Source organism: Ziziphus jujuba, chromosome 5 (genome assembly GCF_031755915.1).
Source record: "Ziziphus jujuba cultivar Dongzao chromosome 5, ASM3175591v1".
NCBI lineage: Eukaryota > Viridiplantae > Streptophyta > Magnoliopsida > Rosales > Rhamnaceae > Ziziphus > Ziziphus jujuba.
Window position 1 is genome coordinate 24,884,900 of NC_083383.1, and position 72,089 is coordinate 24,956,988.

Here is a 72,089-nt window from a genome sequence, read left to right on the forward strand (position 1 = left end):
TAGTAATTTGTATATCCTCTCTTTCAAGTTTCAAGTAATTTTAACCTCATATGCCAATACTTTTTATTTTCAATAAAAAAAAATGACATTGATTTCGGATGCACAATTTAATTCTTCCAATCATGTTTCTCTGTCCTCATTTATTTGATTTTCTATATACAACACAAATCTTTGGATTTTTTTTTACTTTTAAACCTTTTTTTTTTTTTTTTAACTTTCCTCGAATAAACAGTGTCAACTTTGTTCAAATAGCTGATATAATATGTATAAATGTATAATATTATTAGGACATATATGAAACCAAACAGTTTTAATTATCATCTGGATCAAATGTAGTGTTATATATATATATATATATATAAATTTGTTGATACTTTTTTTCTTGAAATAAAATTAGTTGATAATTAAATACTCTATATTATGCTATCATTTAAACTAAGATTATTGGTTCTATATATCTTTTATATTTTTTATTGTTTTTGGGTCCGGTTCTATTTATCTGTACATAATTTAAAAAAAAAAAAAACAAAATATACATTTAGTCTTTGAAAATGTAAATTTATGTCAATTTACTTTCAAATTTAATTACAAGATTAATTTAGTCAATTTAGCTTCTAAAAATTAGAAAGAACAAACCTCACTTAATAACCAGGTGGAAATGTGTTTTCCTTATGTGAAAAATAAATAAATAAATTAGGAAAGAGAAATGTGTTAGAAAAAATTAAAAAAAGCTCTAGTTGAATTACCAATTCTATACAATTCTATTATAAATTTATATTTTTATCTCATTTAAAATTACTATAAAAGACATTTACAAATTAAATATGTTTGTATCCAAAAGTATAGGATTGAACATTTCAAATGTATTAAAAAATATATGATTGAACATCTTAAATATATTTAAAAGTATACGAGCAAATGTTTTTAGATATGAATATTTTATTTGTATTAAGATGTATGTGACTGAACATCTCAAACGCATTCAAAAATATGCAACTGAATATTTTCAAATACAAACATTTTAAATATGTTTGGAAGTATGTTACTAAAAATTTCAAATATGTTTAAAATTATGCAATCGAATATTTTTAGAGACGTTCATGATTTGAAACCAAATACTCCAACAAATACATCTTTCCATTATCCAAAAGTTTTGTAACTGGAAAGAAAATTTTGTAGAATTTTCATGACTATTAGTTTCGTCCAAAAACATTATGAAGAATTTTTATAGAGTGGTGTTTGATTTATAAATGATGTGTAGACAAAAAAAATTATATTTTTTGGTTTAGTTAAAACTCTATAAATTGTAGGTATTTTAGATACTAAAATATTATATAAAATTATTTTATATTTTTTATATATTTAAATAGTAATATGTAAAGAAGAATATGTATAAAGTTATTTTATAATTATGAAAAGAACTTCTTAAAAATTAGTTTATGCATAGCATATAAATGTCAATTATGTATTACTTAAAATAAAAATTATTTGGATATGATTATAAAAATTTTAAAGGTTTTAAAATCTATACCATTAGTTAGATAAATTTAAAATTAGATTATTTATCAAAAACTTTTGTGGAAGGAACACTCCTTATACATATTGGGCTGTCTTTCTTTCTAATCATTGACGGTGACAAATCATGCATAGCAGTGCTAATTTAAAATATTTTTTAACTTTTATTTTTTAATATTAAAATCCTAATAAAAGAAAATGAATCTTTTAATAAAAGCTAATTAAATTCTTATACAAAGGATAAATAATGCTAGATTTTTATTTTTAAAAAATTAAAAATTATTTATATTTTATTTTTTATTTTGTCATATCAATACCATATATAATAAGATAAGCTACGCCGCCTACTAATTCAAAACAACTTGCACAAAATAAGCCTATTATATAAAAAATATATAGATATTGTAGTAGTTTAAAACATACTCCAAAATAAAATGTGATGTTCATAATTGTTCCTTGATTAAGATAATTATATACCATTTAAGGACACCACATTAAATTCAAAATACAATAATCATTCATAATAATATTAATGAAATCTTAATACAAGTTTAGCATGAAACTTTTTATCCCTGCAGTAAAATCCGATGACAAAATATTATTTTTTTCAACTAATGGTTATTAGTTTTAATTATCATCTGGATGGAATGTAGTGTTATTATATATATATATATATATATATATATATATATATATATATATATATGTATTAGTTGATACTTTTTTCTTGAAATAAAATTAGTTGATAATTAATACTACATATTATGCTATCACCCGAACTAAAATTATTAGTTCTATATATCTATTTTTCATGTTTTATTTTTTTGGATCCGGTTCCATCTATCGATACATAGTTTTTGTTTTTTTTTAATAAATATATATTTAGTCTTTGAAAATGTTAATTTATGTCAATTTACTTGTAAAATTTAATTACAGAGATTAATTTAGTCAATTTAGCCTCTAAAAATTAGAAAGAACAAACCTCACTTAATCACCATGTGGGAATGTGTTTCCTTAATGCCAAATAAATAAATAAATTAGAAAAGAGAAATGTCATTAAAAAAATTAATTTATGCATAGCATATAAATATCACTTATGTGTTACTTAAAATAAAAAGAAAAAGTGTTTGGATATGATTATAAGAATTTTAAAGTCTTTAAGATCTATTTCATTAGGTTAGATAAATTTAAAATTAAGATTATTTATCAAAAACTTTTGTGTAAGAAAATCTCCTTATGTATATAGGACTACCTGTTTACTTTATGTTACAAATCATACATAGCAGTATTAATTTAAAATATTTTCTTAACTTTTATTTTTAAGACTAAAATCTGATTAAGAAAAAGTAAATATTTTAATAAAAATCAATTAAATTCTTATATAATGTGTAAATGACACTAGATTTTTCTTTTTAAAAAAATTAAAATTTTTGCATTTTATTTTTTACTCTGCCACATCAATATCATATATAAGATAGGTAGTTTATTAAATTAAAACTATATATATAAGATAAATTAGGTAACCTATTATATTAAAACTATATCCATATTGAAGTAGCTTCAAACATACTCCAAAATAAAATGTGATGTTCATAATTGTACCTTAATTAAGATAATTATATACCATTTAAGGACACCACATTAAACTCAAAACCAATGATCGTTAATAATAATATCAGTGGAATCATAATACAAGTTTAGCATGAAGACTTTATATCCCTGCAGTAAAACCCAATGACAAAACGTTATTTTTTCAGCTAATGATTATTAGTTTAAATTCTCATAGTCCAGTATCAAAATAAAATAAAATAAAAAAACCAGCTTGACAGAGATAGGAAAGGTCAAATTTGCAGAGAGTTCGGGGGTCTTGATGATCTCCTTATCACTCTCCGGCTCCGGCGAACACCGGCACAGGCCATGACGCTTTTCCTCACCGGCCAGGCTGACTCAGAAGACTCGATTTTGAGCAATACTTCCCTGAGAAGCTCCTGAGGCATGTTGGCTCAACAACTCTAACTGAGTCCATCGCATAACTTAGCCCAAGTGGTTGGCGACCCATCCTGAATGACTCTCTGGGGCCTTGACATCCTCATGGTAAGCGAACCAATCAGCAAGAAAGCACGTTCCAGAAAGGCAGATGCTTCGAAGAGAAAGCCTACCTCAACGTGACCCAATCGATCGAGTCCCTTCCATTAGGATAAGTTTTGCCTTTGAGATAAGTTGTCCCATTCATTAGTTTTTGCTCCCAAACATCTCGCTAAGACTCTGGTCATTTTTTACCTGGCCAATCCGGTGAAACAAACATACACTAAATATTTTACACCTTCTTCACTTCATATTAAATTGAATACAATGTCTTTGAATACGAAAATATTTATCTAAGTATGACTACTAGACTTTTTCTATAAATCAAAATATTAACTTAAAATAATAAAATTTGATATTTATTCTCATACTTTCCCTTAAAATTGGCTTTTTATAAATATTCAAACTGATTTTTCTAAATATTAAGGAACTAAGAGCTTTTTTTATTTCCATCTAACTTAACAACGGATAAAAAAAATTATGACCTACTTTTAAAAAGAAAATTTTCTGGAACATTTTAGAGACTAAAAGTTTCAACAATTTTTTGTATTTAATTCCCGTAATATTCAATTATCACCAACATACTATCCTATGAAGATTGTAAATGATGTCGCATTTAATTTAATCCAAAATTTCGCTGTGATTTTAATTTTTGTTTTTTTTTTCATTATTATTTTTTTTGTGGGTGAATCGCTGTGATTTTTAATTGATAAAATACATGCACACTACATTGGAGGAGATTCTTCTTTCCTAAGTAGGAGTATAAATCGAAAAGAAAAGTTTTGTTATGATAAATATAATTTAACAAGTAAAAAATTTATTTGTGAAAATTTTGGCTGGCCGTGAATTATTTACACATTTTTGTGGGTAAAGTGTGAAAATATATGGAAACAGATACTGCCATTAATGTGGAAAATCCCATATAAGATGAACAGCTGGGATTTTGTTGTTGAATAACAAACAGCTGGGATTGAAGTGAAGTGGGGGCGGTAAAAGGTGTAAAAAGTGAGAAGTGAGAAAAATAATACTTGCGAAGTTGCAAGTCGCTAAAAGCCAAAACCAACATCCAAAACCAGCAGTGTTACTTTCGTTTTATACAAAATATTTTATATAATTTTATAAATTATCAACCGAGAGAATTCATATATACAGACAAAGACAATGACAGGGCAAGAAAAATGGAAAGTCTCTCACCGTTGAAACAGAGGAAAACATTAAATACCTTACGAACTTCAGTTGGGTTTTTGATGTTGTAGTTCACATAATTCTTATTTATTATATCCAACAACCGCTCTCTTCTTCCATTTTTTCGTCACCTACTCTCTCTGTTTTTTTTCTTCCCTTTGTTTTTTTCTCTCTCTTTCTCACGGAAAAAGAGAAAAATTTTGAAGGAAGAGACCAGAGGGGACTCTTTGAATACTCTGTTTCTGTTCATACAATGCTTTGTTTCTTTGCTAATATGCTGTTTTCCCGGAAAAGTTGTTGACTTTTCAATCTGTTTTCCCTCAGTTTCCGGGAGAACAAATTTCTGGGTTTTGTTCAGAGTTCAATTTCCCAAGATGGGTAATCGATTTATATGCATGTCAAAGAAGGATACGAAGGATAATGGATCGAGAAGTAAGAGGATAAATCGGTCACAAAGGAAACTTCTTGCTGAGGAGGAGTTCTTGCACAAGCAAGCTCTGTCTATGGCTCTTAATCAGCACCAGTTGTCTCAGAGGTTTGAGGGATCGATGTCAAGGAGGATTGGGTCCACCAGCTCCCGGAGGCACAATTTCTCAGATCCATTATCTAATGGAAAACAGGTGGGATTTCTGATTTGGTACAAACCCATATCAATGACTTTTGCTTTTTTTTTTTTTTTTCCTTTATTTTATTCTTCTGTATGTTTAATCATGGCTTTGAATTAGAGACTTTTTTATTTTCCCCCCCCCCCCTTAATGATTAGATCTGTAATAGAAAGTGGGTTTTGAAGATTAAGATCTGTAAGCCTTTGGAAAAGCCTAAAAGCTACACTATTACATGTATATATAATATAAATAAATATATATATATATATATATGTATATGAAAGGAACCTTGTAGCCAAGTTGGATAAAGTATGCTATAATTGAGAAGATAAAAAGAAAAAGTTTTTTACACACACTTGAAAAGTGTTTCTTACCCGAAAAGAGTACGACTGCTGAACTATGCCTCGTTCCAAGATGTAGCAATTATAAAATTCTTCAGTCAGTCTAATAATCTTTACTTTACTGTTCTTTATCTAGTAGAAAAAAGGATGTCTGGAATTTTGTTTTTCCTCATGATCCGTGCGTCGATTAGAATACATAAAAGCGCACATAGATAAAACAAATTTAAAAAGTTATATCTTTAAGATTAACTTTAATCAAATTCAAATCAATTGTGAGAAAGTAGCATGTGTCATCATAGGAGAGAGAAAAAAAAAAAAAAAACTTACAAGGGGCAAAACAGTGATGAGATGAAAGTACGAAGTAGTAAAGAGCTGTGCCGTGTAACATGCCAAATGCCATATTTTGTCATTGATAACTCTTCAATGGCACACCATTGGAAGTGTTTTTATATCCTTGGCTTGCTGTCTCATGTGTGAGTCATTAAAGAAATATAAATGTACAGGAGTTTTCTTAGATGGTGGTATGTCAATTAGAAAATGGAGAATGGAATACGGAACTTGGTGGAGACATCAATGACTAGTTTCTATGGTATTTAAATGGCACCTATTTGGCAAGTATGCCAAAGCCGTGAAGAAAAGTGGAATGGTATCAAGAGTTGCTAAATCAGGAAGCATTTTGGTGTAGTCGTAATTTGGACCGCAAGATTTGTTTATGATGTATCACTCAAATTCCTTTGTTCAATGATACTAAGCATAGATCTGTTTCTACTTAAGTGGTGCTTTGGCTTATCCTACCACTAACTGCACAGGAAAAATGTCATAAATGTAACTCCTTGCTGGCACTAATATGTGTGTTTAAAAATTGAAACTCGGTCGAAGTCTGCATTTCTACAGTTTTCTTTCATGGTCATGGACCATTTTTGATTGTCCATTTGCTGTGTTATCTGTCCTATACAGGCACCAGACTTCCTAGAGAATATCAAATCAAAAAAATTTATTCTAATACACGGAGAAGGGTTTGGAGCATGGTGTTGGTATAAAACAATTGCTTTGCTGGAAGAAACAGGATTAATTCCGATTGCATTTGATCTCACGGGGTCTGGTATTGATTTGACGGATAGCAACGCTGTTACTACATTGGCGGAGTATTCAAAACCATTGATTGATTATCTACAAAACCTTCCTGAGGATGAAAAGGTTAGAAGATTTTTATGTTATATGACATGTGCTTATTTTTTTTATTCATCACATGGCACTCCACGTGGTCACCTTTTCAAATGCTTAATGCATATATTTCTGACATCTTCTGTAGGTTATTTTGGTTGGTCACAGTAGTGGAGGTGCGTGTCTCTCTTATGCATTGGAGCATTTTCCACAAAAAATCTCAAAAGCAATTTTCCTCTGTGCTACCATGGTATCCGATGGCCAGCGACCATTTGATGTATTTGCAGAAGAGGTAAGTAATTGTTGTATGTTAATCTTTTTGAAATTAAAATCATGTAGAATTGTTCATCCTTGATCAAATTAAGGTGATTCAACAAAAATGATTTGTCATATTAATTATGGCACCCTAGTTATATGAATGCTTTACGATGATTTGTCAAAATTTTGTAGATCTTATACATGTAACGGAGTACAAGGATTTTTATCCATTCCTATAAGACCTTTTAGCTTAAGCTAACAAATATAGCCATCTATAATGCACTAAATCATTGATATGCTCTTATATCTCTTCCATCAGTTATTGCCTTTCTCTTTAAATTTGTGATTTTATCAGGGTCACTGATTTCATTCATACAAAACTCTTCTCCAGAACATTGAAATAAAATTTTTCGGGATGCTGTTTGGCTTGAGTATGCAAGTGTTCTTTTTCGTCTTTTGAAAAACAAATTGGCTAAATATGTATATATATATATATATATTTTGCTTTAAAAATACAAAAAGATAGTGAAGTGAACCATCTTTTTACTGTTATGTCTTTCTTCGCCTGTGAAGATATATATTTTATATATTTTATTGAAGTTTTTAAAAATTCTAAAATACCAAACAAATTTTATAGTCTTAAAAATCATCAGATTACAGACATTTTTTAATTCAATAAATCATATGAAAATATTACCCCCAAAAAAAAAAAATCATATGAAAACGATTATTGGATCACAAACGGGATGTGATTTTCGCTTCCGTAATTCCGCATTTGATGTCACAGTGCCACTTGGTGAAGTTTTTATATTATCGGGGGTTTAATTTCTTTGGTGCTGACATTGGGATTTGAGAGGAGATCTTGCAATTAGGAATTCAAATTTTTGTCATGTCCTAAAAATGTAAGACAGGTGGGGATGGAAATAAAACTGAAAATTAAAAAATAGGCTCTAGCATCACACTAGAATAATTTTAGAAATCAGTTCTAAAAAATTCTAGGCATCATACATAAGTTTGGTTTGCATCACACAAAATCAAAGAAATAATTCTCAGAAAAATACTTGTATTATTAATCAACTTCACTAAAAGAATTACAAAAATTCCTATTTTTTTATAATAAAATCACCTAACAATATTAGGAAAATAAAATAATAAGAAACCTGGTTACATAAGGAAACCAAATAATAACCTTCCTAAAACTAAAATAATAATAGAAAACTTAATAAACATAATAATATTAAAACCCTAAAAATCAAATAAACATAATAATATTAAAATCATAAAACCCTAGTGATTATAATTCTATTTGATCTCCATCATTCTCCCTCTCTTAAAAAATGAGACTCCGGCGAGTTTAAAGTTGAAATCATAAAGCAATAAGCGAAACTTCAAGAATGATAGCATCAGCGGCATAAGCTCAAACTTGATGAAGAGGACCGCATGACTAGCAAATTTAGGGTCATCCAAGGTCAACGAAAGCCTTTCGTTCAAATGATCTGAGTCCAACTTGATACATTTAGGTTGTGTAGGTAGTGGTCTAAGCAAGGTGACAGGTGGTTGTGTAGATAAAAGTTCAGGTAAGATGGCAAGTTGTGTAGATAAGGGTTTTAGTAAGGTGACAGTAAGGTGACAGGTTTTGTACGTAAATGTTTGGATAAGGATTTGGATAAGGTGACAGATTGTGTAGGTAAAAGTTCAAATAGAGATTTGGGTTGTGTAGGTGAGGGTTCAAGTAGGGATTTGGGTAAGATGGCAGATGATGTAGGTGTAGGTAAGAAGGGTTCAAGTAAGGATTCAGGTTTAGAATCAATAGGATGTCCTTCTTGAGTAAGCATACCTGCAATTTCCTCATTTGATTCTTCACTTACCGCTTTAAGATCCTTTGTAAAATCTGGTAGTTGAAGAACCTGAGCCTCAATTAACTTTTTCTCACTTTTCTATTCAAATTTTTTAATTGGAAAGAATGTCCTGCAACTTTTGTGAGTTGTTAGAGACCTTACTTGGCTTTTCCACCTTATGTTTATCCATCTCAGCTACTCTCATAGGTTTCAACACAACTTTTCTATTATTAAACATGAAAGCGTAAATGTTTTCTCTTCCATAGTGAAACACATCTCTATCATAAAGCCAATGACGACCAAGAAGAATATGTGGAATCACATCACACCAAATAGAATCATTATAACTTCCACATGAAAAAGAAGTGAGGCAGCCTTGAGTTACAGGAATTGAAGTACTGTCAATCCATGCTGCCTTATATGAATGTGGATATGGTTCAATAGGAAGTTTTAATCGCTCTACCATAGATGCCGAAACAACATTCATGGTACTACCACTGATAAGCTTTTGTGCTTGATTTCCACAACAAACTAATATTTGGAAAATAGATGTGCGTTTCCAATCTTCCTTCTCATCTTTCGGAATTGAGAGAGTATACCTAACAACAGCAATTAATGAAGCATCTATTTCATCTTCTTCCAAATCATCTAGATTATAGATGCTGTAGTCAAAGTTTTTTTTCATCCTCTCCCTTTTGTTGATCTGGTTTTTTTTCATGTTTTCTACCAAGATGTAAATTTTTCTTGGAACAATTGTATGCCATGTAACCAGGCTGTCCACATTTGAAACATTTGTGGCCCTTTTTTCTAAAATCAGAGCATCAAAAGTAGATTCCTTGGACTTTGTGGGCTGATTAGATGGTTAATTCGCTGTAGTTCCAATGCTTTGATTCAATGTTGCATCAGGTCTCTTGAAACTTCCAAGATACTCGTCCAAATCCAAAGAAACTTGAAAAGCTTGCTCCAAACTGTAAATGGGTTGTCATAACAGATCCCTTCTGATGTCAAGCCTAAAACCAGATTTAAACCTTGTTGGTGTTTGCCTTGAATCTTCAAGTATTTGACTTCGAGTCTTCAATTCATCAAACTTTTGCATATATTCAGCAACTAACATATTATTTTGCTTCAAGTTGATTGCTTGCTCACATAATTTGTCATAAAGCTTAGCTTTCATCTCTTGCCAATTACCAATGAGTGGTAGTCCCATTCTCCGTAAGTCTCCTTCAACACCCATCCACTAAATTTTAGCAAGACCTATTAGTTTCATCCTAGCAAATCTTACTCTCCGATCATCTTCTATATCGTACCAATCAAAACATTCTTCAATGGAAGAAAGCCAATCAGCAAATTCGGTTGGATTTACCTTACCTTCGAAATCAGGTACTTCAATTTTTACACTCTTGGTGAAGTCCTCAAAAGTATTGTGACTTTGTTGTGTCGATTGAAATATCTCTCTCATCCAATTAGATATTTGCTGGACTGTAGGAAAGGGTATTAGAGCAGCTGTCTTTGGTGGCTGCATCTCTTGATTTTTATCATCATTGGCTTCAAAAATCTCATCTTGTTCATTGTTAATTGAGGAACTATTAGGCAGAAATAGTTGTGCTTCAATATTGCTAACCCGAGCTTCAATGTTGCTAACTGAACAGTAAAAAACTCCACTTATTCTACCATATGAATAAATAGTTCTTCAGACACTGTTCAGGCTGTGTAGGGTTACTGTTTACAAGATCTGTTCACGGGCTGTTCATGCGGTACTGGGTACTGTTCACACAGCGAGGGTTGGATCCTTGCTCTGATACCAAATTGATGTAGGACAGATGGGAAAGAAAAGAAAACTGAAAATTAAAAAATAGGCTATGGTATCACACTAGAACAATTTTAGGAATCAGTTTAAAAAAACCTAGGTATTACACCTAAGTTTGGTTTGCATCACACAAAACCCGAGAAATAATTCTCAGAAAAATACTTGTATTATTAATCAACTTCACTAAAAGAATTACAAAAATGCCTATTTATAATAAAATCACCTAATAATATTAGAAAACTAAAATAATAGGAAACCTAGTTACATAAGGAAACCAAATAATAACCTTTCTAAAACTAAAATAATAATAAAAAGCCTAATAACTATAATAATAAATATCAAATAAATATAATAGTATTAAAAGCCTAAAAATCATAAAACCCTAGTAATTATAATCCTATTTGATCTCCATCGTTCTCCATCACGTAATAAAAATAATTTATTTGGAAAGGCTTCCTGCTCAAATATGTTAAGAGAATTAGTTACTTTTTTGGTTCCCATTGTCAAGCATGTTTTTATCAGTTCTTGCTGTTAATGGTACTCTTTCGTAGTTTCATAGTTTTGCTGTTCTAAGTTTCTTGTTTGTTTATATTCTCACAAAGGAATATCTTTGGTGTAGCTGGGGTCTGCAGAACGTTTTATGGAAGAGTCAAAGTTTTTGATTTATGGAAATGGAAAGGAGCAGCCTCCTACAGGATTCATGTTTGAGAAAGAACAGATGAAAGGTTTATATTTCAATCAGTCCCCAACCAAGGTATGTTATAGAGAACTGCTTCTGCATAGAACTATTTCCCATTCAAGTATTATAGATGGCCATTCAATTAGCTAAATTCTGGTACATTTGAATTTAGGTAGCAATGGGACTTTATGTGTGCTTTTTACTTGATTTAGAAGGCAAACTAGGATATCTAGTCCTATTAAAGAGTATTGATTCACGCACACACATAGAGATATATAATATAAGAATTATCACTTCTGTTAAATTAAAATATGACTACACAATATCCAGAAGATGAGAATCCTTTATGCGACCCGAAACCATGAACTCGAAAGCTTAGTACAAGACATTTTATCAACTTAAATAAAGCATAAAATTGGAATATCTACATACACTTTTGAAGTTTATACCCATAAGGATGCCAAGAACTTCTATTTATTCCATAGAAACACCTTCAAATATCTCTAATTGCTTTTGGACCATACAACCCGAGAAAGAGATGTTGCTCAAATTGTCTCAAGGGATTGAATAATGACTTCTCAATCATTTTGACACAGTTCTTCTTTCAGTCCTTATTCCATTATTGACCTCCTCTTTATATTGGTATTCTCACAAACAGAATGCTCTTTTATGATTTGGATTCCTATGATCAATTATGCCATTCAATGCCTTAACCTTGGTTGGCCAGCACGAGCCAATCTTCATTTCTTTTGTTTACTAGGACTCTATATCAGTTGGGAGTAGTTTCTATGACCTCATGTTAACTCCTAAACAATCCACCTAAGCATGGAAACATAATTATTTGATCTTCCGAGCTTGAATTGAAATTTGTAAAGCCACCCTCTTTTTGTTTCATCTTTTCTCTTAGTTTTGGCTTTATGCACCCTCTTTATGCTAGATAAAGATATCTCATATATGTCCTCTATCCTAAGCTAATGTGTAGGTCATGAAATTGTCAGTCTCACCAAAGTACACTTACAATTACTGCATATTCCCAAAATTTTTATTTCCTCCCCCCTTCAAATCCCTTAAAAAATCCTGTTAATAATAATAGCAAGGTTCTGGAAATAACTAGACATATACTATTTCATTCCACAACCTAAAACAAGTTGAGCTGATACTTCAAAAGAACGAATTGTACTTGTTCAATTTGTAATACACAATTGGCAGGCAAGCAATTTCATTCTATTTCTTGGTAGTATGTCAGTTATTACTAGGACTCCCCACAAAAGAGTATACTTGTTAGCATCTTAAAAATTATGGGGACTACTGTTAACAAAAGTGAGTATTTCAATTTATTAGAGGCATGTAACTCTCTAGGGTATCACTCTCTTTCTTCCCTTTTTTTCCCATTCTTGTTCTTTATTGTCTTTCACTATTCATGAGTATTGATCAACAAAAAGCAGTTTTTCTTCCTTTTTTTTTTCCTGTTAATCAAGCCCGTTTATTACCTAACAAAAGAATTAGTGCCCTGTATTTAAACAATCTTAATTTATAAGAGCTTAAATTTTGCTGCTGACAAGAAAGCACACCTACATCTAAATTATTCTTCCCTGTTACAAAACCCCAAATCTATTCATATGCAATTCCATAGTCCAAACCTAATTGTTCCACACTCGAGCCCATCACAAAAGCAAACTGAAGACAAAGTTTCTTCAAAATATTCTAAAGATCTTTTGGAATTTGTAAGTTCATATTTTTATCTGATTTCCTGCTATTTTCTCCCATGAAATTCAAAAAACTAATAAACAGAGATTTTATGTCTATATATGTGCCTACGAGGAGAGTTATACATGTGCATGTTGTGTAAACTGCTTTGTATTTATGTAATGTAATTGCTTTCTATTGTATGGATCACATTGTATAATTAGTGAATAATAATAAAAATTGTTGGGATATAATCTCTTAACATCGCAATGTGTATTCACTTTTTCTTTTTGGAGAATGCTTATGATACATGTATACATACTTAGTAAAGCAAATTGGATTTCTTCTCTATGAGAACCGTGGTTTAGATTTGCAAGGTAATTTGTTATTTTCACATGCGAAAAAGAAGTGTGGTCCGCATTCCACACATGAATCAATACATAGATCTTCCTAGTTGCCAAGTTAATCAGAAGCACTTCCTTTTGTTAAATTGGAAGTGCTGGCTTTCTATTCAAAATACTACTTCATTGTGTAATTTGGTTTTTTCCTAGGATGTTGCTTTGGCCATGGTGTCGATGAGACCTATTCCGCTAGGTCCTGTCATGGAGAAACTGTCCTTGTCCGCTGAAAATTATGGAACTGGACGGAGGTTTTTCATCCAGACACTGGATGATCGTGCTCTCTCACCGGATGTCCAAGAAAAGTTAGTGAGAGAGAACCCACCAGAAGGAGTGTACAAGATAAAAGGCAGTGACCACAGTCCATTTTTCTCAAAGCCACAATCATTGCATAAAATTTTGGTGGAGATTGCTCAGATTCCATAGCTGGTAACATCAGAGTGTTTATTTTTCTTATTTTCTCTTCTTTTTTTATTTTTTATTTTTTTCTCTTTTTTCAAAAATAGCTTTCCTCATTCCACTACAGAATACGAAGAATAGTTAATTATTGGATGGCCATGATTGTATGTAGGAGAACGTGGTGGCCAAATTGTTTGTTATATTCAATTTCTTTGTATACAGACAGTAAAATGTGTTTCAACTTTCTAGACATAGCAGAATCATGTTCAATGTGTTCCACTCAGACTATGACTGAAGAGGATAGTTTGATTGACTTCATGTGTAAAATTCATAATTTTGCATATGCTTCATGTGCTTTGAATTCGGATCCTATTCTTGTGTCGAGTCATTCTTTTTTCACAATTAGAAACTCTTTATACAACTAAGAATTTGTTTGGCTTGCGGCTGTTGGATAAGTTCAGGCTTTTCAAAGTACATAAGTTCAGGTTATTCAAGGTACATAATCGAAAAACCTTAGGAATGTTAGGTTACGGAATACAATTCTACAATTGTACGTATCTAAAATGTTCAGTTGCAAATTATCCAAAGTTTGCAAATTATCCGAGTAGAAATTAAATGAAAATTTTCCCTCTTGATTTGTTTTTACTGGCTAAGACAGAGGCAGGGTTGCCTTTGCTGTCGCTGCCTCCTAGTTTTGACTAGAACAATAATCCAGTTGCACTTCGATGATTATCTCATGCAACTAATAACTAGGGAATACTAGTTGTGTCTCAACATTTAACCCTTTAATCATAATAATTTTGGTCCAAAACCAGATTTTGATTTTGTAAAGATTGCCATAATTCTTGTCAGGAAAATACACAGATGTCCCGTTAGGCCTGTTTTAGGTTCAATGTTCCTTAATTTCTGCTCTAGTTTTTACTTTATAGTTGCAAATTCTTGGGTATATACTACTGACTTAAAACAGTTTTCTATTTTCATTTTATTTTTCTGTTGAGAGGGCGAATTCTAGGCAAAGAACCTCAGGAAACACACCAAGAACAACAAAATAATATTCTTATCAACCCTGAAGATGAAACACCAATACAACCTGAGCTGTTGCGAATAAAAAAAAAGGACAACTACTGATTTCTGATATTATTTTGTATCATTTTTTGTTAAGAGTTTACCTGTTCTTGTCCAATATGTTTGACATTCAAATTTTCCCGAGTAACAGAAAATCTTCACTTGGAACTTTTTTGTGCAAAGTTTTCTTGTTTTCAATGATCCAAGCTTCCAATGTTCTACTGGACCAGCATGTTTCCAAATTTTTTTTTTTTTTTTTAAATCATTTTCTATTTTATTTTATTTTTTACTAAAATAATACGAAAATACTAATCAGTTTATCACTTATTATTTTAACTTATGAAAAACAATAGTTTAATCCATGTTAAAGACAAATCCAGTCTACTAAACGAGGCTTGACGAACGACAAACAAAGGTCAGATGGTCTCACCATAAGCTTTGAAAACCAAATACATAGTAATTTTCAGAACACGAAACATCAGACACTTGCCTTGAACATCTTAAGTTTCTTTCCCCGACCTCCAATACTTGGCTTGGTTCAAGTAACCAAAGATAACCAAAAAAAAAAAAAAAAAAAATTATTACCATTTGGAAGTTTCGTCTAAAGCTCTTGGCATTGTAACAGGCAAAAACCACTGTGCATCCCAACAACATGGTTCTTAATTCAGCCAAAAACATGTGAAACATACACAGTACTCCCTCCTAGAAAACAGTGAATCAAAACACCTTCCCTATATATGAACCCCTTCCATAGTTTTGTCATATAGGCTCAAGTCAAGGGTAAAAGAGTTTTTTCAGTTTTACTACGCTACCATGCAAATACAGCATATATTTTAGACCATTCACCAATTCATAGGAAATTTCCATGTATGATCCTCACATGAAATACTTCACACTGGAGAGAATATTTACACTAACCATTAAGTCAATTCAACAAAAATTGGTAAATCTTCCCCAACACTTGGTCATCTTGTCCTTTAAATTTGCAACTTGGTACTCCTCCAACTGACAATTCATCCCAGAAGCTGGCGCCAGAATCATAATACTAATAACATCAAAAGAAAACTCAACCTGCATACTCAACCTGCATCACCGCTCAACAGCAAGAGAAGTTTTGTAGGCTTAGATGAACCAATCTTAACAAATTATATCATATGCTATATCAACACATGCACATACCTTATATTTGGGCATAAGAGAAATTGTTCTTTCTAGGTTTGCCTGTAAATGATATCTTCAATGGAGGCTACAGCCATAGTAACAGAGATGACAGCCTTGACATGTGAAGGAGCGCTAAGCCACAAGGACAAATGATTCCCTTGGATACTTGAGGAATTATTTTTGACTGAATGCCATTATCTAGCGAATAGAGGAGCAAACTGTTACACAGTTACTCGACTTGACATTAGCTTCATTCATATTGTGATTATACATAGACATTATATGCAGGTATTAAAATGATATAAATAAATTTAAGAGTTTAAGCCTTTACACAGTATGATATGGGCGACAGATTGCAAGTAAAACATAGCAGAGCCTATGTGGAACGAACAGAATGAAATCATGTTCATGGGGTAATTTGGTAATTTTAAGCTAAACCTGTATCTATAAATATGTGACACACATTTTAAGATTGTGTGGTCTCTTCATACTAAGTTACTTCTCTTTTCTCCTATTCTAAGACATGATATCAAAGTAATTTTTTTTTTTTTTTGTTTGTTAACTTTAATAACTCGGCAACCGCTAGCCCACCACCCCTAAACCTATATTAAGTTGCCGCCGTCCAACAGAGTTAGGACCTATGACATTAAATTAGAAGTAACCAAATATGACCCTATCACCCTCCACCACAGCCTGTCGCAACCCTTAGTCCCTAATTTAATTTGGCAGCCACCATCTTAAACCTATAAACTTGTCATTATTAACATTGCTGACTATAAAAAACAGGAAAATCTGTATAACCATGAATTGGACGGTGTGAGTAATGTGTCATCTTCTGCCTAATCTTTGGGCCAGTCTTCTGTATCTGAATCGAAAGAAGATTTGGAAGAAAAGATAGTAGATGGATATGGTGGTATGAAAACAGAGTATTCTCAGAAAAAGATAAAAGAAGTAAAGACTCCTGATGGGTTGAGAAGCAGTAGGAGATGGAAATTTGTAATCCGAAAGTGACAATTTCCTCCTGCAAATGAAGACAAGGAAAAACTGAATGTAAAATCAGATATTTCTTTCCTTTTTCTCCTGAGGTAGGGAAAACATTTGAGAAGACTGTTCACTTGTCTCCTTATAGTTCTTCTTGTGATTATTATCCAAAACAACCTGGTTCTCATTTGTCCAATACAAGTTACCTTCTGATCCGAAATCTAACTACTATAACTTGGGAGAGAAATAACTCAAGACACAAATTTTCATGAACAAAACAAACCATCCAAAAAGTCGAAATATTGGAATCTTATCTTATCTGTCTTTTAACAATTCTATTACATTTTTTACTCGTTACACATGATTTCTTTCTTCATTCCCCCCCCCCCCCCCTTTTTTTTTTTTTTTTTTGATGAGGCGTCAAAATGGTCTATATATTTTCTTTTAACCATAGAGGTCTTGATTCCTGTTTGAGAAGGCATATAAACATACGAGTTAATCCTTCCTCTACAACTGCAGCATAATTCTAACCAAAGGAGAGACGGAAATGGAAAATTTATGCAAATAAATAAGAACTTACCAGATTAAATATCCTAAGACACAGAAGATGATTTTTGCACCCATACTTGTTTCTGCATATACTAAAATACTGTTAACAATTTGACGAAAATGGAGAGTGATCAAAACAACACACTGGAGTAACCAAATAGAACAAATAATGCATACCTCATTAGCACCATGAGCACTAGCACCTTTTCTAGAAGGCTTCCCCTCACCTACATTTAGGTTGCCATCCTCCTTTATAGTATGAACAGTTCCACGGCGACTTAAATGTCGGTGAGACCCTAGAACAAGTAAAAGAAAGAAGTTTGCTTTCCAGCATTGGTGTCATTAGAACCAACCATAATAAATTAATTAATTAATAGAGTAAAAAGCATAACTAAGGTCATGCTTTGAAGTATATTTAAATCATTCTCCAAGAACTATTATGTTCATTTGCAGGGGCATAAGTTCTTCAATAGGGATTATCATCATTTTCTTCATCGTAAATTGAATGATATGCAGATAGTGATTTACTGTATTTGCTAGATGATAATAGCGTAGTACAAACGAAGAGCAACTTCACAATATCATGCAACACAAAAATTCTTGTAATTATAATTGAGATTGAACATGAAGATGATGAAGATCTAATACCAAATGCATGTTCTCCTAAAGTGGATCAATAAATTCAGTGACAGCTTAATCTACGCACAGCAAAAGCAATACCTTCAGGTGTATCAGAGGGCAGTTGAGAAGGTTGTGATACTGCAGAGGACGTGCGCTCATCACCAGCATTTGACACATCAGCACGACGAAAAGGGGTCCAAACACCACGATCAGGTCTATCCTTGTTTCTTGTACGTTTTTCTTGCTTCTCACTGACATTACTCATACCATGTGAGTCCTTTTTCATATACTTATCATCAGAAGCCCTTTTCCTATCCCCTTCAGAGTTCAATGTACTCAGTTCACTATGAGAGATATGACCATTGGCCCCTGAACGTGTGTTAGAGAGCCGTGGCAATCGCTTCACATGTTCTGAGTTCAAACCTTGACTTTTCTGTTGACTCTGGAGGGAGGTTGAAGTATGACTTTGACGAGCTTCATTATGTAAGAGTATGCTTCTGATTAACCTTCCACCAGACTCACGCCTTTGGTTCTGCTTTGGAGCAGATGAAACAGGCGAATTTCCTCCAGATATTCCACCATGGTTTTGTAATATGGCTTCAGGAACCTAGTAAAAAGTTGTACATTTCATATTACAGACTATTTTGGTATTGCTGTACCTTTTAAAACAATACTTTCAGCTAAGAAAAATCAGTAAACAGTTGAACATTCCATAAATTAATCCTACGAGATAGTTTAAAGCGTTTTGATATCAAATGACCAAATTATATATGCTTTCTGTTACTACATAGAACTAATTGGTTCAAAAAGGTAAATTGGCCGTATTTTGATACCTGAATTTTAACCCGATAACTTTTTTCGCTTTTAGAAATAATATTTTTTTCACTTATACCAATAAATGAATTGATCACTAATGAATTTTCATGCAATCATAAAATACATTACATCATTACTGTATTTCCAAGTTAGGATTATAAATAGGAACATTAAATGAGATAGGAATGGGGTACTGGGGATATTGTGCAAAACTGAATAAACCACTACCTGATTCCCTGATAATCATAAATCTAAAAGCAATGCATAACCTACTTACAAATACTGTGGTAGAATCAGTCAAAATCTAGATTGTAAGTAGTTTACCACACAGTTCAATGGACTTCAATTAATAAAAATCACATTCAAATGGTCCAAGTTAAACCCATATAGATCCAGTTAAAATGACAAAATGACAATGAGAAGATCAAGTCCATGTAAGTAGTGAACGGATAAATAATAGAGATGATTTAAGGACCACACACAATCCCATAATAATAATAATAATAATAATTATAATAATTATAATAATAATAATAATAATAAACAAATAAATAAATTTACTTACATTTGATATCTCTCGCTCTTTCCCTTTAAGAAGCAGGATTTTCCTCTTTCCAGAGTCAGCAATTACAGGAAGACCAGAAACAGAACCTTCAATCGCAGAGACTGCAAAGACAAAAATACAATGGTAAAACAAAACAATACAACATTGAATGTGTTTGTGTCTTATGCTTTTGTGTGGGCATCTCTGACCATGCATATATATATTACAAGTTAGCCCTCGAAGGTAAGCACACTCCAATATATTAAATAAAAGACCAAAACTAATCTATAACATACATTCATAAATAAAGAATCACAAGACTAACATGATTGTTGATGTCAAAACCACAATCTCACAGTAGATTTCAACAAATTTTCAAACCTGTCACTTTTCTTCTTAAAATCAATAATTATCCATTACAAACTTCTATTTTATAATGCATACTTGCATGCAAAAATAAGCAACTATAACCCCTAACAGATAATGTGAATGATGTCAAAACATCTATACATATTGCAGAAGGTCTTTTGACTACCAATAGGCAATAAAAGTTACATATCAATGTAAGCCTAGATAGCTTCCAGCAGAAATGTGACCGGTTCGGAAAATATTATGCAGGAAAAATAAAAACAGTCTTGAAATTGGTTATGCAATGGGAGAACTCATGGGAGGGCTCACTATCCACAGAAACTCAGGACCATAGCAACAACATTCAAACTGAAATCACCACCCATGACTGCAAAAGTTTAAATAAATAAACAAAAGAGATTCGAGCACAGGTTGAAATACCTTTAGAAATTATGGAACATGGACACCACAATTAAAAACTGTCCATGACAACAGAAAAAAGGTAAAATAGATACGGGCAAGGTTAAGTACCGATTTCATTTTCAGATGTTTCTTTTCTGCTTGAAGTGGCTTGTTGTTCATCTCTCCTAGGAACAACAATGAAATTTGACTTATCCTTCCGACTTGTGCTCTTCGCATTGTCCTTTAATATATACTGTCAATTGGAAGGATATTTATCCATAATTCTCTTTCGTTCACATCAAGAAAATGGTTCACAGGTTACACAGGTGAGTACAAAACATTCACTGGCATAACATCTAAGTAGATAGCACAAAAGAATTCAATATCATTTATAATTCAAGAAACCAAAGTTACAACAACTCAATCCAGAACACAGTAGTAGGAAAAACCAATACTTGAAATTGAAGTTTCAAGTTTTCATGATAATTTTCAAAGTAATTTATAGGAAACGTTACATTGAAAACTTGTACCTTTTTACATTCCTTTTTGGTTTGCAAGATGCTAGAACTTGGTACTTTTAGAATAATAACAAGTAGCTTGCAACACACATACAACATATAGAATATATATATATATATATATATATATAAGTATATTAATCGCATAACAAGCTACATAGAAATACCATATCAGAAGTTGCATTCTCCATGAAACCAGAAGAACTCACAATAATACTTCCACTCAACTCAAAAAGATAAAATCTGAAATATTCAATAGTCAAAATTGTATGCATCCTTAAGGGTTACAAGTGGAAATTAATCGAAGTAAGAAGCATGCTTCAAACTACGCGTACGAAGAGTTCTAGTCAATAATAAACTTTAAAACAAATCTCAAATTAATAAAAAGTATAATTCGTCAAGTAAACCTACCATATTTCACATCAGTTATCAAACAAAATATATTAGAAATATAATATTCTTTAGAGGCATAATTCAACACTTACTTTTTTCTTCTCGGAGACTCGTTTAGCACTCGATGTACCAGGCTTGCTAGGGGCTGAAGCCAAACCTCTTCTGCTACCTTTCCCAGCAACCAATAAACCCTATTACCAGACCAAAAAGTTCAATACATAATAAATAGTTGTACATAATACACAAGCCTTAGCTCAAGGACCAAAAACTAAATGAAATCTAAAAAATTTTCAGAGATTAAATTAAAAAGTTAAGCAAGTATACTAGGCATGACCATTCTTTGTTTACTCCTAATTAACATTTAATAGTTTTAACATAAAGCCTAGGAAGAGAAAAGTAGAGAAGAAAAGAAAATATTAATTCCATTTACACATAATATTAATGACATCTCCTAAATCATGTCACAATAAGGCCTATCAATAGAATGGGCAGTAAACTCAATGAGGACAAGCAACAACAAAACGTTAATGATAAGAAATCCTTAAATTAATTGAAATTCTCTTTACTAAATTAAAAACTTAAAATATCACACTAAACGCTTTTGAAATTAACATAAAATCCCAAAATTAATGCATAATTTTTCATAAGCTTTTCATGATGACCAGCAGCTTTTCATGATGTCCAACAGGTTTACTAAGGGAACACAAATGCATATATAATAAACTAAATATTTAAAAGCACCACCTCTTTTGCCAATCAGTACTATACCATATAATAATATACATTGATTATTAAAACAACTTGAACAATTGAGGAAAGCAACAATCTTCGAGAAAGTAATTAAATCAAAATGTTTAAAGTACCAAGACCAACCAAGAGGGACAGCTAAAATGCATTTGATGTCGAAAACCTGAATGAATTAATAATAACTATAATAATAATAATAATAATAAAGTGGATAGTTTCAAAAATGAACCCTAAAGTTTGGGCTGTGGCTCAAATCTCAATTTGATCGCCGAAATATGTTATTTATTTATTTATGTTTTTTAAAGCTATATCACCAAACTAGTACATAATTGCAAGCTAATCCTTTAATTACATTTCTCGTTAATGTTTGAAGACATTAAACATTTGGCAAGTTGGCATTTAAGTGCCAATAGCCTATATAGACAATATATATTTCAAAATTCAAATTAGATATTTTTCGATGATAAGGTGATAAAAAATGAAAAAGAACCTCAACACTAATTGCTTCATTCATTTTTAATAAATTTTCTTCCAAAACAAATATCTAATTCACGAATATTTTGTGACGTTAAATGGTCAAATTTATCAAACTCAAATAAGAATCTAATAAAGATACTGTTTTGACCTTACATTATAGTTCAGGGTGAAGATTCATTACAAAAAAGTTAAGAATCAAATTGAGACAACTCAATAGGCAGAGTGCCAGTTCTGTAATTATCAGAAAAATAGATACTAAAGAATCTAAAAATCCCACACATAAAACACTCCTATTTGTCCATCACATAAGTAGTTGAATTATCAAACGATACAGCTTATTCCCACAAATCAAAGGTAAGTTAACTCGTGGAAAGCCTCATAAACATGTTCCATGCTTTCTTTTCAAAATATCTAATTATATTCATTGCATAGTTTAATAGTATCTCATCAATGATAAAACGTAAAACAGACAAACATCCAAACTAAATCAACTATTGACTGGACAATTATTATTGTTAAAACTCATAGAAAATATGTTCTTTTTCATTTGACAAGTATAAGAACATTCAATTGAAATATTCCAATTTACATAAACTCTCTCGTAACGAAAATAAAAAATGGTCCTAAGATACAGATAGAAATGAAAATAAGTTGCATGACAAGTTGCAAGTTGCAAGAAAAGGTTAATTGCATGCCAAAAACAAGTTGCAGGAGAATAGAAATTTCCTCTCAGATAAAAACCGAAATAACACATAGATTTTCCATAAGGATTATCATGCACGGTCGAAACGTCCCTTTTCCTTATGATTCATGAAAATGAAAAATAATAACAACAGAACAATAAAACTGGATCAATTACAAAAAGCATGTACATCAAGTAAATCTTCTACCTTTTCTTAGGGTCTCAACTGTTAACATACATACACAAACAAAAAGGTATTGTGCCATCACCTGAGATCCACTTCCAACTGCTCGTTTTTGACGGACATATTCCATTAAGGGGGTAACAATAAGGGCTTCTTTTGCAGCACCTGAAAAAGAAACAAAATGTTAAAGAATATTGAATATACAAAATACAAACCTATACCAGAATATCTTTGAAAAGTCTCTAAATATTGTCTTGGCATGGCTACTCTCAACGGTTATCTACAAAAGAACCTTAGGTGGCGTTTAAATAACTAATCAGTACAAGGATGCACAAAGAACTGATGATATGCAGCAAACTCATTGCCATGTAAGGTAGCAGGAAAAATTAAAAGACTATCAATCTTTACAGTTAGTAAATTAATGATAGATACATAGGCCTGTAAAACCAAAAAACATGACCGACCAGCTTGTTCTGCTTCCTTTCTTTCCAACTGTATTTCTGCACTAGGAAGATGCTCTGTGGGCTTTGCAATAAGCTTGAGGAACTCCAGATAATCAGGATCTAATTCATCAAAGATATGATGGTTATTTTCACACCTAAAAAGACAACATCCAATCTATCAAGAGGGCTATCCGCAACATAACAGGGTAACATTATTAGCTATTACCTTTATATATGGTCCCCTCACGTCCATCCTTTTTAGAACTCAGTTTTGGAGCACGCTGGGAAGGAGAATATTCTACTATAGTCTTATACTGTGCACCTGAAGCAACAAGAGTCGTCCAGAGATTCACAGCAACACCATGAGATTCTAGAAATAATTTCAGAATGGAATTGTACAACTAGTATGAACATATTTATATTTCTTCCAATAATCAAGTCCAGCAATCACAATACATGTAAACATCTACTTAATTCATAAGAACTTATATTTACAAAATATAAAGATGTACTCGAAGGATCCTATTTCTTTTGCAAAATTGCTAAAGACAATATATATCATCAAATTACCCTTCTCGTTAACAAACACATGCCCATCAAAACTTTCAGCAAACTCGACAACATCTTCAGGTCTCTTGAAGTCTATGTAGGCGCGAGAGTATCTCTGATGCTTCAGGCTGCAATATTTTTTTTTCCCAAAAGGAGCTATGTAAGCGAGAAAATCCCTCATCCTTGGTCAAACTTCCCAGAAATAACCAAATAATGTACAACAAATGAAAGTTCAAGCACCTACTCTTCACATATTTTGTTTTCCCTACGATTAAAATATTCAATATACTAAACAAAGCAACGTACTGATGTTGAAACTAACAATTTATGTAGGTTCCCTGAGTTTTATGCCAAAAAGTTCACTTAAAACTCCTAGAAAAGGAAATCAAAATTCAATAGAAATTCAAAATATCATAGCCCAATAAAATCCCCACAAATAAAGCATGAATTGTACCCAATAAATGAAAGTTCAAGAACCTAATTTTCACATACCTAGATTTCCACAATATCAAAAATAAACTAACAAAAAATAGAAATTCATTCAAACTTAATGAAGTCAGCTACACATGCTCGAGGACTTTTACGCCAAAAATTTCAACTATAATCCCAGGAACAGAAATCAAAATCCAAATAAAAAAAATAAAAGAAATAAATAAATAAATAACACAAAAACAATAAATCTTTTGCCCCGATATTAAGGTGGGGGAAAAACTCAAACCTGCTCTTCCCAGGACGAAAGCAAAACCAGTTGTAGCGGCCACCGAATCGATCGTCTATTTGGTGGAAGAGATCGGATTGTGAGAGAGATGGAGGCAAGTGCCTTATGACAACCTTCGTTCTTGACAGCGGGTCCTTCATCTCAAACTTTCCCTTCCAAAAATCCACTTAAATTTTCGTTCATTCACTATATATTTTGGTGAACCAAATAAAAAAAATAAAAATAAAAATTGAAATTCGCCAGACAGTAACACCGTTTCGTGCTCTTTCTTTGTGTTTTTATTTTCTCTTCCCTGTCACTTCCTCGGGAAAACTCACCGAGAAAATATGATGGAGAATTTTTGGTAACAGGCCGGATAATGGGCTTTCTTTAGGCTGGGTTTGTGGGCCTAAACTTTTATATTATTTGTACAACTACAAACAGCATTTAATATTAATAACAACATGATCCCTTCTAGGCTTTTTTTGTTATATATATCTATATATATATATATATATATATATATAAATATATGTATACATATTATATATACGGATGGTGACTTCATAAACATGCTTTTCATTTTTTTGCAAATCGTATTCTATTGATAAATTTAATTGTGGAAAGATTGGTAAATGGAGGTAAATTTTTTAAAAATGTTATTTGTTATTGTTAATAATGATCATAAAAAATATTTAGGTGGTAGATGTTAATTTAAATATTAAAATATTTATTTTAATATTTTAGCATAAAAAGTAATAAAATTAGGTATCACTAATTAAAATTTAACACATATATGGTAATTGTCACCAGATATATAGTCAAATTTTAAATTTTTTCTAATAACAAAAATAACCTTATTCATATGTGTATACTGTATATATATATATTTTTTTCCTATTTTTGAAGTTTATTTGTTTCATAAATACATCAAAATTTATTTGTTTAAAAGAACTTCATCTTGCATTTTTAACGATAAAAGGGTGGTACTTTTGTTAATGTTATTGCCCTCTCGTTTTTTTTCGTTTCTTTTTTTTCCTTTTAAAGAAAATAAAAGTTTGGCCAATCTATTAGATTGTATCAAGGAGAAAAACTTATAATATAGCGAACGGCTATTTAAATTTAAATACTTAACAATTATTTTAAGGTAAATATTATATTAATCCTTTCTATTTTGAATTTTTATCTTATATGCATATTTATTTTTGAAAAATTCACCATACTTCTTTCATTTTTCATTTTTGATTTATTTTAATAGCCTTTCATTTTAGTTTAACCGGATTAATAGTCAAATGATTAGTCAACTCATATTTTTAATTTAAATGACACTTATATCCTTCTAGTTTTGTGGCTTGCTCTGGCACTTGAGCTGCCACTGCAACCCTGATAATCAATCCATTTTTGTTCTACAGTTATGTGGACATACAAATAATCAATCCATTTTTATTCTACTTTTATATTTGCTTCAAATAATAAGTATAATTACATTTATAAATTTTTTAGAGATAAATATTGTAAGAAATAATGCCCAAAAATGAACCCAAAAAAATGTGATTGATCTTTGTAAGTTTTTGTTCTTTGTATATTTAAACCAAAAAAAAAGGGGTTAAAGCTGTCTTTTTAATTAAAATATATTATTTTTTTATTAAAATACGATAATGAAATATAAGAAGATTATAATTAACTTTTCAAAATAAAAATGTATTTGTAACAAAGAAAAATAAATAAATAGGAGAGGCTAAACTGAAAATTTACCCATTATTCTATAGGTCACATAAGAGAAAAATCACAAGTTATTATGTTGCATGTAAGTTGCAATATATTATAAAGTTGTTATTATTATTATTATTAGTATCATTGTCATTGAAGAAAGGGATTGGAGTTATGATTTATTTTTAAAAATAGGTAACTTTTACCATTTAAAGATTTTTGCAGGGACATGTGTCGGGAAAAACTTATTCAAATTTCGTAATTCCAAACTTGATAGAAATGTGCATTTATGATCTTTATATTTTGCAGAAATTTGTAACCCAAACATAGGAGTGTAGTTGTAAACTTTTTAATAATTTAGGGATACAAGTGATAAATATACAAATTAAGGGGCAAGTTAATAATAAATGTAAAGTTTAGGGGCTTTAAGTAAAAGAAACCCATACAAATATTTTTGGCCCTTTTACGTGGCAAAATGGTATAATTTTCCATTTACAATAAAAAAAAGTAGAACTCTCCTGCTTTCAAAAACATTTAGGATAGCAAAAACTAATATTATTATTTCTTTTTGTCTCTTTTCTCAAGTCAAGTCTGCTGCTTTTTCACATTTCTTTCTCAACGCTATCTTCTCTGGTAAGCAAACGTTTGCTTACTCGCAAAATTCTGAATTGTGACTTCTGAATCTCATGTAAGTTTGATAGCTGAGAAATTTTATTACTGCTTTCTTTGGTAGCTGAGAAAAAGCCATGAAAATAAAAATGGGGAAGGAAGTGAAGTTTCTGGATTTTTAAGGTTAGCGTTTTTTTTTTTCAGATTTTAAGAATCTGAAGCGAACATTTCTTTTCTTTTTTTACTTTTTTTTTTTTCAAAAAAAAAAAATTCTTGAAACAAACTGTGTTTCTAAGAATTGGGTGCTTAGAATTTCTTTGTGGGTTTGTTTTAGTTGGTTGATAAATTGATTTCGTTTTTGAGTGGATATTTCATTTGCCCAAATAATGGTCAAGTTCATCAAAGTCTGAATTATTTTATAAATTGGGGGATATGAGAAAGTATAATTTATTATGTGAATTATTAATTTAGGACATTTATTCGTGTTTTATTGAAGTAGTTATTAGTTGATTTGGTTTATATTCTCAATGAAACTTTCACTCTCCTCTTATAATAATAATAAAAAATAAAAAGAAAAAGAAAACATGGTTCATACGTTGTGGATATTTGAAAAGTTTGTGGAGTTTATTAATTGGTTTATATTGTGTTACTATATCCGGGAACCTTTCGTGGTATGGTATGCTAGACCTTGATAAGTTATCAATAATACTATGTAATTAGGAGTTTGTCAAAACTTGTTAGTTGAGTTTGTGATGGTAGAGCCAGAATAAATTAATAGAAATGCTTGATTCAATGTAAAAAATTGCATATTTATCATCTCCACATAAGGTGGAGGATATAAATTGGTTCTTTTATTTTTGTAAAAAAATAATTGCTTTGTTTCTCCATTATTGGTATAGGAAATTTGATTTTATACGATGGGCGGAAGTTCAGTAGATGATGGTTGGGAGCTTACTTCCCCATCAAATGGGGTAAGAACAGTTGTTTTAGTTGGCCGCACTGGCAATGGCAAAAGTGCAACGGGTAACAGCATTACTGGAAGAAAGTCCTTCATATCCAAGGCAAGCTCGAATGGTGTTACAAGCACATGTGAATTACAAACAACTATATTGGGAGATGGTCAAATTGTTAATGTTATTGACACTCCTGGTATGATCATTTTTTCATGCCTTTGGAGCATTTGTGTATCTTTTTATAAAATACCTGTTCAAAATGTATTAAAGTATTTTGACAAGCTTTGCATTTGCACTACAGGTCTATTTGATTTTTCCGAGGGGTATGAGTTTAGTGGCAAAGAAATCGTCAAATGTATTCATTTGGCCAAGGATGGGATTCATGCCGTTCTCCTAGTTTTCTCTGTTAGAGCCCGCTTCACACATGAAGAAGCAGCTGCAATACGCAGTTTACAGACTCTGTTTGGAAGTAATATTATTAAGTATATGATTGTTGTGTTTACTGGGGGAGATGACCTTGAGGATGAAGATAGGACTTTGGAAGATTATATAAGCAGCAACTGTCCAGAGCCTTTAAAGGTCAATCACAAATTCCTATATACTTGTCAAAGTGTTTGTCTGCTGTGAATTTTATTGTGACAAGTTATTAGTTAGTTGGAGTTATTTTGAGGAAGTTATTTGAATGAATATTCCTTTGTACTTGTGCTCTCTCATGCATTATTCTCTTTCTCTTGCATTCTGTTTTATGCTTTTTTTATATATATTATTTGGGGTATATTACACCAACATCCCTCTAGTTAAATTTTATGTGCATAAAACCTTTATCACATTCCCTTCTAATGTTTAATTTGTTGCATCAACTACCCTTTTAGTGGTCAAATATTGAAAATATCTAGTCAACTAAGGTTCGCTTTTTCTTAGTTACACTGGAAAATCATGTCTGACAAGGTGTGGGAAAGAGATGAAAATGTGCTCACGGATAATAAAGTCAATTTAACATTAACATTAAATTTAATGCCATCAAACCTTATTACTGAATAAGGAGATTGATGCAACACATTAAAAATTAGAAGAGAAATACGTGCAATAACTGGAAACTAAAGGATATATGTGCAAATAATATAACAAATGGACGTTTATTTAACTTACCCATATTAATATTTTATGCCATTGGAGTTTGGATAAGAATCTGAACTTTGCTGTTGCAGTTCCAGGGTTCTGCATTTTTGAATTACGTAGCTCAATTGCTGCCATGTAAGCCATTTCTGGTTATTCTGGTCCCAGCCTGTTGACTTGAAGAAGATCTTATCTTGTCCACCCCTTTCCGTACATATGAATTGACAAGAACATTTCCTCCATACTCATAGTTGTGAAGGAAAAAAAAATGAAGTTGTAGTATCTTCAGTTTAAACTTTTCTATCATTTTGGCTGGTGGTTACTTAAATTAATTTTATTTCTACATAATTACCAAATTAGTGAACCATGAAAATGTGTTGGAAATGCCTCTTTTTGTGGAAAAATAGCTACCCCTTTTGATTAGTCTCTACTGGAATTAGGGGCACTCGAGCATAGTTTTTCCAGGTTAAGTCAGCTAGGCAGTGGATTGATTAGATTTTAATTTTTCCTTTTCTGTTCTGGTTATATTATGTGCTATATGTTTAGTTGTTCACAATGCAATTTGGATCTTCACTTGCTTGATATGTTACTGTCCCATACGCAAGTTCTATTTGTATTGATATTTAAAATAACTTGCGCTATAGGAAATCCTTGCTTTGTGTGAAAATCGCTGTGTACTTTTTGATAACAAGACTAAGGATAAAAGCAAGAGGGTCGAACAAGTTCAGCAGCTTTTCTCTCTTGTAGACACAGTTATAGCACAGAATGGTGGACTTCCATTCAGTAATGAGCTGTTTGCTGATCTGAAGGTGATTATTTTTACAAAGACATCATCACACTATTCCTAGGAAAATTTGTTGTTGACAACTTTTTTTTTTTTCTTTTGACAGGAAGGAGCTGTAAAACTCCAGCAGATGGAGGATGGTTTGTCTAAGGGATGTTCTAAAAAAGAAATATTGGATTTGAAGAATGACTTGCAATGTTCATATGATGAGCAACTTAAACGAATTACTGAGATGGTAGTTCTTTGCTTACTAACTTTTGCTTCCATTTTCTCTTGCATTTGTCTTTGGCATGAGTTTGTGGATCGTGTCACTAATACATAATCCTCTCTGACAATAAAATCTATACATTACATGAGTTTCTTTCAACATAATATAGATTCTTCAATCTTGTTAGCCTTTTTATTTTTAGTATGTTGCGTATGAGTTTGGGTAGTGTTAATTGGCGTTCTATTCTTCTTTTTCAATGCTAAGACATTGCCTTAATAAATATTATATATATTTGGTCTTCTATTGATTTAAAAATGGGTTTTGGATGATGTTATCATGTTATTTTTCCAGGTGTTAAATTTCTCTATCTTCCTGAGTGTTTCTCACATATTTGAAGTGTTCATTAGCCATGCATTCAACAATGCCTTTCCCTACCGATACAGGTGTATCAAACTTAGGAAATTTTTATTGTTGGCACTTTTTTTTTTTAACAACGGTATAACTTTTAGAACCCTGTACACAATTATAGGTTCGAATCTGACAAGGATTTCAGACACCCTAAAGCTGTTATTCGATAATTAATAATTTTTATATTCAGAGTTTGTTCCTGATTTAACTCACTTAATGTTACAGTAACAAAAAAATTTAGATATGGAAATGGCTGAAAAGTTTTGATAAATTTTAATGCAGGCATGACTCTCTCTATCTCTCTTTTTCTCATTTATTGTTTATCCCTTTCAACATTTTAAGTTGATTAGAAAGGAGCCATGGTGCAATCCTACCAATTAAGTAATTATATGATCTGTATAACATGGGTGTTAATTGCTTGTGTTTATGGTTTTGGTTGGCTATCAATTAAGGATTTTGTTTTCTTGTCCCTTTGTCAAACATAATATTTCTTGGATTAAGCCTTGAAGATGGAATTTAATTTGAAGTGTACAATATCACATATGAATCTCTCTTTTCTTATTGTTAGATAATTGTACAGCTTAATTGCTAGTGCCGTCTGATAAACCACTTTGCCAGTTCTGAAGTCTGAATTTTTCACAAAATGAAAATGTTGAACAGATTGAGATGAAGCTGAAAGAGGCAATAACTAGGCTTGAACAACAATTGGCGGATGAACAAGCTGCAAGGCTGCAGGCAGAAAAGGAAGCAGCCAAAGCTCGAGAGAAATCAGAGGATGAAATCCGTCAGCTTAAAGAACATCTGACAAAAGCACAGGAGGAGCTCTGTAAGAGACCTGAAAATCGGTGCACCATTCTATGATTTAGTAACTTTTGTTGAACTATTTGGCAGGTAAACTATTTAATCGTTTTCGTTTTCTCTTTATTGTGGTTGGAAAGGAGATTTTACATCATTCGTTTGCAATGTGAACTCCTATCTATTGTGTTTAAATATCCTATATAAGTGTTTTATTTTGTGGTTAAGAGTTTATATTTTTTGATAAATATGTTATGGTAGATATTGAATGTTCATGCAATTAAGGAGCTGCCCAACTTCATCCCAATTGATAAGGCAAGACTGATTAGGACTTTGGCCAAGCCATATGAAGAAATTGTTCAAAATCTAGCTAATCCCTTACCTGGTTTGGGGTGTTCAGCTGAAAATATAGAAGCGTTTTTGGCTGATCCTTATTTCTAGAAAATCACATATTTGTTGGTTTTGGAAGAAGCACCTAATAAACTAGTCTATAGGCACCATTTTTTCAAATGAGAAACGCTTACTATTAAATCATTTAAATGAAATTAAACAAACGTCAAGATTTGCATTATGATACTCTCTACTTTAAGATGGTGTATTTTAGGCTTTATGTTTAAAAACATGGTAGTCTTCGTATTTTTCAAAATTGTCATATTTGCACTAATTGAATTTTTCAAAGTGGTGATTAAAAGCGTTGTGCGTCGCAATCTACATGACTTGCATGTGGCCGATAATAAAATGCAATTATGCGGAATTAGAAAATAACAAAGTGCAAAATCTTTAAAACTAGAGGTTTATAGTGGTCATTTGCAAGCACCATCAGTTTCTCTATAAGAGTCCAAGACCAAATTGCAGCAAAGGGAAATCGAAAGTCTACATTGAACGTTTTAAAATCATAGAAGTCTTAAAAGAAATAAAATAAAATAAAATAAAATAAAATAAATAAAATGTCTAAAGCGTATTTTTCAATTATTATTGGTAAAATTAACTGAAGTTGCCTAAACGAAAACTTCCTTTTTCTTTTTTTCTTTTATTTATTTTTTTTAAATTTTGGTTTCTGGATTTTTTTTTTCTGTTTTTGGTATTGGCGGTGGGACATATCACTTTCCCAACCTTACTAAACGGGAAAAAGATAATGATACCTTACACCCCTTTTGAACACTTAATATTCGCTTAATTCAATATAAAAAAATATTATCCGACCAAAAAAATATAAACGAAATATTAGCTTAATTAAAACAATTATTCTATAATTATTAATAACTTATTCATATATGTTTCATTTAAAACAAATTCTATAAATTGAAAGCAAAATGGAAATAGTTTAAACTTACAAAGGCAAATTTCATTTAAGAGTTACACATGGGTTGAACCCACATAGGACCCAAAACATGTGCTCCTCAAACTAATTTTCTGTTTGAACTAAGAATAACTTTGTCAAGCAAGTCTATGTGTGAAAAACAATTAGTTTGATTTTAATTTTCATTCCACCAAAAAAAAATAAAAATAAAAAATAATTCTTCTTGTTATTCATCAGCAAGGGGAGCAACTTGTCCATAAGCTTGATGTTCAAATAGTGATCTTTTTTCCTAGTAGCTAGTTTTGAGTTCCCCTAGTTCAGCTACTCGAGGGCAAATCAATGTTCATAAGGCACGGAGAGATGTTAGGTGAGAAAGAGTTTCAAATAAGGTTTGAAATCTGATCTGTGAGATGGTTCTAGTTCATAAGTGGAGGAAGAAAGCTATGCTTCGTCTCTGTCTAAGGCAGGCAGGTGAATCCGTTACTTCAAATAGAATAGAGGTAGCTCACTTCTGTGTTCAAGTGAAAGAAATAGAGGTTGAGAAATCCCTCCATCCGATCCCTATCTTTTATGCCGATCTCAGCAAGCAGTTCCGGAAAACAAAGGAGTGATGTTGTTAAGACTTGGTTGATAGAGATAGATGCTTTCGTAAGTTTCTTTTTTTCAGGAAAGCGAAATTCTTTTAGTGTCCCAGGGGGATCGAATGTTAACTAACTGACGTATTGTAATATCAACCAGCGTTCAGAACCAGTCGAGAAAAAAAGAAAGGAAATGAGTGCTATGTCAGAAGGTGGAGAAGATTTCCTAACTCTTCTAAGAGAGGAAGAATTTGATGGAAAAATTAGTAAAGATAAACAGCTACTGTGTTTATTTGGTCTATTAGCTACTCGGCCAGCTACTGACCTAATTGGGAGCCTTTCAGTCAAGGCCGTTGGATTGAGTTGAAAGCCTACGAACGCATAAAGGTTCCGATTCGAGTGAGAGCCCGGTGAGAACATCTTGATCGAAAGCTCCACTATTCTGAATAATGATAAAGACTTTTCCAAATTCGATCAAATCGATCGAGAATCTGCTAAGATAGGAAGCCAAATCATCGCATAAGGGTAAAATACATGCATTGGATAGCAAGTCTGTCTTATTCTGCGTGGATCAATACTCGACTTCTCTACAAAGAAATAACATAGATCAATAGAATACCCATTCACAAGCACGGTATGACTTCCTATTAGTCGGTTTACTTTTCATAATTTTTCATAATTGCTGAACTGAACATAACTGCTCCATCTTCTCCTGGGATTCCCCAAAAGAAAGGAAAAGCTTGAGTGCTCTATATCATCAATCGACTGCAAAAGCGTAGATTCTTAGTCGAGATTCGAACAGTTCAACCGTGGCTTGGATAACGAGAAGGGGAACAACGGAAAAGGGGGGGAGTTGGAGCGGGCTGCTGCTTTTGCTGCACTCAAGTTTACAATGAAACACATTAGAATTATCTTTTGTAAGCAAGTGTTCTGTGAGCGAACCCGACAATTCCTTAGCATGTTGTATCAATGGGGAATTCTGAGAATGTTTCATTCTTTCTGGATATGTCCAAAACCTTGTTTAAATTGTTTGAATTATTGGTGTGGCGGAAAAAAAGAAATTGGAAAATCAATTTCAAGTCGGATCGAGTGAATAAATGGACAGAGCCCAATTGTGGCCCCAATTATAGGGAAACAAAGAGTAACGAGCTTTTGGTCTTCATTTTTGAATGATTATCCGAATGGTTTTATCACTTTCTAAATTCTTATTTCTCTAAGTTTGTATCACTATATATCCCTAACTTTCACCCCAATTAATAAAAACCCCTTTTCCCTTTTTTAGGTGATTATACAAAGACTCTGCCGATTTTTTCTTCGTGGATAATTTTTTTGTAGATTCATAAAATCCCATAAATGAGAAATGAATCATTAAAAAATGCACATTATAAAGATAAGGCCCCTTCCTCTTGTTAGGGTTGATTGTTTGGCTTGAGCTTGAGTGGGTCCAAGATTGAAGGCTCAGTAAAGGCCTTTTCCCTTAATTATTAGTTACAGGGGAGGCGCGCTCCTGCGCTTGAAAAAAACAACCTAGGGCGTATTGCTCAAATCATTGGTCTGGTATTGGATGTAGCTTTTCCACCAGGCAAGATGCCTAATATTTACAACGCTCTGGTAGTTAAGGGCCAAGATACTATTGGTCAAAAAATTAATGTGACTTGTGATGTCAGGACCCGTCCAGAATTCCTTCCCCGGAACCCTAGACAGCCCTGATCCCAGGGAAACCCTACCGGACCCTCCAAAGGAAAATCCGACAGAGCCTCCCCTAAGGGATTTACTTACCACAAATTACCTGCACTGAAAACACACTTCTAAAAACATCCCCTTATTCCTCCCACAAACTACAAACTGATTCCACAAATTCCAACACTTCTCAAAGCAACAACAGTCCAGTGCATAAATAAAACAGAAGTATTCCAAGAGTATACAGAGCTTTAAGAAGTGCTAAACAACAGAAATACAACAAGGCTGAAAAGAAATAATACACTGAAATGAAAGAGTACAAAGAAACTTCTCGAAACACAACAGCAGCGGAAAACTTGGTTCGCTCCGGAAGAACGTCTACCACCACTTGCACCTAAGGGAACGGAATTTAAGAGTGTGAGATGCTAATCATCTCCGTGAGTAACCCGAACTACTGAACACCTTTTAATAATAATAATAAAATAATAACAATTAAGGAGTGGAACAAATACCAACAATTAATAATAAATAATAATAACCTTTGGAAAATAATGATTTCCCTCAAAACTCTCACCAATCGCTCCGTTTGAAATGTTCCCTTTTTAAAACCTTTTCGCAAAACCCAATGTGCATACCTCCCAAAAACCAAGGGATTAAATAATTTAACAACAAAAATTAAATAAATACATACCCCAAATATATAATAAAAATATAGTAAATTATAATAAATAAATTTTGAACACCTTTGGGGTTTAAACCATTATTTGCAATTACACCGACAATTACACCTGACGCACCACACCATATACCGGTGATGCCCTCCGATACCCAGCGTCCCGAGCACCGACTGGCGGGAGGTTAAAGAGAGAAACCTGCAGTGGTCACTTTCGGCGTCCCGACAGTACCGACTGCTAAAAACCATCACCCGGCCAAGGAGGGGGGCGGCTATGCGCAACAATAACCTTGCCTGCCCACGGTCCAATGGCAACTCACGGGTGAAGTAATAACCGCACGCTAAACCATATAATAACCGCGTGCTACCACGTGTCCATACACCATACACCAGAACACCAATACTGTATGAGTGCGTCTAAAAATAAACATAAACAACCAACCGTACCGTTTTTCCAAAAACCACCGTGGGAAGTATACCAAAATTTCACAAAACACCATCCCACATATTTTATCCAATCACCCGGTACGAAACAGCGATAACAACAAACCACAATTTCTCGAAATACGAAATGCAACCATAAAAATACCGCGGGCATAATTTATAAAATATAACCAAATATTTTCGTAAAATATTTAACCCAATTATGCCCGGAAAATCAAATTTAAAACCACGTATAAATACCACCAAAATTCACTTTGCTCATGCATAATAAATTAAACAACAATATAATTCATAATTAAATCACCATAAAATAATAATCGGGAATTTCTTAATGATCCCAAAATTTCCATTTATTACCAATGGTAAATATATATATAAAATAATATTTTTCCCGATTATATTTAAAATACACCACATGAGCACAATTTTACAGATACCAAATTAATACCACATAAATACAATTAATTACCCCGAAAATATTTTTAAAGGTGGGTCACTCACCTGGAGAGCGCAAATCAACTAAGATCCTCCTCGGGATCCACTCCACTACTCGCGCGTGCACCTAAACAACCACAGTGCACAAACCAAAAAGATTAATATTTTATTCGGGTAATTCCCAAATGGATACCCGGGGAGCGAACACCAAGCGACATCTAAGGGTTACGAGTTATATACCGAATCGAAGCTCACGTGATGAGGATCACGGATTCGGTCTTACTTTCCGGTGATCGAACCCGACGGGGTCGGAATCTCGCCGGAAAGCTTTTCGAGTTTCGGCTCCGCAATTCTCCCAAACCGTCGCGAATTGGCGGAAACGGAAGTCGGATTTGGGTTCAGGAGGTCGAACACTGCGGACTGGAGCTGGCCGGAATTTTCGGGTACTCGCCGGAACAGTATTTTCCAGCGGGCCGCCACGTCACCGGCAACCGTCACCGGAACAGTATTTTCCGACGGTGGCCGTTTGCTGTGAAATTTTGCAGATTTGTAGATCGTGAGGAGAGCAATCCAACGGGACCGACGGTGAGCAAAACGGAGGTCGGACGGCGGAGAAATCACCGTTTGAAGATTTTCGACCCCTCGCCGGAAAACGCTCCGATCCCGGCGCGTCGGTGGTCCGATGGCCGTGATTTTTGGTGGGTAGGCCGGACTTGAGGAGAGGATCAAGGCTGTCAGGCGCGTGTGGCCGGAAAATGGCCGGAACAGTGCCGATTCGCGGTGGCCGGCGGTGGAGGGGAAAAATCGCCGCCAAACTTCGGACGTCCGATCCGGGCGCGTCCGGCGGCCGTTCACCGTGAAACTTGGAGGTTTTGCCGGAAATGAGGTGGGCAAGCTTTCTGTCCGGCGCGTGTACAGTAACTCGGCCGGAACAGTGGAAAAATCCGGTGGCCGGCGGTGGCTCTCTCTCTCTCTCTTTCTCTCTCCTCTCTCTCTTTCTCTCTCTTCTCTCTCTTTCTCTCTCTTCCCCGAGAGTTTTTCAAAATTAAAACCCTGCGTGACACTGTTCATGCCACGTGGACCAATCAGAAACTGACACGTGGCGTTTCACTGTTCACCGACCCAAAAAAAAAACATTAAAATAATACGGTATCCGGTAAACTTCAAACGTCCATAACTTTTTAACCGGATGTCCGTTTTGAGCGTGCCGCTAGTCTGTGAACTCGTATCGACGAGCACTTCACAACCATGCACAAGTCAAAGCTCAATTCCCCATAAACAAAAAGTCAACCTCAGCACTCCTTGGACAGTTTGGACCGCAACTTGTTTCGTCCATAACTTTCAAACCGTAGCTCCGTTTTCGACGTGCTACCAGTCTATGAACTCGTGGCATCGTGCACCTCGCCACGGTGCCCTAGTCATCTCGAAATGCCCACCGAGTCAAAAAGTCAACTTTTGACCCCTTTGGTCAACGGTCAACAGTCAACCTCGGTCAACGTGCACGGATTCCGGTGCGATTTGGGACGGGGTGTTACATGTGAAGTACAGCAATTATTAGGAAATAATCAAGTTAGAGCGGTAGCTATGAGTGCTACAGATGGTCTAACGAGAGAAATGGAAGTGATTGACACAGGAGCTCCTCTAAGTGTTCCAGTCGGTGGAGCGATGCTAGGACGAATTTTCAACGTGCTTGGAGAGCGCGTTGATAATTTAGGTCCTGTAGATACTCGCAGAACATCTCCTATTCATAGATCTGTGCCTGCCTTTATACCGGGTAGTCGAACAGTAAGAAATCAAAGGAAATAAAAAAGGAAACCGCTATTAAAGTGAAAAGGGAAAAAGATCCATTCAATGCTATCATAGGTACTAGATTAATTAACATTATCATTAGGAGAATGTTAGTCAGAAGTCTAAGGACCCAGCTAAAATTCTATTTCAGTTTTGTATATCTTAATTTTTTATTATTAACTGACCATTTTCAAAAGAAATAAAAGCCGGTGAATCAGAAACAATTAATTAAGATAAAAAGATTCTTTTTTATGGAATATACATATCAATATTCATGGATCATACCTTTCATTCCCCTTCCAACTCCTATGTTAATAGGAGTAGGACTTCTACTTTTTCCAACGGCAATAAAAATTCTTCGTCGTATGTGGGTTTTTCTTGGTGTTTTACTGTTAAGTATAGTTATGATTTTTTCCACCCATAAGACTTCTATAAAGATCTTTCCACTCATTCATCATACTCAAAGCCGAAGTCCCGGCATGGGGGTTCAGAAAAATAACAAGAATCGGTGTCGTGGTGGTGCTACGAGATGGCAATTTATTGTATAGAAGAATAGATCCGCGGACCTATTGATTGACCATAGATGCGAACCGATCTATCATCCAAGGAAGAAAGAGAGTAAGCAAGCTACCTTTAGCTCAATCAAGGGAAAAAGCGTCATCCATCTATTCTAAATAAGTAAGTGGGGGATGTAGAACCGGCGCTGAACAGTACACATACTTATCTGTATATGATGCCTATAGGTAATTTTAGGAAATTTTAAGGAAATTATCATGCTTCGATTCAATTTTTACAATTTGTCAGCGACTATATTGATTATTGAAAGTCGAAATTTTAATAGAGCATGATAGGTTCTTTCTGTCCCCAACAAAATCTTGAATATGTAGACCTGGTTGCAGTAAAAGAACTTATATTCTTTCCTCCCCTCTATAGTTCTCCCTTACCTAAACTACAAGCTAGCACGCAACGGCTTTTCCACTGTTGTTGCTTGCTGCTTGCAGGCTCGAAAATCTCTTGAATCAGAAAATCGAAATCAAGGAAAAAAAGAATCCACAAGCCAAGCAAATTTTGAATCATCTCTTTTAAAGCAAGACAAAGATATTGAAGAAGATTTTGTGGGATCAGACATGAAAAAAGATAGAAATAAAAAACAATACAAGAACCATACGGAAGCGGACAAGCCGCTTCCTTTAAGCCGAGAGGGGTTCTTGGCCTCTATTCACACTTACACATCATATGCTTGTGTGGATAGCTGCTGTATGGCACAACGAAGCTTTGCAACTATGCCATTCTTGGCGACGGTGATGTAAACGAGAAGGTGGCAGTCGCTTACCATAAAAAAAAGTTTAGGCTCGTAATAAATTAAAGGTTCCTCTTGCTACTCAGCCTAGAGCCTTGAGCATCCAGATCATTCCATTGGGGAGAAAGCAGGAGTCATCCATATATAGTATAGATGAATAGTACCAGTGGCGTCTAGGATGAAGACGGGGAGTGTATAAATAAGTTGGGCAGCAATGTTTTTATATTCATAGCAGGCTCTTTTTAACTTGTAACAAAGGGGGGCTTTTTCTTTCATGTTTCAAGAAAGATGAGTTTTGGCCTGTTTTAATTTATATATAAATTAAAGACCTATAAATAAAAAAAATTCACTAAACTTATCGGACTAACTTCTCATTAATGTATTGTTTCATTGGGATCCAATCCAAATCACGGTCGTTTCGTTAAGTCGGCAGGTTTTGTCAGTGATTAAATGGAAAGGGAGAGCAGTTCGGGGACGCAGCAACACCTATGATGCAAGGAATAATGGACTTACATCACGATATCTTTTTCCTCCTCATTCTGATTTTGGTTTTCATATCACGGATCTTGGTTCGCGCTTCATGGCATTTCCACTATCAAAAAAATCCAATCCCGTAAAGGATTGTTCATGGAACTACTATCGGGATCCTTCGGACCATATTTCCTAGTATCCAGACTAATACCAATCCAACCCATTTCATGAATAAAATGTGACCAATTAACCAACCAACAAAACTACTTGTTACAAATAACATCTTGTTGTTGCATCGAAACATATAAATGTTGACTAATTTGACCACTTGTATTTGTACGTAGAATCTCTAATTCAAATTGAAATGTACAACGATTCAGTACAGTAGTCAGTACAGTAGATAGTCGATATTCCTTTTCTTAAAACAAAAAATAAAGTCCCTTTTTACTTCTACCTGAGAATTCCCAAAAAATATTCATTTTTTTGTTTTACTTTACGGCGGGTTTTATCTTTATTTATGCGCTCTGCCCGGTGACTAAGAAAGAGATTGGTTTGTGCTTGAATTGAAGTGATGAGGTCGCAAAGAGGGAAGTAGGGCTCCTATTGACTAAAGGTTGGTTCTTCGGTTTCCTTTACTTTAGAATGAATGTCAGGACCCGTCCAGAATTCCTCCCCGGAACCCTAGACAAGCCCTGATCCTAGGGAAATACCACCGAACCTTCCAACGGAAAATCCGGCAGCATCTCCCCTAAGGGTAGGACTAACCAAAAATTACCTGCACTGAAAACACACTTCTATAAACATCCCCTTATTCCTCCCACAATACTACAAATTGATTCCACAAATTTCAGCACTTCAAATAATAACAGCAGCAACCCAGTGCATAAATAATAACTACACATCCAATACAGTATACAGAGCATTATACAGATACATGTGGAATTTATACAATGATAGATAAGAAGTAATACAGGATGGAGAGGAAAAAGGGAAGAAATACTTCTTGAACCTTCGGCAACGAACTGAGACGTTGGGCTCGCCCCGGACAATCAACATCTCCAACCTGGACATAGGGGAACGAAATTTAAGAGCGTGAGATGCTAATCATCTCAGTGAGTGACCCTATCTACTAAACACCTTTAATATTAATAATATAAAAATAAAGAAATTTAATTAATCAATACCGAACAATTAAATAAATAAATAAACAATTGAGGTAACAATTTCTCTCAAAACCCTCACTATTCACTCCGTTGGAAATGTTCCCCTTTTAAAACATTTTCACAAAACACGATATTCGTACTTCCCGAAAACCAAAGGACCAAATAATTTAATAAACAACAAATAAATAAATAAATAAATACCCCAAATATAAATAAACTGCAATAAATTATAATAAATAATTTTGTACTCTTTGGGGTTTGAAATTTCTAACAGAAAAAATTTGTACTTGACGCACCACACCATATACCAGTGATGCTCTCCGATACCCAGCGTCCTGAGCACCGACTGGCGGGGAGATTAAAGAGAGAAACTTGCAAACGGCACTTCGGCGTCCCGACAGTACCGCTGCTGAAACCATCATCCCGGCCAAGGAGGGGGGCGGCTGTGTGCACTATATAAGACTTGCCTGCCCACGGTCCAATGGCAACTCACGGGAAAAATAATAATACTTGCGCGCTGAACCACATATACATATACCAGAACACCAATACTGTGTGAATGCGTCTAAAATAATTATTAAACCAACCGTACCGTTTTCCAAAATTACCATGGGAAATATACCAAATTTGTCACACTTACCATCCCACATATTTTTATTTAACAAACCGGTACGAAAACATCGATAACAAATAAAACCATACCTTTTCTCGTAATACGAGATTCAACAATTGAAATACCGCGGGTATAATTTATAAAATTAAACCACCAACTTAAACAAATATTTGCATAAAATATTTAACCCAATTATGCCCGAAAAATAACACTTAAAACCACGTACGATTATTACTGAAATATACTTTGCTCATGCACAATAAATAAATTAAACCATAATAAAATAATACTCGGGAAATTCTTAGTAACCCAAAATTCCGTTTAGTATCAATGGGTAAAAATATATATAAAATAATATTTTTTTCCCGACTATATTTAAATTCCACCACATGAGCATAATTTCAGATACCAATTTAACAGCAATTAAATATAATTAATTATCCCAAAATATTTATTAAAGGTGGGTCACTCACCTGGAGCACGCAATTAAACCATGATCCACCATGGGATCAATTCCATGACTCACCCGTGCTCCTAGAATAAAATTCACACACAGTCAAATAAATTAATATTTTATTCGGGTAAATAATACCCGGTACTCGGGGGGTCAAACACAAACGTTAACCAAAATAGTCGAATAATATACCGAATCTAAGCTTGAGTGACGAGGATTACAAATCCGGTCTCCATCGACCCCAATTCCGCCGGAGGTGGCCGGAAAGCTTCGGCCGGTTTTCAATTCCTTGTATCTCACAAACCGCTTCGAATTTTTGAGATTGGAGTCCATATTTGAACTCAGAGGACCCAAAATAGGGGGATAAGAGGTTTAATTTGGACTGGACTGGCCGGAAAACACAAGAAAAGAGGAGAGAGAAATTTTTCTGGCCGGCGGCTTCTCCGGCCCGATCGGGGCGCATCCCGCGGCCGGTGACCGTGAAAATTGGCGACCGAGCTCGCCTCCTCCCTCCGCTCATCACTGGCCGGCGCGTGTAGCTTATGGGTGGCCGGAAAATGTGCAGCAGGGAGAGAGAGAGAGACGGGCGGTGGGAAGGAAGAAAGAAAGAAAGAAAGAAGAAGAAGAAGAAGAAGAAGAAGAAGAAGAAGAAGAAGGAGAAGGATCGGGCCCCGTGGCCTTTTTTTCCCACGTGGGGGAAAAGAAAAGAAAAAGAAAAAAATAAAATAAAATAAAAAAAATAATTAAATAATTAAATAATATTAATAATAATATTATTATTTAAAATAATAATAAAATAATTTGATATTACACATGGTTGACATGTGACTTCTCAACATGGTGACACATGGTCACCTTCATTAAGTCACACGTGGCACATCATTACACGTTTAAAAAAAAATAATACGGTGTTTGAAAAACTCTACAGGTCCATAACTTTCAAACCACATGTCCAAATCGGACGTGCCACTAGTCTACGGACTCGTATCGACGAACACTTTACAACCATGCATGAGTCAAAGCTCAACTTTGCATGAATAAAAAGTCAACTCCGGCACCTCTTGGACAGTTTGGACCTCAACTTGTTTTGCTCATAACTTTCAAACCGTAGCTCTGTTTTCAACGTGCTACTAGTCTACGAACTCGTGCCAACGTGTACTTCGTAACAGTACCTCAGTCAACATAGAATTCCAACCAAGTCAAAAAGTCAACTTTTGACCCCTTCGGTCAACGGTCAACAGTCAACCTCAGTCAACGTGCAAAAATTCCGACATGGTTCGGGACGAGGTGTTACAATGAAAGTCGCTATGAAGCCCCTACTACTTACTTTGTTTAATTCAAAAGGCGATTTGATTTTGGTTATTTTAGTAGCATTGGTTCCATTTTTCTTTTTCGCGTTTTATGGCTCGCTTATAGGTGGGTTCGAAAGTTATATCTAGCTCTATGCCGAGCTTTCCTCTACTACTCATTGGAGCTAGCATACGAAATTTCCCATTGAAGGGTTCAACTATCAGGGCGGCCATTGTGAGCGATATTCACTTTCAAGAGTCATCGAGCCTACGCCTATTTCATTACTGCTGTACAAACATCGGATGCTGGATATCTTACACGCAGACTTGTTGAAGTAGTTCAACACATTGTTGTATGTAGAACAGATTGTGGCATCGCCCAAGGTAAGGAAAGAGCAATAGACCAGACCAACCTACAAAAATGAAATGGTCCCTTTGTAACTAGTCATCCATAATATCAAATAAATCATTTTCGTCTTTGGTAAATTTACCAAGGGCTATAGTCATAGTGATCCTCCTATTCAACTACTTCAACCATTTTCGAGCACCTCATAGCATTTTCAAAACGTTAGGGCGAAAGAAGGACAGGGAACCCAACCCAAGTTTCAGAGGCGAGCAGCGAGTTAGCGAAGGAAGGGAAGGCTTAAAGACAGACATTGGTATGCGAGACGAAGTCACATTGATTGAATCGGTTCCAGGTGCGAAGAACCTCGGAGGTGACTGCAATGAGCAAAAATACCACTCATCGGCTTAAACGATGAGTAAACACTCGAACGTGAGAGCAAGGGATCACCCAACAAATGGACGAGCTCCAAGCAAGGAGGGAGGAGAGAGAGGGAAGCAAGAACCATGCTGAATATAAAATACCTCCAATAAATTTATAAACGTGTTTTAAAAGTTGCATCTTTTGGTGGATATATGAAAACTTCTTAAAATGCAAAAATATAATTTCTCCAACTACTTTAATACAGTCATTAATTTTTTAATATATTATAAAATAAGAAGGATCTCTTAGTACAGAGAAAACAACTAAAATATATAAAAGAGGTATTAGCAGCCAAGCCAAGCACACCAAATTTTATTGAGATTGACACATGCACCTTGCACTTTTTTCCTGACATTCTGCACCCAAACTTATTTTTTGCTTGCACCGTCGGTTCATCTGTTAAAAATGCATAACGGAATGATCATGTGTCACGTATTAGCTTGTCAAGCAAGATTAAATCACATAATTTTACAACTTTTAGGCTTTGTTTGAAACTCAAAAAATATGGAGGAAAAAAATTGAGGGGAAAAAAGGGGGGAAAAAAAATACAGGAAATGTTGTTTGATTGTTAATAAAAACATAAGGGAAAAAAATGGATAAATCTAAGTTTTTTGGAAAAATTCTATAGAAAGAAGCTCATCCATTGCTAAAATGGAGTTTTACTTTTTTAAAATATTAGTTAGAGAGAGAGGAGACAGATAGAGAAAGTTACAAAGGAAAAGAGAGTACACCAAAAAAAAAAAAAAAGAAAAAAAAACAGAGGATAGAGACAGAGAAAGAGGAGTGAAATTACTTGATTTAACCTTGCTTCATGAGCACGTGCATCATCCATGATCATTTCATTATGCATTTTTAACAGACAAGCCAACGGTGCAAACAGAAAAGAAGTTTGGAGTGCAGAATATCAGGAAAAAAAAAAATTTAGGATGTAATGTGTCAACCTTGATAAAATTTGAGATACTTGGTTGACAGTATCACTATATAAAAAAATCAATTGTCAATTAATAATCTTTATATTTTTTTAACCTTGTTTCCCAATTTAATTTTAATTTGTAAAAATGATAAATAACTAAGAGGGTGTTGATCAGCAACGCAAGTTGAGGTTGATCAGCAGCCTGAATGGGGTTGATGAGGAATAGCTTTGAATATTTGATGGAACAGAAATTCTGGTTTGGAGATCTTCAGGAAAATATGTAGCCTATGGAGGATTGTGGCAGGGTGATCCATTATCTCCCAATTAATATTTTGGTTCTTGATGCTTTTGTTGGAGAAAAGCCAAGAATTTTCACAGATTGAGAATTATTTTATTTTATTTTATTTATTTGTTTATTTTTTGGTGTAGGGATATAATTGAGGCTTTCCGTTTTGCTGATTTCTCAAACTGTTGCCAGAAATCTTGCTAATGGGAAACCAGAATTTGAAACTTTTTTTTGTTTAAAGGGAAGATAGGAATTTTTCCAGCTGATTTTTGAGTTGGCGAAGTGGTGGTGGCCGAATTATGGGTCATTTGCATTTAAAATATAGATTGAACAATTTAAATCTAAATTGTGATTTTTCTGTAATTTACTTTTTACTTTGGGTCTGTCATTAGCTTGGGATAAAGGAATTCGAATTGTCACTTCAAAATTAGAAAAAAAAAAAAAAAAAAAGAATTTTGGTTAACTTTAATGCTTGGGAAATTCATTGTGTATAATAGACAAATAAGATGGTTAAATAATCAACAATTTCCCTTAAAAAAAGGAAAAAAAAAATATGAAAAGTGATCAACAATTATTTTTATTCTTAAATAAAGAAAAAAGAAAAAGAAGAAGATAAACATACAATTATATAATAAGTAATGTAAAGTTCAACTAAAAGCCTATACCCGGCAGGAAAAAAATAAATAAAAAGAAAAAAAAAAGTTTCTTGGACTTTTATGCTATAACAATGCTGTAAGATTGTTAGGCGCATTCAAAATAATAATGATTTCTTTTTTTTGCACTTTTTTTTTTTTTTTTTGTGGGAGATGGTCAATAATATGTTCAGTCTTGAATTGAGAAAAAAAGAAAAATGTTTAATTGTGTAACTATAAACTATATCAATGCATTCTCAGAGACTATAAAAAAAAAAAAAAAAAAAAAAAAAAAAAAAAAAAAAAAAACCAACACAAGCACTAGTGGATATTAAATTAAGGAAAATAAAGAAAGTCCAATTAATTAAATATGGCTTGTTGGAAAATAAAATGAAGAGATTAAATAGTAATACTAAATAAGTTTTTTAGTTTCTTTTACATATGGTCTTAATAGTATCAATTTATTTTTTAAACAAGTATAAATTAGTCAATTAAAAAACTAAAGTATACAAATTTCATGAGGATTTTTTTAATTTAGTCAATCAAAAAACTAGAGTTGAAGTATACAAATTTCATAAGCGTTTTTTGAATTTTTTTTTTAGTGAGAATATGAAAATATTTCTTAAAGTACAATACATATAACTTCCCAAACTACATATATATATATATATATATATATATATATATATATAATGCTCTTTGAAGATTGTCAAGTAATTAAAATAAAATACAATTTTCTCGTTTCTATTTTTGAATTAATATATTTTGACTTTTTCTAATCATTTATTATAAATAGCCAAAGTCAGTTTTCTAGAACGGCATTAATTTCCTGCCTAGTTTTCTGTTGGCTCTGTTTTCCGTCGTCCCTTAGTTCTCTGCCAAACACTCATCCTACTCCAGTAAGTAAAGTGTTAACAATTTTTTCTTTTTACATTTACAGTTAAGAAGTTTGAACTCAAAGTTATTGTTTGAAAAGGAAAAGACTTTATTTATTTGATACACTTTTTGTGAGGTATTCAATGTAGAGTGCGCTAAGATATCAAAATGGGAGACCAATTCATACCAAATGAGAACATTTATTTATTCTGAAAATGTTTTTTACAAAGGTCAAAGGACAAAGCGTGAACAAGGTCAAGCTCGATTGGCCATTTTAGTTCAAAAAGTAAAGATGCTGAATCTATCTCGCTCTTGATTTGAACAGCTTTTAAGCTATGCCTCCAACAACTGATTTCACTACAGCTGCAACATTTCTTTACATCTTGTTCACGAGTCTCCTTCAATCTTTTACCTGGCCACTGATATATTTTAATAAATTAGTAAACACTTTATGAACAACATATATGAACAATCAATCTCTTATCAAGTTGTTTGTACATAAAAAGTCAAAGGCTCATATCAGATTGATCTAAGAGCTCTAAAGCAAGAATGATCTTCACATGGAGGTAGGTGCCTCTGTGACTTCATCGAGATCTTTCTTAGAGAAAGAGTTACCAGCTAGAGAATATTTGGACGAGAAGCCCAAAACAATCCTTCTACAAGAGAAGTATGATTAAACTCTGCAGAATTACAATTTGTCTTTATCTTCAGATTCTATAGATCATAAACTAGAACCATGGCATGATTTTCTATTTCTTCCAGGACAAACAAAATCTGCACAAATGAAAGAACATATATAATAAGGAGGGAAAAAAGAAAAAAAAGAAAAAAACTAATCAGAACAAAATGAAATGAGTGCAAATAGAGTTAAGATGTGTAATTGATGGATATCACTTTCCTCACTTTCCAGCAAAACATCAACAATGACATTCAAAACAATCTTCATTTGCTTAAGCTTTTCTAGATGGTGTCTCAATGCCAGGATATCAAGCTTTCGGAAATTGCTTCTAATGGAGAATTGAAAAGTAGCTTCCTTTAAACCTAAACCATTCAATGAATAATAGGGTGCATTGAACCAATGACTTTTAAACTTGAAAGTGTTCTAGATTTGTGATGTTAATATTGACCTTCAATGGGTTCTTAGCTTGCCAATCAATTTTATCGGCTTAAATCTCTTGCTTGAAATCTACATTCTCTTTTGAATGTTGCTGTAGTTGTCCACTACAAAAGCATCAATGCTAGGAAATTTAAAGAGGCAAGTATTGAAGCAACTCTGCTGAGATTTCAGCCTCATGAAAGGTTATACTCTTTCAATTTGGATGATGAGTTGGGATTAGTATGTCTTCATTAATGTTGGATACAAACTTATACTCATTATACACAAAACTTTGGCTAATTGGTCTAACATGAATCTTACCATTTTGAGTAGTGCTGCCAATCAGAACCCTAACAATGTCTTTAGAAAGTAGGTTAAGCTCTCGAAAAGACGAAGAGTGAACTTCTGACAAGAGAGCAACCAAAAATGAACTTTTGAAACAAGTACTCATAATGAATGATAACATCGTTCATATGCAACTCCTTGAGAGAAATGAGCATTTTTATGGGGTTATTGTTCTTATCCAACGGTGGAGAGAAACTGCAATTTGTTTGCTTTAACACGGTTAAGGATTTCGCAGCAGAGAAGATTTCACGAGGAATTGTGAACTTAAATCAATCTCATAGGCATTGTTCTCTATGTTTTTGTTTTTTTTGTTTGTTTTTTTTTTTCAACTTATTAAAATCAGACAAATATGGTTCCCAACTAATATTCCCAATCATTGAAACCCTCAAATTTTGAATACTTTTATTTTGTTCCATAAGTCTCATACGAGTTTCTTCCACATATTGCATGCAAAACCATTCACAATCTATTTGATATCAATTTCTTCAAAACTCTTTAAATCTGATTGCTCTAAAGCTTCCATGAACGAAGACATTGTTTCTTCTCAACCAAAATCAACAGCTAGAAATGAAGAACATACATTGTTCCATTTCTTGGAGAGGATAATAGTTCTAACAACATCTTCCATGAGGAGCGTTGAAAGAATTCGATGAACAATGGATCGAAGCAGCTGAGATATTCGATCAGCCATATTTTTTTTTCCAGAGTGGTGGCAATCTTGGAATTGATTTAACTAGCTAGCTGGATATTTGTATTCTATTCTATATATGCAAAATTCTTCTTCATTGTTGGTTTTGGCGTGTAAGACTAAGAAAAGGAGTTAAATCCCTAATAAATCCTTAATTAGGATTTTTTTATATTCTCCAAGTACTGTAATCTTGCACACTCACAAGTGGGTAAATCCTACACGTAGATTCCTGATGTTTGTGAGAGAGGGGTGTTGGAAATGACTTGTTTCGAATAGCGTATTCTTGCACTCACAAACAGATAGATCCTATGTGTACACTTTGCATGTGCTTGTGAGAGAGGGGTACTGGAAAAACTTTTTGATACTTCAAAAGTAACTTATTCCCACTCCCACAAATAGACGTACATTTTTGAATTTTGATACTCAAATTAACGTATTCCCACACTCACTAGCATGTGTAAATTCATATAATGGAAGAATTGTAGACATTTTTTCAAGGGGTTTCTAAGGAGAGGATCAATAAAACTAGCTTTACTTGGATAGTCGCTGTTTGTTAACTAGCTACTTTGAAAACCATTGTTTGTTGCCAAATAAAACTTTTAAATTATGATAATAGTGATTCCATAATTGAAAATCAAAAGCTAGCATGATGATTGTCAATTGATTTTGTTTAAAATTAAACATTTGTATAAGAAAATCCATATTTTCTACATAACAGTGATAATCATTGATAGTGATAAATAATATTAATATGGTGACCCAACTGAATTGAGTTCTAAGAATGTGCATGAAAACATGTAAGCATTTGAATACATAATCAATGCATTTTTTCTACGTCTATTTCTAACCTGTCAATGAACCATTAATTGTTCAAAAAAAAAAAAAAGAAAAAAAGAAGCAGTAATTATATTCTAAATTATATATATTAATGTAATATATTTAATTGAAGTAAACTGTTTCCGAGTTAATATAAGAAGACAATGAATTATCTCCTTTCACATAAAATGCCAATATTTATAATCGAAATCAAAGGGTTATAGCATTAGAAAAAATGTCCAATATATATATTTTTTTTGTCCAGCAACAAGTTTTTCAAAAATTATCTGTATAAAATATATAGCTAGCAGTACTATTATGGATTCATACAATTTGCTTAGTAACATACAATTAAATCCATATTCATATTCTGTTTAGATCCATGTCCTAAGTCATGTAACAAGAATTTTATACCGTCTCATCTCATGGTGCACTGAGACACTCATACATAACATTAATAAGATACATACTCCACAACATTGGCATCTAATTTATTTATAGAGTTAATGCTTTTTTATGATACCAATTTTTCTCTCCATAGTAAGCTTACCTGCATATATATTTGCACAAAACAAAAATTAGTGTAAAATTTGATTCTTTGAATTCATATTCAATTTAGATATATTTTTATTAAAAGCTGACCAAGAATAATGAATGTTTTTGCACGCAAGTAATATTGAAAGAAATATTAAAGGAATTATATATATATATATATATATAGATTGATAATGAAAAATAGAAGGTAATTATATATAGAGAGAAATATAATTACCCAAGATGGAGTATCTTCTTGTCTGGTTGAGAGAAGGCAGTTGAACCCTCAATTAAATTTGGATTAAAGAAATTTCGAGAAGCCAGTGCATGGATCGCATTCAGCTCTTGACCAGAAACCATGTTTGTTTGTTGAAGCCTCTCAATTTCAGTAATCTATAGTAGGTCAAAATATAAAATGAAATTACTGAATGTACAATTTTTAAATTGTAATTAGTTAAATACATATAGGGAAATGGAAATGCTAAACATGTTTGATGTTTTTGGAAGAAGTATATAACATATCCTTTTATTTAAACTCAGCATTATAAATTTAAAACCCAAATGATGTACTAAAGGTCCAAGACATAGCTGTGGAGTTTGTATTTAAAAAACTAAGGGCAGTTGGTAAAGTTTTGTAAAATAATTCTTTATAAAACCGTGCTGTAAAATGAAAATGAAAAATTGAAAGCGTAGAATTTAAGAATTTAAAAATGTTAATAATATTTTCCATCTAGATTTTGAGGAAAAATCCTAGGCGCAAGCCCAACAGCAAAGTTATTAAGAATGTTTTGGGCTCCCTTTGGACTTGGGCCTTTTTAGCCAGTTTTAATGAATTTGAGGTACGTTGTCCATCCAATTAGTCTTCTTCTTCTTCTTTTCTCTCTCTCTCTTTTTTTTTTTCTTTTTTTTCCCCCTTAAAAAAATTTTTATTATTATTTTTTTGGTTTTTATAATGGTTGTTTCAGATAATTTTGTTTCATATATATCAAATCAATTACGCCAAAAAAGAAAAACACATTCAATACCAAATCAATAACCTGATTTAGTGCTCAATAAAAACTAAAAATTTCGCAAACATTATGGTTTGCTTTTAGTACTAGAAATGTTCACCTTAGTTCGTAGGCACACATTCTCGTTTTCCAGCTCAATCTCCTACAAGAAAATTAATGTTCAAAAATTAAATTAGATTTTTTTTTTTTGGGTAGAAAAATTAAATTACTCATAAATTAGAGGTTCTTTCTTTCATTTTTAAGGGATATTTATGACATTTTACGTCAATGTAAATTTTTTTGTGATTTACGATGAATAGTGACATGTGATCATTTGGGAAAAAGTATAATTAACTCTTTGAAAATGAAGAAAAATATAGAGGGAATGTAGTGAATCTATAAGATATAAGATATAGGGAATTACCCTTTTCTGCAAGTATTCAATTTCTGCAAGTAACATTTCATGCTATTGAAACCAAAAAAGGGGGAAAAAAAGAAAAAAAAAAACAACAACGACAAAATGAAGAATGTCAATTAAGAGAGAAAGGGAAAAAGCATAAATATATATGGCTATTATAAGTTCAAGATATCGTAAAATCTTGTATACATGCTTTGTATAATTGAATGAAAAGTGTCTACATTAAACATGTTGAAGTTTTTAAACATGCGTGTAGAAGTATGTCTATCTCTCTGCGCACACACACAGATATATAATAAGTTTCAAGTCAGAAAGATATCTAAAAATTTTAAAATGTGGGTTGGCTATATACATGGCCTTCGATTTTGCTCAATTGGATTGGGATTTATTTTTTAATCACATTATCCAAAGATTTAGTAATTTAGTTCGCATTCTAAGAACTATGATATTATCCTAATATATATATATAAAATAATTATATATTGGTGAACCAAGTGCATATTCAGGTCTTGATACCCATTTCAAATGGTATTAAATTTGGTTGAATATTTGTCATCGAATTCATATATATATGGATGTCAAATTCTTTTACCTTCTTGGACCTGATTCTTGTAATGCCTCTTTCTAGCCTGTTCTCCAACTGCTTTAGTTCTTTCACTGTGAGGGAGCTTAAGGAATCTCCCATCAAGTTCCTACAAGACAAAAACACAAATTCCTCAAATTAATTAACATCATATATATATATATATATGTATTACATTAATTTTGTTGAGGATTCTTATTATGCAAATTGATTTTAAAAAAATGGAAACATTAACAGTGAGAATACCTGTTGGAATTCTGTAGCATTTGTATTTGTTGTCTCAGCTTTGCCGACTCTTGTTGATAATACTGTTAGATTGTATGTAAGTTAATGTAGCCAAACAGAAACAGAAAATTTGTTAGCTGCTACTTGCTATAGATGATCGATCGAGGCACGCAAAGGCTTTGGATTGGCTACAACATGGTTATTTATTTTTATCTTTCTTAATTTTTTTCTCTCAAAATGTTAATTACACCCTTCGGAAAGGTATGAAGGCACAAAAATATAATTACTAATATGATATTTACAAAACAAATATATAATTACTAATATGAGAAATATACAAAAGTGTAAATATATATGTGCATGTGTGTGTGTCATGATCACTATTACTAGAGTAGAAAGTCTATATATTAACGTTTAAAAAATTAACAGGATGAGCTTTTAGTATATGCTTATGATTATTAAGTTACCTGCGCGTTTATTTCTGTAATGGAAGTTGTATTTGAGCTGTCTGAGCATGCTTTCTTGTACCTCTCTATGGTTGATCTTATACTATATATGCATGCCAAAACAACAATAATATTAAGTCAAGATAATTGAAATCTTTGCATTTTCAACCACTATCATACAGGATGATTTTCCATGCAAATGGAAGTACACACACACACACACACATATGTTATATACTTATCCTTCAAAAAATAATAATGCACAGAAATAATGAGAGACATGAATATAGTAAGAAACATGCTGATTTGACATCTATAAATGATACATTCTAATAAATGATTAAAAAATAAAAATTTAATTTGAAAAAAATAGCAACCCTTAACATTTTTTATATTACTATGTATTTTATTATAATTAAAAATATATTGTTTAGAAGATTAAAGATGGTCTCTTGGAAACGATTTTCAAATTAGAATTGGACAGACATGATGAGGTAGTAAGTAATAAGGATATTATTTCTCAACTAAATTTTTAGTTTTAAATTATTTGCTAAGATGTCGTTATAGCATTTATATTATGATAAACATAATTTTCAACATAATTTGGAAATACTTTACGGTCCCAATAACATGTATACACACATATATTATCTATGTACATAAGCTACTTAAACAAATACATTATCAAGAATGATTATTAAGTACCATACTTTTAATTGATGCAGTAACTTTGATTTTTATCATTTCATTCTAACCTAGAAATGCAAATTCATGTTCTAGAATAATGCTGTATTTTCTCAAATTAATAAAAAAAAACCTACAAATTTAATGGAGGGAAAATTTTTTCCTAATCTCATAATGACCTGTATTATTGATTTATATGTTTTTATTGGAAGTACTGTAATTAATGGTCTATAGTCTTTTTTTTTTTTTTTCTTTTTTGGGGAATAATTAATGGTCTATAGCTAGTGAAACGGGTGAGAAACCAAACATTTTGAGTGGGAAATAGAAAACCTCGAATGATGAATCAAAGCCTGTAATGGAAGCACGATGGGACATGAATCAGATAGATTGACATGCAATATATTACCTTGGATGATCATATGGATATTTATACGGAAACCACCATGGACTGTCTCAATACCCATCCATTTTTTCTTGTTCAAACCAATCAATTATAGCCCTATTCCACTGCCCCCTAAGGCCTCCTAAATAAATACTCTCTCTCTCTCTCTCTCTCTGAAACATAAAATTTCTAGAACATTTAAATTCCTTTCTTATTTTAATTGTCAATGAATTTATACTAAATTTACCAGGAAATGAAAACAGCTAACAAAATTATTAATAATTAAAGGAGGGTTTATGGAAAAATATCATAAAGTGATGTAAATTCTAAATCGGCTTCTCTTAGAACTGTTCCACATACACAAGATTTCAAACTCTTATATTTAATCCATTTAATTTGTCAGTAAAATTAATGAGGGGAACAAAAAAATTGAGAAATACGGTTTCCATTCCCAAAGGATTAATTGGTTTAAATTGGTGTGAGAGAGCACTACCCCATGCAAAAATAAACATGGTATCAAAGGAAACCTCATTATAAAATATTATATAAATATATAATATCCATAGAGCCACCAGTTAAGTTTGAGCTTAGTAAATTTATTTTCCCTCTTTTGCATTCAAATATGTATATATAGTTTTTCTTTAATTTGTTTTCAATATTTTGGTTGTCAATTACTTGTGTTTTTTTTTTTTTTTTGGTTTGTATATAACAATAAGTAACCAAACCCAACTAGCTAGAAAAAGTTCAAACCTAACTTTCACACACAGAGAGTGAAGAATCCATTAATGGAACAAACACCTGCATACTAGTACCCCCTGAGATTTGAACCGCAAAAGATGGAAAAAGTACTACAGAGAAACGCAATAGAGCACCTTATTGGGACCCACCCACCAAAATTAATAACCCAAAACAAAAATACTGGTAGCATATATTGGAAATAATGAAGAAAATATATATATATATATATACACACACACATTATATATGTAAATATGGAGGTCAAAATCAAATGCTTTGCACAGAAAGGTACAATGAAAACCCTAGAAGCAGGAAGTCGTTGGTCCAATTATGAAAATGGAAGTCCTAGAAGAATGCGGTGCTTCACTTTTTTAGCAGAGAAAAGTAGAAACAAAAAAACCCCCCACCCAGTAGTCAAAACCAAACTTTTAAGACTTATATTAAGAAAGAAAAAAAGAAAATAAATTAAAGAGGAGGTTGAGAAGCTTTGTAAGCTATAAAAATGAAAGAGAAAGATGATGAACACCCTTGTGCAAAGAGATAATATTAATATTGGCAGAGACAAATTATTGAAAAGGGAAAGAATGGGGACTACAAACTATGTGTAGTAGTACTAGTGTTATAAATTATTTTTTATTTATGCATCGCGGATTCTCATACATATTATAAAGCACTGAAAATAATGAAAGATTGCATGAAAATAAACCAGCATCCAAAGATTCTTTTCAGATAAAGTATGTCTAAATTCATGAAAAAAACTGCTGTTTGATCTGAACCTTTTTTTTTTTTTGGGGGCTTATGATCAATATATAAATGTATCTATATATTGTATGTATCTGTTTCATGCACATATGTATATAACATCACAGACAGCATCATAACATTCGTTACATGCATTAATGCAAGCTGAGGAAAGTATTTGTGTCTACTTCATTCTTCTTATATATATATATACACTTTTTTTTTTTTTTTTATGTAGTTTTAGTTTTCTTGGATCAATGGATATTTTTTATGTGATCCTTCATATAAATATGGGATAAATTGGATAAAAAAATATTCGATTTATTATAGTGGTTTTGAGATTTTATTCAGTAAAGAATTAATTAATCATTAGTTTTAAACTATGCTATTTTATAATATTGCCTAGCCGGTAATTGAAGGAAATGAATATCTATGGCATTTTTTGGAAAGAAAATATCAATGGTTTTCATCCATATATTAATTTTAGGTAATTGATAACAAAAGTAGTTCTATATCGTGATAAATAGACCTAATCCATATATAAGAAAAATGTTATAATATATATTCACACTCCTATAATGATTTTTCTACTATCTTCAGTTCATTGTGAATAATAATTAATTAATATACTAAAATGAAATTTTTACATTCTCAAAGATTGGTTTATTAGTGGTTGCAAAACTAGCTAGTTGCTAATTAGTGCAATTATTTATTATTATTATTATTTGTCAAACGGTTTGCTACTGGACTCATCATCTAACAAAACTAGTTCTTTAAAAAAAAGGTTGTTCGCATGCTAATACAAAAACTTTTAATATATATAAAGACAAAGAAAGAAATTGTAAGATTTAGCTTATTAATCATCTTAATATGACAAAGAGACTTATTAATTTAACATGACTTAATAGTTTCATAAATTAGTTCTTTGACAAAATTAGATTGACCATTGAATTAGGTAGTAGTAGCTTTTACCGAACTTTAATATGCCAATTAATTTTGACTGCAAGGAAATATAGGAAGAATTATTACAAATTCCACATCTATTACAAATGAACAAAGCTTCTTTATGGACGTTTTTTTATGTAAAATAATAAAGTATGTATATAATTTAATTTCCATTTCTATATACATGCATATACATATATATATATATATATATATGCTGATTAATTAAGTACAAACAACAGAGACAAACTACAAATAACCAAACTGTCCTTAAGAAATCCCAAATTCTTAGCTTATTAATGAATAATTCAGCCCATTGGGCATGTTTTTACCTCCTATTATATTATAATATATATAGTCTGACTGTTTTAAAATTATACGTGATAAATTTAACACATTATATCTTGATCTCCCCTGTTCATATAGATTCTCTTTTTATCTTTTATTTGTTATTATTTTTTTTTAACAAAAATGGTTCTTTTTAGTGTTGACTTTTTATATAAAAGTTCATACAATATGATCTCGGGTTCTAAAATGCCCATCAGTTTTTCCAAAGCCTAAAAGAAAACGTCATATCTGAAAAGCACTACACAAACAATTCAAAAGATGAAGAGAGCAATGGGGAAAAAAAAGTAAAGAAAGGTCAACAATAGAGCAAACTTATTATAATTTCATATATAAAACTTTCTTTTTCTTCTTCTTCTTAGTTATTTATTTATTTTATATGAGAAAAAAAAAAGGGTTTTCAATATGGGACTTTAGTTTCATGTTTAAACCATCAAATGCAAAAAATATAATCATCATGAACACTGAATTTAGTCCTTCAACATATATATGGAAATATGTAAAACCAAACATAGACAAAAGAAGCAAATATGTAAAAAGAAAATGATTGGAAACGAGGAGGAAACTTTACTTGTTATTTGCGTACTCGTAGAGACGGCCCCGACTGGAGAAGACAATGAGGGCAACTTCTGCATCACAGAGCACAGATAGCTCATAAGCTTTCTTCAGCAGTCCATTTCTTCTCTTACAGAAAGTCACTTGACGATTGGTTGTGTTCTCTATCCTCTTTATCTCTATCTTTCCTCTTCCCATATTAATTTGCACTGCCTTCTCTGATAAGATATCTAAAACTCCAACCAAAAACGGAAAAACAAATATTTCACATTTCTTGAAAACATATCTTTCCTGCTTCCATAAATACAGATAGAAGTATTTCTTTTGAGTTATAAATATATAGGATATATAATTTTTCAAAGCTATATATATATATATATATCTAGTAGATCCCCTCAATATGATGTCTGTAGGAAAAAGGGATAAAGGAAAAAAAAAGTAAAAAAAAATTAAATTTATTAGAGGAGTTTGGAAATCTGCACAAAAGAAATACAAAATATTCAAAAGGAAATATATTTAGGGGATGCAATAATAATTTTAGTATATATGTATAGGAGGGTGTAAAAATCTCCATTAATTCAGTTTTTTGCTGTCAAGGAGGTGGGGAAGATAATTATGTTTTCTGGAAGATTTTATTAGCAAACACAGAAATGGAGTATGATCAATAAAATACCAGATATCGAAAACCGTACTAAAAGGGAAAAGGAAATTAAATGGGACAGAAATTAAAGAACAGCCAAAAAAAGATCTAAAGGAAACTAGATCATATAGAGAAATTGATTAACTAAATTAATATGTAACACAAAAATTTTCCTCCATGCCAGTCTCTCTTTGATTTGGTAGATTAATTACTGGTCTTTACAGTGATTTTGATAGATCATTTTCTAAACCCCAGAAAAACGTTAAGAAAAAGTTATGTCATTTCAGCTCAAGAAAGTGTTTTTTGAAAACCGAATTGTGTGCGTTCCAAATCAACGTAAAAGTGGGGCAAGAAAAAATTTTAATGGAAAAAACCCAAACAAGATCTATATACAAAATGATGAAACATATATATATATATATATATATATATATTTTAAAAAATTGAAAGCTCCATTAAAGACGCAAAGAAACCAAGTAAAAAAAAGAAAAAGAAAAAAAAAGAAGAATAAGAAGAACAGTGATGTCAGTGATTTAAGAAAATCTAGTATGGGTATTCTTAAAGAGAAAAGAATAATGGAAGAGCAAAGCTTGCAATTGGATATTCACTTTTTTTTTTTTTTTTTTTGGGGGGGGGGGGGGGGGGGGGTTATATTTAGCTCAAATCAGCTCAAGAAAACTGAAAGTGAAACAATGATAAGAAAATCTAAACTAGTCGTTCCATTTCCAAACAAAAACAAACCCCATAACTTGATTGGAAAAAAAAAAAAAAGCTAGCAAGATGATTGATGAAAAAAGAAGAAAAGTCTGAAATTTGAAGCAAAAAAATCATGAACACAAAACCCCATAACTTGTTTCCAAATGAAAAAAAAAGGGAAATAAATGATGGCAAAAACATGGGAAATTAATTGGAGCGTACTTGGAAAAAAAAAAAAAAAGGAAAAACAAAAACAAAATAGATCTCCCAAGGATAGGAGAAAAAAAAAAAAAAAAAAAAAAAAAAAGAGAAGAAGAAGAGATTCTGTTGTCTCTGGCAAACAGATCTAAGATTGACTGCACTGCTACACCCATTTTCCTATTTCTATGATCAGAGAGAAAGAGGGTGTCTTTGAAACGAAGCAAAAACATTATTACTAGTAGTTTTTTCCCTAGAAAAATCTCTGCAACCAAACATTTTCTTTAAAAAGATCAAAACCACACACACACACACAGACCTTGGCTTTGGCTTCCACTCCGGCAAAACTTCAGCTTTCGGAAAAAAGAATTTTCTAACCCCCAAAGAAAGCCAATTTTTTTTTTTTATACCCTACTTCTACTTCTCTCTACACCATTTATAGCTTTTTTATTTATTTGTTTATTTATTTTAATCTTTGAATGAGTGAAAGAGAGAGAAAGAGAGAGAGAAAGAAAAAGACTCTGAAGGAAGCCAAAGGAAGAAAGTAGCTAGGCTAGGGAGAGAGAGTGGTTTTTTTCCAAAAACACCATGCAAGACGTTTTAGTTTTAGCTAAATCAAACAGCTTTGCAGGTCGGAATTCCTCCCCTATACTGCAATTTCTCTTCGCTTGTAATTGCTCATCGAGGTCTTGTGAAATTACCAATTTGCCCTGGAAATTTTCTATCTTATTATGCGCCATGCATCTAATGGTCATGTGTTAGCGACTTGTTGTCAACGTGTGTTGTGAGTATGTATTTATACACAAACAATTTGAGTTTTGCAGACTAGGATTTGGTGCCTTCCACGTACTAATGCACTACATGTTACACACACACACACACCAAAACAAAAAAAAAAAAAAAAAAAAAAAAATGTTATGTTGGAAAAAAAAAATGACCATTTTGATGTCTTATGTTCTTATAAGTGTTCAATGTATAGTATTGTTATTTGTCAACAATCATGGTAGAATCTGTCACTGATAAAAAAAAAAAAAATGATTGCATTTGAATTCAAAAACCTATATTGAAAAAAATGATTACATATGTAGTATCGATTTCTGTTCATTAACTGTGCATGTTAACAACTAACAAATAATAGTTTTATTTTTAGTTAGCCGGTATCACATCTATTAAACACGCAATATTGCATGCTAATTAAATTTGTATGTATGAATGCATTGTATGTATGTATGCATGCATACATGCATGCATGTATAGTGTTGACTTCTATAAAAATTTGTCCTTCGAATCTTCCCCATACCCCTAATTTTGCCTATATAATTTTATTTTATTTATCTTTTTAGCCTTTATACATATATATATATATATATATATATATATATTCAGCTACTAATGACTAGTGGCTAGTTGCCGAAGAAAATTGTTCTAAATTTGCTATGCGCTAAAAATCGGTTGATAATTTAGGCCCTAATTTTCTTTACCCCTTGGAAGACTTAAAGTAGCAAATGTAAAGCATATGAGAAACTTGTGTCAGAGGATTAAAAGGTAAATTAAGTGCAATAAAATTTTTCCAGGAAGTTTGCAATTTAGAGATTATTAAAGGAAGATTTTGGATAAATATAGGACAGTAAAAAAAGATGGATTATAAAATGAAAATCGTTTACGCTATATATTTAAGCGTTGTTTAGTCAATAGAAATATAACTAAACAAATACATGTTAGCTAGAAGATGGAAATTTTTTAGTCCCCATGATGAACTCAATCTTTTTCCAAATCTATAGTTGAGTAAATTTTTATCTGTATGCATGAACAAGATTAGACATGTTTCCAAGACTATAGAAGTACTATACTATTGATTTAAAGGGCAAATTACATACACTTTGGTTTTACTCTTTGTTTTGTAAGATTGATTAGTCATTTACGATGATTCTAATTCCGACTTCAAAAATATCAACTAATTTTAGACTTGATATTAGTGTCACGTTAACTATTGAGAGAAGTAGTCTTAGCTTTTAAGACCAAGCATGCGTGCATTTTAAGTAGAAAAAGTTATACATATATATAAATATATACATTTTTTATTTAATAGAGTATATAACTCACTTTATACTGTATGAAACTTATTTATTATGCATATATCTTAGACTTCCTCATTCAATATAAGCAACAATTTTTATTAGAGCTTGCGAAAAGTGTCAAAAGGTTAAATTTACATTATTTAAAAAATAGATTTACATTCAATGAAATATGTTTATTAAAGAAAGGTTAATGAAAATTTTGTTGAATAATTTGTAAAGTGGTAAAATTGTCACTATATTAGTTTTTATGAGGTGGAGCTATTAGTTTTAAAGTAAAGATTTCGATAATAATTTTTAAATTTGCTTTAAAAATAAAAGAAAGAAAGAGAGAAAACTGGCCATCCCAATCAAGCATATAATTTAACAAATTATGATAGAAATCATTACTTTAGCCCTAACAATTTTTGTTAAGTCTAACCTTAGTTTTTTTTTTTGAATAATAAAAACTATGACCATTAAATTAACTTGAGATTGACATTGCAAATGAAGAGAAAATAACAACTTTCCCATCAGGCTTTCGTAAATAGATAATAATTTTCATAATTATTTTTTCATTAGGTGAGTCTGCATCTCCTCATCATTTGAGTTGAGCATTTCCATCATCAGTGACACTATAATTAAAACTAGACATGTTACAGTTAATATCTTTATCATATTGAAATTTGATTTATCCCCAGCCTAGTGGTAAAAGTTATTATTTGTCTGTTACTTTGGATGATAATCCAAGTATGGATTCTTCCATCTCTAATATCAAAAAAGGAAAAAAAAGGGAAATTGATTTTAAGTTATAACAGCAGCAATTATCTTGAGCAATTATATGAATAAATTAATTTCAGCCTTATCAATAGCAATCATATTCACCATTTCAGTAGCTTAAGCAAGTGTAAATTCATGGTTACCATTTCATAAAGAGCCTATCAATAGTAAAAATGGATGAAAATGAATGTAAATTGCAAACAACATATATGCTAAATAATAAATATAATACGCATATGAACAATTTTCTAAATTAAAGCCTTAAGCCTATAAGTTTTCTGGCTAGTTAATTACCTTCCATATTATATGCACCACAGTGTGAATTTTGAATATCTAGATTGTGAAGAGTTGATACAAAATATTCTTTTTCTCAAGGTTAATGTTGAAGATATAAAAGAAACCCAAAACTTAAAGCACTCTCAAACAAAAACCATATTTATCAACATTTCAAAACTAGTTTTCACTTCTTGTTTTACTCATTACGAGGTTTACTAACAATTATCCAATTACATTCTTCACTTCGATTTAAAAAATATGCAAAATTCCTTTATAAATCTTTAATGATGTAAAAGTGGCATTTTCCGGAATTTTGCATGAGGCCTTCTCATTATATGAAACCAACAAATTTGACATTTGGGGAAAATTTCCACATCCATTGAACTTTGGTTCTCATCATGACCTTTAGAAGTGCTGTCTTGAAATGCAAGCCGGATTACTGAGAGACTTTTAAGTTGTAATCAATTGTTTGCAGTTATTTTTAAAAAGGACCAAAACGAACTTAATTTAATAATTAATAATTAATCAAGATGGTAATTAATAATCATGAGTGGTTCTGTGATTGATCATACCTTTCTTTAAAATTCTCTCGTCCCTTAATTTAACTATAATACATATATTATGTCCCAAAAAATGTTCCGAAAAATGAATTTCAAGACCTCACGTATAATTATAACACCAAGAATAGAAACTCACACTTTCCTAGATAAATTACAGAATAATAAAGAAACCCAAGAACAGAAAATGTTAAGCATTTTTTATTTTTTTTATTTTATATAAATCAAATCTAAGTTTTTAGATTTGATGATAGTGTAGTTTGGTGAGACCAACCGACCAAACATGAATTGTTGATAAAATTTGTGTCCTATAGCTCATGCAACTGGGCTTTCAAAAAAGCAAGCAAAATTAGAAAGTGAAAAAGATATATTGAATTTGTGCAACTAATCCATTTATAACCCATCACTATCAATCTTTTTCTTTATATCAAAACTGATATGTGGGTCTTTCACTTAAATTTTGCTTAAGGTTTTTCTCTATCTCAGGACCACACTTTGAGTCTTTGAAATATTATTCAATTCAATTTAATATGAGGTGTTCGGAATATTTGCTAGAGATGGTAAACGGATCCCCACCAACATGTTGTTATTAATATGTGAACTTCTACTAGAAATAGAAGAGCCTTCTTGGGTGGTACAAAAAGCTTAATCGTTTCCCATTTTCTTTTTGCCAATTAGTTCTCACTGTTGCTTCGAGCTAATTCATTATGTGGTTGACGATTTTTTTTTAATTTTTATTTTTGGAGTTTGATAAAGATAAAATCTAATGAATATCATCATTGAAACTCATATATCATATAACAATTTAATTAATTGTCTAAAATTATTAACTTTTCCATATTAGAATTTTAGTTATAATAACAATATCAACAATGGATTCATTGATGATAATCACTGATGGTTAAGAGTTTTCATATGAAAAATAATAGATATTTGTACTCAAAATGTCTTTTAAAAAAGAGAGATCTTGCATCTCTTTACGGATCAATTTTTCTTAGGAAGATATAATATGTTGGAGCTTTGCAAACCACTAATTTCTTGCTTCGGGAGAGGAGTTAGACTCAAAAAGGAAAGAGAGAATGGGATCAAGAGGCAATTAAAGAATACAATTCAATGTTCGGAGGAAACATGAAGCAAAATAAATAAATAAATCCAATAAAATATTGATTTTTTTTTTTTTTGACAATTATAAAATAAGCCATTATTTAATGAATAAAGGTTAAGGCAGCCCAAACTTATTCATCCCTGATCAACTATGATCAGGTTTGGCAAATGTATTGGGCTTTCCTCGGTATATTTTTCGCAAAAGGCCTCAACGATCAAAATCTTTCAACTAATTCATTTGGAACCTTTCTTCTACTGTGCATCGTACTTGGGATGGCCCAAAAAAAAAAAAAAAGAAAAACAGGTAGACCGATCCCCCTCGACATATACATATGTTCAATATAATATAATATATATATATATATATATTGTTTTATATTTTATTCCATTTAGACTAAGTTACCAAAATTTATACAAAAATAGATTTCATTAATCAATATATTATGATTACACAAGATTTCTTAGTTATAACTTTGTGATAAAACTACTAAAAATACAATTTCAGATCCATATTCAAACAAGAAGAAAATATTACGATAATAGAAGTCTTAATAGTTCATTGATATCGTGACGTGTAAATACATATATACACAAGATATCACTATTACCAAGATATCCACAATCAACTATAGCAACTAATGTGAATTGTTGTCACATACGTTAGCAAAATCGGACCTAGCAGCGGATTGCACAAACGGGTCGGGAAAGTCCGGTTTCGGGTTAGGGTGAATCCCGCCCCATCTATTTCAGACCAAAAATAATAATAATTAATATAATAAAATAAATAAATAAATAAATTGGGGACACGGGTAGGGAATGGGGAAAATAATTAAAAAACTGGCCATTGTCATTCCTAATCTTTACGCGTGCTTGATAGTTTATAATCAATGAGATATTTTTGGTACTTTATAATTCAAAATATTTTAATTTTTTTTTTTTGGATAAATATGAAACCATGTTAATTAAAACCGTTCAACAAACAAAGGTTGGTTCCCTTGTGGGTGACAAAGCCATTACAATCTCTCCAACAAAAATTGAATATAAAAAAAAAAAATTAAAGATAAAACACAAACAAAAGTCGGTTTTTACCTGTGTAAAAGAAATTCTGGTTTATGAAAATAACAACTCAAATCCGAATTCTTAGCTTAATTGGCGTTGGGTTCATACAAACAAAATAATAATAATAATAATAATAAAAGAAAGGTGATTAAAATGGGAACTGGTTAATAATAAATTTAACAAAATATACAAAAACAGTTTTTTTTTTCCAACAATTTTTTTTGTCTCCTTTTCGTTTAAAATGACCTTATAATATAATATAATTTTTAAACCTTATAATATAATATGATGGGGCTGTTTGCTAGGCTAATAGAGTTGACAACTTTTTTAATAAATCATTTTAGCCATTGAATGAGATTCATTTAATAGTTAAAAATATCGTATTAAATAAATTAAAACTTCCAAGAAATTAATTTTTTTAATAATTCATTTAGTAAAAATAATTATCTATTGACTATTGGTAAAAAAAATTAAAAACTAGGATGATTTGTCAAAAACAATTGTATAGGAACCCTTCTATAATGTAATATAATTACATTTTTTTAAGCTTATACTCTAGCCTCTCGGAAGCACAAAAATTTACATTTTGGGCTTTATGTTGAGCCTGTGGTTTAAGTTGGACTGGATCTTAAACCCTTCGGATGGACTATGGTCCAACATCTTATAATAATTGTACCGGTGAGTCCCTTCCATTAATTTGTCAAAGAAAAATAATATTTTGTTTTTCGAAAATAGAAAAAAAAGAAAATTGGAATGATATAGAGAAGATTAGCATACCCTGTGCAAAATGCCACGCATAAATAGAAAAATAATAATTAAAATAAAATAGCAGCCATACTAAATCCTTCAGTGGACTTTGGTCCAACATCCTATAACAATTGTACCGGAAATCCCCTTCCATTAATTTGTGAAAGAAACATAATAATTAAAATAAAATATTAGGTATCACAATTTTCTTAATAAATTATAAATACACTTCGGTATATATACACAATTAGACTTAAGTAATATTTATTTTATTTTATTAAACTAAAATTTATTTTTTTTATAATTATTGAATTTTGTTAATAGATCAGACTTTATCTTTTAAATGAAAATTCAATAGTTATTAAAGATAAATTTTAATTTAATAAATTAAGGTGTACTTTATTAGTTAGAAATGACTATATATATATATATATCTTTTTTTTTCTTAAAAATAACCTTAATATGAAATTATAAACTACAAAAGTAGAGTTGCGACACATAATTCAATCTTATATGGAAAATGTTATGTTGAAAATATATTTGCAGTATAAATTGGGAACATATTGCCGTATTAATTTTCTAATTAAGCAAATTATGAATTTGTATGTATATTGGTCGAAAGAAAGAAATTCATTAAAACCTGAAATCAGATAATTGTAAAGGTACTAGCTTAGACTAAATTAAAGGATCCAAATCCAAGGGTAACATATATCTTAGGGATCTCTTAGAAATCCATTCTACTATTTTATTATATAAGCGAGAAATAAAATTAAAACTACAATTTATAAGTCAGATAATTGAAAAGGTAATAGCTTAGACTAACTTAAAGGATCCAAATCCAAGGGTAACGTATCTCTTCAGGATCTCTTAGCAATCCATTCTACTAGTTTATTATATAAGCAAGAAATAAAATTAAAACTACAACTTATAAGGTCACTCTTCATATGATTATGTCGTTTAAAACTGCTGCAAGCTTCCAACTACAAGTTGTAGCCAAAGAATTCTGGCCTTCATATAGGTTTACACCGTTTGTTTCTAATTTGTATTCGATTGAAACCTCTTGCCTTAGCAACCATCATAGCATACCGGTTTCTTTTCATTCCATCCTTAAAGCTTCTTCACCACACAGATGAAAAGCATTTTTTCCCACAGGACGACCATGGTAGTCCCTAAAAATTATTCCTTCCGCACCTTCGAGAGAATGCTTGTTGGAAGCTCCATCACAGTTCACTTTCACCCATCCTTCTACTGGCAGACACCATTGAGTAACACTTACAATATAATATGGGTGCTTCTCTTTAGGATTCACAAATGTAAGAAGCTATTGATCATGGTTACTTTTGAACTCCAAATGAAGCTTCTTTTACCATTTGAACAAACCATAAAGACATTTATTTCTAGCTTTTCAAATAAATCAACAAATATAACAAAGCAAAGCACTAGTCTTTTTTCCATTGATTTTTTCATTTATGCAATTAAGCAACGTGTTGGATCCATTGCGTAAACGAAGTTTGAGCTAGATCCAGAGGACGAACACCCAAATTAATTCTCAACCAAGCTCCTCCTATCCAAGAACAGCCTATGAACAGATGACTAAGAGATTCACAGCATGCTTACAAATTAGAAAATCACTCTCATGAACAATATGACATCTCAAGAGATTTTCCTTCGTTGCTAAACCATCTTTAAACAACTTCTACGTAAAATGACAAACCTTCGGTGCCACATGAAGTTTCCAATTTGTCTTCCAAATGGATGATGGCGGATATAATGAAATTGAAACCCTCGCCATACCACTATCACCTATAAAGGCAACTATAATAGGATTTAAACATTACCCCACTCTTCATAAAATGCTAAACCAATTCAAATTGTAGGCCTGTACATAAGATTAGTATGGCCAAAACATGTTTCGCCACCTAGGAGAGAAAAACCCTATGAACCTTCTGATCATCCTAGCGCTAATGGTTCAACTGCATGAGATCCGACATACGCTTTATCTCTAAATTTTTAAAATTCAGCCAAGGGACACCCATTGAACTACATTGATCCACCCATGGCTTAATCAAAGTGCCGTCCCCCACTCAACATTGGCCATAATGCATGAGAATGTCTCTCCCATGCAACAAGCTTTTCCATGTCAAAGAACAATTTGAAATTACTTTGACCTACAAGAAAGAAGACGACGTTAGGTAAATCTCAAAAAGTATCTTAATCCAAAAGGCATTTAGATGCTTTTGGAAAGTCCAGGCTTGCTTTGTAAAAGAGTTGAGTTGAAAGAGTCCAAATCTCTAAACCCCAGGCCACCTTTGCCTTTGACTTGCATCAGTGTTTCTTTTTTAATCCAGTGAAGTCCTCGAATCCGATCACCACTATTCCACAAAAATTGTCAAATGTTGAAGTAAAACTCTTTCAAATACCTTTTGCAAGTTTTAAAATAGACATTGAATAGGCTGGAATAGCTTGAGCTGCCGATTTTATCAGAATCTCGCTTGCACTAGACAACAAGTTGGCCTTCCATCCATCAATCTTGATCCTCTCCTTCAAGTAAGATAAGAATCTCCACTTTGATCTTCCTCAAGCCTAGAGTAACCAACTAGTTGTTAGAATTTGCCATTAACCAAATACTCAACAACCTATAAATTTCTTTTTAGTTTCTTCACTAGTATTTTGGCTAAAGAAAGCCTTGATGTGGTGAAATTAATATTTTTCCTAGAAGTATGACTATACATCTCCAAACAAGCTTTCAACTCCATGCACTCTCTTCAGTTTGCGTGGATGATAAACAAGCTATCATCTGCAACAAAAAGAAAAAAAGAAAAAAGGAAAAAAAGAAAAAAAGAAAACAGATGAGAAACATGTGGTGCCTATCTTCCAAATTTGAGATCTTCAAAGGAAGCCCTGCTAGCTTTCCAATTCAAAATCATCGATAAGGATTTGACAACCAGAACAAAGAGATAGGGGTATAACAACTTTAACATAAAATTATAAACTATAATAGTAGAGCTACAACCTATAAGTCAATCATATATGAAAAATGTTATGTTGGGAATATGTTCGCAACACAAAATAGGAATATATTGATGTATTAATGTTAATGATGTCATCTCAATTAGTATTAAGTTATAGTTGAACAAGTAACAACCTATATCATTTGATATAGGTGCCCACCACAATATAGGAACTAGATCAAAGCTATATATATTTATTAACATGGATTCGCAATTATTATTTGTATTTAAATTTAAAAATATAAATTGGTTTTAATAACATTATTCATTCTTAATATTTTATTAAATATCCTATTAGATTTTTTAAAAATAAAAAAATTAAAACATGAATGTGTATTGTGTTCAGGGCTTCCCATCTTAAGAATAGCCATTGCCGGAAGCTGAAAGGTTCTTTGTAATGTTGCCACACCTTCACACACTAACCTCCTCTCTACAGACCACAACTGCAAATAATAATAATAATAATAATAAAAATACTATCATTCATGGTATTTTCTTCCAAATGGTGATAAGCATGTTGGATTGAAACACAAATCAACAGTGGTAGCAACTGGAAGAAAATCCGCAAGTTAAAGTTCTTCAAAAGTGTGGCAATACTAGTGAACCCAATATTTTTGGTATTTTTTTTCATAGCATTTTCATTATCTTATTTCTCAATTTGTCGTATTGTGATTAGTAAATGTGAACAAAACCTATTGAAACTCCAATAGATGAAAAATAAATTTATGTGAACTGAAACCTTCTATTATGCGTCTAATGCTTTTTGAAGTCCTCCTTAACTTCTTTATCTTCCATATACCTTCATAGAAATTGAAGCTATGTTGTCAGGACCAATCCAAAATTTCTTATTGGAACCCTAGATAAGCCCTGATATTAAGGGAAACCCTACTGGACCGTCCTATAAAAAAATCCGGTAGCATCTCCTCTAAGAGTTGAGCATGCTCTAAAAATTCATTGCATAAAGACACATTCCAATATCACACCACCTTATTCATCCTACTTTACTACAAAATTTTCCACAATATGCAGCACTTCAATAACAAAGTATAAAAATATATATGCTAGAAATAATTTAATAAATAAGAAATACCTTTAAATTTCACGTCCATCCACACTATCCACTTGGCATATTACTACATTTCAATACCATTTTATAAATATACCAATGCATAATGTAGATAGTAGGGTAATAACACAATAATAATAATAGTAATATTAATAACAATAATAGCATAACTTGCTTAAAAGCTACCACACTTGCCCAAATGCTAACATACTTGCCCAAATGCTTTCAGACTTGCCTAAATACTATTATACTTGTCCGAAGGCTATCATACTTATCCAAAAACTATCATATTTGCTCGAAGGCTTTCATATTTATCCGAAGGCTATCATATTTGATCGAAGGCTATCATATTGCCCAATGGCTACCGTATAATAATAATATTAATAATAATAATAATAATAATAATAATAAATGTTAATAACAATAATGATAAAAATAATCATAATAAATAATAATAATAAATATAATAATAATTAGCAATAATGATAATAATAATTATAAGAAAAATAATGACAATTAATAACGATGATGATGATAATAATAATAATAATAATAACAATTACGATAATAATTAACAACAATATCAATTATAAATAATAATAATGATAAAAATAATAACAATAATAATAATAATAATAATAATAAAATAATAATAATAATAACAATAACAATATTAATAACAATAATAATAATAAAAAGTAAAAGTAATAATAATAATAATAATAGTAAATAAGTCATTAAGGACAAATAATAATAATAATCTCATAACAATTTATAATTTTAATAAAAATAATAATAATAACAAACAAGGGTAATAATAGAAATCATAATCATGAGTTAATAAAATAAAATAAAATAAAATAAAGTAAAATAAAAATTTAAAATTATAAATATACTATAAAATATGCAGACTCGTAGCGGAAGTATGTACGATATCATATAACATATTAATATATGATCCCATGATATCAGCTGTCGTAGGTACGTTACTACCATTATGATATGGGGTGATTGCCTATAATTGCCGTCTGACCCCCTGACTCACAAGCAGCAGAGTTACAAAGCTAAGTTATTCATGGACCAAATTGGATCATTGCCCTCATATGGTGTGGTGCATATAAACATAACATAATATATATATGTTTATATGAAAAAGATACTTGATGCATCATACGATATACCAATGTGCCAAACAATACTTAGTGTCCCGAGCACTACCTAACGGGGAGATTAAAGAGAGAACCTGCAATTGATCACCTTGGCATCCTGCAGTGCCGATTGCTAATAACTGGCCATGGCTAAACTATCACCTTTTGATCGAAGAGGGGGTGGCTGATGTTCACCATGCACTATATTTGCCATACCTCGGACCCATAGCTCCCATAGGATAATGATACATATATACACACTAATCTATTAACAGCCATCCTAGTTAAGGGGAAGATGACTGGTGCTTACTCTGTATTACACCTACCTACCATCGCTCACCACAGCTTACAAGAGGCGACCATGAATATAACTTGCTCGGTGATTCATAACATGGTAAACAACCATCCTGTAGTCAAGGAGAGGGGCGATTGATGCACTAGTTATTTTTTATTTTTTTATTTTTTAATTATTTTTTAATTATTTTTATGATGATACGTGGCACCATCACTTGGTGACACATGACACTATCATTTGGTGACACGTGACACTCATTAAGGCTCTTCTAAATATTCCACTACCTAGTAAAATCAGTTCCAGAAAAATTACGCACGAATTTATAGACCCGTAACTTTTCAATCTTAAGTTCAAATTAAGCGTGCCTCCAGTTTACAGACTCATATTGACGAGCATGGTCACATAGTACATGAGCAAACATCAAAATTCATATAGATAAAATTTCAACCCTCGGCTTGTCGATCAATTTTAATCGCATCATATTTGGACCATAACTTTTATTCTTAACTCCGATTCTAACGTACTACTAGTCTACGAATTCGTGTCG

General features: G+C 32.0%; 4 protein-coding genes and 1 long non-coding RNA gene across 18 annotated transcripts; 2 read left to right on the top strand and 3 right to left on the bottom strand.

The window, feature by feature from the left end:
- Window positions 1-3,156: 3,156 nt before the first annotated feature.
- Window positions 3,157-6,682, bottom strand: LOC112492049 (uncharacterized). Its single transcript, XR_007241604.2, has 2 exons — window positions 5,765-6,682; window positions 3,157-3,795 (listed from the first exon to the last, which is right to left on the bottom strand). It is a non-coding gene; the product is annotated as an uncharacterized LOC112492049 (long non-coding RNA).
- LOC107421466 (putative methylesterase 14, chloroplastic) lies at window positions 4,316-14,330 on the top strand. Of its 2 annotated transcripts, XM_048476158.2 has the most exons (6): window positions 4,338-4,835; window positions 5,110-5,405; window positions 6,689-6,928; window positions 7,044-7,187; window positions 11,418-11,552; window positions 13,715-14,330. In XM_048476158.2, exons 2-6 carry the CDS (start codon window positions 5,160-5,162, stop codon window positions 13,985-13,987), a joined length of 1,038 nt encoding a protein of 345 aa, XP_048332115.2. In that variant the 5' UTR covers window positions 4,338-4,835; window positions 5,110-5,159; the 3' UTR covers window positions 13,988-14,330. The 2 variants fall into 2 exon arrangements, with proteins under 2 accessions (XP_048332116.2, XP_048332115.2); XM_048476159.2 differs by lacking the exon at window positions 11,418-11,552 and having other exon boundaries at window positions 4,316-5,405.
- Window positions 14,331-15,663: 1,333 nt separating this feature from the next.
- LOC107421465 (regulator of nonsense transcripts UPF3) lies at window positions 15,664-25,492 on the bottom strand. 9 transcript variants are annotated; one of them, XR_007241602.2, is made up of 13 exons: window positions 25,159-25,492; window positions 24,462-24,568; window positions 24,118-24,213; window positions 23,913-24,011; window positions 23,534-23,613; window positions 21,451-21,549; window positions 20,577-20,700; window positions 19,719-19,819; window positions 18,437-18,944; window positions 17,894-18,012; window positions 17,748-17,808; window positions 16,205-16,404; window positions 15,664-16,109 (listed from the first exon to the last, which is right to left on the bottom strand). XR_007241602.2 is itself a non-coding variant. In XM_048476155.2 (12 exons), the coding sequence occupies exons 1-11, from the start codon at window positions 25,296-25,298 to the stop codon at window positions 17,761-17,763; spliced, it is 1,521 nt and encodes a 506-aa protein (XP_048332112.2). In that variant the 5' UTR covers window positions 25,299-25,492; the 3' UTR covers window positions 16,425-17,207; window positions 17,748-17,760. The 9 variants fall into 9 exon arrangements, 4 of the variants coding, with proteins under 4 accessions (XP_048332112.2, XP_024930745.3, XP_048332113.2 ...); XR_003056402.3 differs by having other exon boundaries at window positions 17,748-17,799; window positions 25,159-25,491; XR_007241603.2 differs by having other exon boundaries at window positions 15,664-16,096; window positions 16,205-16,384; window positions 25,159-25,491.
- A 1,851-nt stretch (window positions 25,493-27,343) lies between these two features.
- Window positions 27,344-31,947, top strand: LOC107421467 (immune-associated nucleotide-binding protein 9). 4 transcript variants are annotated; one of them, XM_016030718.4, is made up of 7 exons: window positions 27,383-27,480; window positions 27,581-27,639; window positions 28,356-28,605; window positions 28,711-28,988; window positions 30,170-30,334; window positions 30,416-30,544; window positions 31,586-31,947. In XM_016030718.4, exons 3-7 carry the CDS (start codon window positions 28,374-28,376, stop codon window positions 31,784-31,786), a joined length of 1,005 nt encoding a protein of 334 aa, XP_015886204.3. In that variant the 5' UTR covers window positions 27,383-27,480; window positions 27,581-27,639; window positions 28,356-28,373; the 3' UTR covers window positions 31,787-31,947. The 4 variants fall into 4 exon arrangements, with proteins under 4 accessions (XP_015886205.3, XP_015886204.3, XP_024930636.3 ...); XM_016030719.4 differs by lacking the exon at window positions 27,581-27,639 and having other exon boundaries at window positions 27,344-27,480; XM_025074868.3 differs by lacking the exon at window positions 27,581-27,639 and having other exon boundaries at window positions 27,400-27,535.
- Window positions 31,948-50,598: 18,651 nt separating this feature from the next.
- LOC107421424 (agamous-like MADS-box protein AGL11) lies at window positions 50,599-60,069 on the bottom strand. Of its 2 annotated transcripts, XM_048475135.2 has the most exons (9): window positions 59,765-60,058; window positions 57,928-58,141; window positions 53,543-53,624; window positions 53,097-53,158; window positions 52,860-52,959; window positions 52,274-52,315; window positions 51,971-52,012; window positions 51,099-51,253; window positions 50,599-50,876 (listed from the first exon to the last, which is right to left on the bottom strand). In XM_048475135.2, exons 2-9 carry the CDS (start codon window positions 58,107-58,109, stop codon window positions 50,873-50,875), a joined length of 669 nt encoding a protein of 222 aa, XP_048331092.1. In that variant the 5' UTR covers window positions 58,110-58,141; window positions 59,765-60,058; the 3' UTR covers window positions 50,599-50,872. The 2 variants fall into 2 exon arrangements, with proteins under 2 accessions (XP_048331092.1, XP_048331093.1); XM_048475136.2 differs by lacking the exon at window positions 50,599-50,876 and having other exon boundaries at window positions 51,095-51,253; window positions 59,765-60,069.
- Between the last annotated feature and the right edge of the window lie 12,020 nt (window positions 60,070-72,089).

Excerpts from the sequence above, each read along its gene's own strand:
- LOC107421466 (XM_048476158.2), top strand. The coding sequence starts at position 5,160 with ATGGGTAATCGATTTATATGCATGTCAAAGAAGGATACGAAGGATAAT. Across the intron at positions 5,406-6,688 it reads CATTATCTAATGGAAAACAG|GCACCAGACTTCCTAGAGAA; the intron begins GTGGGATTTCTG and ends TGTCCTATACAG. Across the intron at positions 11,553-13,714 it reads TCAATCAGTCCCCAACCAAG|GATGTTGCTTTGGCCATGGT; the intron begins GTATGTTATAGA and ends GTTTTTTCCTAG.
- LOC107421465 (XM_048476155.2), bottom strand. The coding sequence starts at position 25,298 with ATGAAGGACCCGCTGTCAAGAACGAAGGTTGTCATAAGGCACTTGCCT. Across the intron at positions 21,550-23,533 it reads CAGTTGGAAGTGGATCTCAG|GGTTTATTGGTTGCTGGGAA; the intron begins GTGATGGCACAA and ends GTCTGGTAATAG. Across the intron at positions 20,701-21,450 it reads GAGTCTCCGAGAAGAAAAAA|TATATATTAAAGGACAATGC; the intron begins GTAAGTGTTGAA and ends TCCAATTGACAG.
- LOC107421467 (XM_016030719.4), top strand. The coding sequence starts at position 28,374 with ATGGGCGGAAGTTCAGTAGATGATGGTTGGGAGCTTACTTCCCCATCA. Across the intron at positions 28,606-28,710 it reads TAATGTTATTGACACTCCTG|GTCTATTTGATTTTTCCGAG; the intron begins GTATGATCATTT and ends TTTGCACTACAG. Across the intron at positions 30,335-30,415 it reads AGCTGTTTGCTGATCTGAAG|GAAGGAGCTGTAAAACTCCA; the intron begins GTGATTATTTTT and ends TTCTTTTGACAG.
- LOC107421424 (XM_048475135.2), bottom strand. The coding sequence starts at position 58,109 with ATGGGAAGAGGAAAGATAGAGATAAAGAGGATAGAGAACACAACCAAT. Across the intron at positions 52,960-53,096 it reads ATGCTACAGAATTCCAACAG|GAACTTGATGGGAGATTCCT; the intron begins GTATTCTCACTG and ends TTTGTCTTGTAG. Across the intron at positions 51,254-51,970 it reads ATGTGTGCCTACGAACTAAG|ATTACTGAAATTGAGAGGCT; the intron begins GTGAACATTTCT and ends GACCTACTATAG.